This window comes from Diaporthe citri (genome assembly GCF_014595645.1).
Source record: "Diaporthe citri strain NFHF-8-4 chromosome Unknown scaffold_9, whole genome shotgun sequence".
Classification (NCBI taxonomy): domain Eukaryota; kingdom Fungi; phylum Ascomycota; class Sordariomycetes; order Diaporthales; family Diaporthaceae; genus Diaporthe; species Diaporthe citri.
The window spans coordinates 17,440-89,528 of record NW_025064854.1 but is presented as its reverse complement, the minus strand read 5'-3'; the positions used below and the strand labels follow the sequence as shown (position 1 = coordinate 89,528).

The 72,089-nt window shown below is 38.3% G+C and overlaps 9 protein-coding genes across 9 annotated transcripts; 5 read left to right on the top strand and 4 right to left on the bottom strand.

The window, feature by feature from the left end:
* Positions 1-24,241: 24,241 nt before the first annotated feature.
* On the top strand, positions 24,242-24,935 carry INS49_015226 (uncharacterized protein; the record flags this gene model as incomplete). Its single annotated transcript, XM_043175912.1, has 2 exons — positions 24,242-24,382; positions 24,477-24,935. The coding sequence occupies 2 exons, from the start codon at positions 24,242-24,244 to the stop codon at positions 24,933-24,935; spliced, it is 600 nt and encodes a 199-aa protein (XP_043019367.1).
* Positions 24,936-25,459: 524 nt separating this feature from the next.
* Positions 25,460-27,885, top strand: INS49_015225 (uncharacterized protein; the record flags this gene model as incomplete). The annotated part of the gene is made up of 3 exons (XM_043175911.1): positions 25,460-25,650; positions 25,704-27,566; positions 27,633-27,885. 3 exons carry the CDS (start codon positions 25,460-25,462, stop codon positions 27,883-27,885), a joined length of 2,307 nt encoding a protein of 768 aa, XP_043019366.1.
* Positions 27,886-29,809: 1,924 nt separating this feature from the next.
* On the bottom strand, positions 29,810-32,093 carry INS49_015224 (uncharacterized protein; the record flags this gene model as incomplete). The annotated part of the gene is made up of 4 exons (XM_043175910.1): positions 29,810-30,766; positions 30,959-31,665; positions 31,780-31,837; positions 31,938-32,093. 4 exons carry the CDS (start codon positions 32,091-32,093, stop codon positions 29,810-29,812), a joined length of 1,878 nt encoding a protein of 625 aa, XP_043019365.1.
* A 3,875-nt stretch (positions 32,094-35,968) lies between these two features.
* Positions 35,969-37,161, bottom strand: INS49_015223 (uncharacterized protein; the record flags this gene model as incomplete). Its single annotated transcript, XM_043175909.1, has 5 exons — positions 35,969-36,098; positions 36,171-36,476; positions 36,663-36,843; positions 36,916-36,988; positions 37,063-37,161. 5 exons carry the CDS (start codon positions 37,159-37,161, stop codon positions 35,969-35,971), a joined length of 789 nt encoding a protein of 262 aa, XP_043019364.1.
* Positions 37,162-39,222: 2,061 nt separating this feature from the next.
* On the top strand, positions 39,223-39,845 carry INS49_015222 (uncharacterized protein; the record flags this gene model as incomplete). The annotated part of the gene is made up of 3 exons (XM_043175908.1): positions 39,223-39,367; positions 39,475-39,553; positions 39,620-39,845. The coding sequence occupies 3 exons, from the start codon at positions 39,223-39,225 to the stop codon at positions 39,843-39,845; spliced, it is 450 nt and encodes a 149-aa protein (XP_043019363.1).
* Positions 39,846-42,645: 2,800 nt separating this feature from the next.
* Positions 42,646-44,139, top strand: INS49_015221 (uncharacterized protein; the record flags this gene model as incomplete). Its single annotated transcript, XM_043175907.1, has 1 exon — positions 42,646-44,139. One exon carries the CDS (start codon positions 42,646-42,648, stop codon positions 44,137-44,139), a length of 1,494 nt encoding a protein of 497 aa, XP_043019362.1.
* A 1,061-nt stretch (positions 44,140-45,200) lies between these two features.
* INS49_015220 (uncharacterized protein) lies at positions 45,201-47,885 on the bottom strand (the record flags this gene model as incomplete). The annotated part of the gene is made up of 1 exon (XM_043175906.1): positions 45,201-47,885. The coding sequence occupies one exon, from the start codon at positions 47,883-47,885 to the stop codon at positions 45,201-45,203; it is 2,685 nt and encodes an 894-aa protein (XP_043019361.1).
* Positions 47,886-48,880: 995 nt separating this feature from the next.
* Positions 48,881-50,395, bottom strand: INS49_015219 (uncharacterized protein; the record flags this gene model as incomplete). Its single annotated transcript, XM_043175905.1, has 4 exons — positions 48,881-49,538; positions 49,603-50,161; positions 50,220-50,273; positions 50,362-50,395. The coding sequence occupies 4 exons, from the start codon at positions 50,393-50,395 to the stop codon at positions 48,881-48,883; spliced, it is 1,305 nt and encodes a 434-aa protein (XP_043019360.1).
* Positions 50,396-51,482: 1,087 nt separating this feature from the next.
* On the top strand, positions 51,483-64,003 carry INS49_015218 (uncharacterized protein; the record flags this gene model as incomplete). Its single annotated transcript, XM_043175904.1, has 7 exons — positions 51,483-51,600; positions 51,666-53,758; positions 53,824-54,321; positions 54,350-57,844; positions 57,905-61,267; positions 61,344-61,518; positions 63,996-64,003. 7 exons carry the CDS (start codon positions 51,483-51,485, stop codon positions 64,001-64,003), a joined length of 9,750 nt encoding a protein of 3,249 aa, XP_043019359.1.
* Between the last annotated feature and the right edge of the window lie 8,086 nt (positions 64,004-72,089).

Here is a 72,089-nt window from a genome sequence, read left to right as displayed (position 1 = left end):
TCTTTATAATTTTAAGCTAATTAAAAAAGTAATTAATGCTATTAAATTAAAATAATATAAGTAATAAGCTAATATTATTAGCTATATTTATAAAATACTTAATTAATCTTTATTAAATAAAAAGATTATTAAAATTAATAAATAAAATACTTATAAAAATATAATTAAGCTTAAATCCTTTTTAAATTTATTAAACTTTTATAAAGCATAAATACTTTTTTATAAAATTATTATTAAGCTATTATTTAATTTTTTAAAAAAGGGTATGCTTTATTAATAAACCTTAAATTATTAAAAAGCTATAAATATTTTTAAAGCTATAATTACTTTAAAGCTATACTTAATTAATATTAATTATTTTAATAATAAGATTATTTTTATAATAAATATAAATTTTAAAAAATAAAGTATATGCTTTATATAAATTAAAAATAAATTATAATACTTAATTTAATATAAAAATAATACTTAAATAAAGGTTAAAAAGCTATATAATATAATAAAATAAAAATATAAACTTATTTTATATATAATTAAATATTTATGCTTTTATATTTATAGTATTTACTTTATTTTAAAGATAAATTTAAATATTTTAATTTAATAATTAAAGAAATTTGCTTTAAATATATTAAGCGCTTATATTATAAAATAGCTAATTATAATTAAAATATATAATTTTATTATTTATTATATTAAAAGTTTTAAGAATATTATTATAAATGCATTTTTTAAAAAGCTATTAAAGCTATTAAATAAAGTAAATTATAAATTTAAAGAAAATATTAAGAATTAATATAATGCTTTTCTTAATTAATTATTTTAACCTTAATTATTTAATTAAGAATTATTATTATTTAATAATTATTTTTAATTAAAAAAATTACTTAAGATTACTTAATACTTTTGCTATAAAACTTATTTTAAAAACTTAATATTATAATAATAATTATTTTTTTATAAAAAGATTTATTATTTCTTTATTTATAAAGGAATTTTTTAAAAATAATTTAAAAAGGATTTATTATAATAATAAGTTATAAATAATTTTAATTAAAAATAGGAAATTATTAAGAATTATTATACTTCTTTTAAGTATTATAAAAGGAATGCTATTTATTTTTAAATTTAAGCTATATATTATTAAAAAGGAATGTATATTAATATTAAAAAGGTTATTATTAGCTATCTTTATTGTAATAAGTAAAATATTTAAATTTATAATAATGGAATTATTTTAATTATGCTAAATTAATTATTTATTAAAATTTATATTAATATTTAATATTTATCTTTTAATTAAGGATATAATAAGCTAATTAAAGAATAATATAATTTAATAAAATAAATTAAAGCTATGCCTTTTAAGATAGCTAACTTAAAAAGCATTAAGAAGTTCTTTATTTAAAAATTTCTTTTTAAATAAGGGCTTTTAATAAAAATAATAATAAATAAAGAATAAGAAAATATAAGTTAATTTATTTAATATTTTTTAATAATTAAAGTTAAGAAAATTATAATTTTAGCATATAACCCTTATATTAATAATATTATTAAATATAAATACTTTATTATTATAGCTATTATTAAAAAGATACTTAATAAAGAAATTAAAGGTTAAGTATAAATTTTACCTTATACTTTTTTTATTAATTAAACTTTATTTAAAAAAATCTTATAAAAAGAGTTTTTTTTATTTTCTTTATAGCTTTAAATTAATTATTTTAATTAAAATTATTATTTTTATATAATATATTTAAACTTAAACTTTAAATATATTTACTTAAAATACTCTTAATTCTTAGCTTTAATTACTTTTTAATTTCTTATAAAATATAAAAGCGGTAATTAAATTAATCTTAAATTATAAGAAGAAAGCTGCATAATAAGATATATATTATAATTTTCCTTAACTTATTCCTTTAAAAAAGGATAACTTAATTTTGCTTATTAATAAGCAAAAGAAAGCTAATTATTTTTTATTTTAAAAATTAACTTATTATTAATTTAATTCTTTTATTATTTATAAGATTTATTATAATAATGTTTATAAATTTTAAATATTTAATAATATTTATCTTTTAAATATATTTTTATTAAAATATTAAAAAGATTTATTAATTATTTTAAAATATAAAAACTTAAACTTTATTTGCTTTGAAAAACTAACCCTATAGATATTATAAATAATAACCTTTTTTTAAATATTTTAATAAATTTTAATTTATCTAACTTTATCTTAAATAACCTTAACTTTAATTATTATTAAAATTAATTAAATATATCTTTATTTATTACTTAAGCATATTAATTATTTATAAGCTTAAACTTATTAAATTCTTTAAACTTTAATATTTAAAATACTAAATTTATAATATGCTTATATATAAAGCAAAGGAACTTAAGAAATAAGTCTTTATAATTTATTAATATTCCTTTGTTTTAATTAAATAACCTTTAACATTCTAATATAATTAGCTTAATAATACTTTTAAATCTTAACTTAAGTATTTATTTAAAAAGAAAAGGTTATTTTTTCTTATATATATATATATATATATTTATTATAATATAAAATTTCTTTTTATATACATTTATTTACTTAATTAAATTTAGCCTTAGGTTTAAATATAAAATATTATATTTTTAAAAAACGCATTATAAAATTTATTATATATTTATTTATTATTTTTTTATTAAAATTAAAAACCTTTTTTTTCTTTTAATAACTTAATTTACTTTTCCCTTTTTCCTTTTATCTTAATTATTATTTATACCTTATTAAAAGCTTATTTTTATAATTAATATAATAAAAATTCTATATTATAAGGTTATAATTATTAGCTTTAAATAATGCTAGCTTTTTTATTTTAAATAATATTAAAGCTAATTATTTCTTTAAGTTATGCTATTTTATTAATAATAATTATAAAGCTAAGTATACCCTTAAACTTTATTTACTTAATTGCTATTACTTTTTATACCTTTTTTATATTATTATATTTATTAAAAATATAATTAAATTCCTTAATATAATAAATATAATTAATATAAGTATTATTATAAAAACTATATAAAAAGCAATAATTAAAAAAGAAAATTATAATAAAAATATTTTTATTTATAATTAAGGAAAAGTTATAATTTATATGCTTTAAGCAATACTTATAAAAAAAATATTTTAATAGCTATAAAAGGTTATAAGCAAAGCTACTTAATAATAATAATTAAAGTAATTGCATATTATTATTATATATTTTTTATAAAAAGCCCTATTACTTTCTTTAATAATGATAATATTTATATAACTTTTAATTAAATTCTTAATATTATTTAAAAACTATTCTTTTTATAGCTTATTAAGAAATCCATTAAATAATTCCTTAATTACCTTTTTAAAGGTAAAATTAATAAATTATTAAGCAAGGTATTAATTTTATTTAATATTAATAATTTTATATATATAAATGCCTTTTATAAAAGTATTATAAAAAATAATCTTAATAAATTAATTTTTATTAAAAATGCTTTTTAGCTTAAAAAAGATATAAATGCCCTTAATTAAAACTTACTTAGCTTATAAATTATAATAAATAGCTTAAAAAAAAAAGGGAAATCTTTTTATATTAAACTTTTTAACTTTAATTAAGGAGGGTTTAATAATAAAAATGCTATTATAAAAAAATATTTAAAGATAAAAGGATTATAATATTTTGCTTTAATTTTAGCTTAATTTAAAGGCTAATTAAAATTAAAAAGATATTAAGAAAAGGAAGGAAAAAAAAGAAATTTAAGGAAGAAAAGGAAATTTATATATATAAAGTTGCTATAATAAGAGGAAGTAAGTAACGCTAATAATAAGCTATTTTATTATTAAAAGGAGTAATTTACTACTTTGCTTTTAATTAAGGTTAGTTTATTACTTAAAAAAAGTTACTTATCTTTAATTCTTTACTTATAAAAAAGTTATTTATTTTTTTATTATAAAGATATTTTAATTAAATAATTTATTTTAATTTATGCTTAATAAACTTATAAATTAAAAAAAAAGTATTTTATAATTAGCTATTATTTAAAAAAAATAGAAGATTATATATCTTTTTACTTTAATTATTAATAAAATAATAAATTAATAGCTTTTAATAATAACTTATAAGCCTTTTTATTATTCCTTCCTTTTAATTAATGCTATTATTTAACTTAAGGATAGTAAGTTATTAGCTTTTATTACTTTAGCTTATATATATTATTATATTTATTTATTTATAACTAAACTTTTTTCTTATTTTTCTTTCTTCTTTTTTTCTTCCTACCTTTATATTATTATTAATTAAAGGTTAAAGGTTAATTATTACTTAGCTATTTTAATAATAATGCATTTTTAATATATTAATTTTTTCCCTTATTTAATTCTTATTTAAGGATAGGTAATAATTATTTATAAAAGCTACCTTAAGCTATAGCTAAATATTAATTATATTTCTTCCTTATTTTTAACTTTTTTTATTTTAATTATTTACATAGCAATCCCTAGAAATATAAGGCTTTTTTTATTATTATATCTTTCTTTTTTATTATTTAACTTTTATTACTTACTTTTTATTTTATTTTTTATTTCCTTTACCTCCTTTTTTTATAATTAAAAGCTAAAATATCTTTTAATTAAAAAAATAAGGTAAAGAAGTAATTTTAATTACCCTTATATTATAAAATACTTTAAAACCTTAATACCTTAATTTTAATAATTAAGCTTATTAATTTAAGAAAGAATAATTTAATGCTAATAATTTTAAAACTTTCTTACTTTAATAACTTTAAAGATTTACTTAATAAAGCATTGTAATTCTTAAATATTATAAATATTTAAAATTAATAAAACTTTATTTAAAAAGTAAGTATTAACTTTTTTTAAAGATTTCTTTAAAATAAGAATTATTATAAATAAAGTTTACTTAAATAATATTTAATAATTTTAAACCCTTAATTAGCTATTATTCTTTAATATAAAATAAATAATATTTAATAATAAGCTTATAAAGATAATATAAGAATATTTCTTAAGTATTAATTTTTATTTTAAGTTAAGAAAATTAATTAAGTTAATAAATTTAATAAAATAATATTAAGTCTTTTTTGCTTTTAATTTCTTTAATATAAAAGGAATGCTTTATAAATATAAAAAATTAAAAATTTAATATATTATAGCCCTTATAATTTAATAATTTCTTAACTTTTAAGATATTATATTCTTACTTAAAAAATCTTTATATTATAATTATACTTTACTTAAGAAATATTAATAATATAAATTAATAAAGGATTATAAATTTATTATTATACTTATTTATATACTTAATTATTAAATAATAGCAATTTTTAATAAAATGGAAAATTATTACTTATTATAAAATAATTTTATATTAAAAGATAGGAAAAGTAAGATAAATAAGGATATTAAAATATTTATTTATAAATATTTAATAACTACCTTAAAAGATAAAATATAAGATTTTAATAAGGAATTTATATTAAGATTAAGATAAATTAATAAAATATTTTATAAATAGCATATTATTAAGTTTATTAAAAATTACTTTAAAAAAAATTAAAAAAAGAATAATTAAAAGGTATAAAATTAAGCTAAGGCTTTTTTAATTAAAATTATATATTATAAAATATTTAAAGCTATTATTAGCATTATTACTTAAATATTTGCTATTTAATTAAAGCTTAATAAAATTAATAAAGATATTTAAATATTTATATTAATTCTTTTTATTAAGATTAATAATATAAAAGTAATTAAAGTAAGAAGTAAGCTTTTATTATAAAAGGATATTATTTAATAATAGCTATTTAAATTATAATATATTAAGATTATTATTAATTATAAAAAGGGCATAAAGGAAATAATACCTTTAATATAAATTAATTTAATAACTTAATTTTAAATATTTAATATATAATAAGGTATAAACTTTTAAATAGCTTAAAATTAATTAAGCATAATTTTAATTAAATAAGCTTTTAACTTAAGCATTATATTATAAGATATTTTAAAGTTAATAAGAAATATTTACCTTAATATATATAAAAACTTTTTTTACTTATTTATTTTAATAATAAATATAAATAAAATTTAAAATATATTAATTAACTTAAAATAATTAAAATAATAATAAAATTTACTTAAAGATAATTTAAAAGGCTTATAAATAAGCTAATTAAGTAATTAAATATAAGGTATAAATATTAAAAGTAAAAGTATTATAAAAAGTAAAAGTAAAAGTAAAAGCTTTATAAAAAGTAAAAGTAAAAATTAATAAAGCTAATATATTATACTTAATATAATAATTAAAAGAAAGAATAAATTTACTTTTTATTTTATAAAAATATTTAAATTTTTAATAATTATATTAATATTAATTATTAAAGTAAATTTTAATAGCTAAAAGAATATAATTAATAAATATATTATTAAATAAATCTTAAAAATATTTAAAGCTTTTATAAAAAAGTAAAAGCTATAATAAAATAAATAAGTAAGAAATTAAAGATAATAATAATAATTAAAATTATAATAAAGTAAATTTTAAAACTTAAAGGCTTAATTAAAAATAATAAAGTTTTATTTTAATAATTTTTATAATATTTATTATAAAGTACTTAAAAAAAATATATTAATAAATATAAAGAATTATATAAGAAATAATATTATATTAAATTTTAATTAGCTATAAAAAGCTAGCTTTTATGCTTATTTTAAATATTCTTTTAAAAAATTAACTTTTTTCTTTTTTTATATATTTAATGCTTTAATTAAGCTTTTCTTATTTTTAAGAATTTTTAAAATATTTATTTTTTCCCTTTCTTTAGTTCCTTTTTATTCTTATCTTCCCTCTTTATCGCGTTAAAGCTCCTTCTTAAGTTGTCCTTAAGAGGGTTTAGCAGAACTTGTCCTTTATTGTTTGGGTGGCTTGTTTTTAGCATGTATAAATAAGCTTGTCGCCTTTTGCGTGCTGGCTATTACGCGTTAATTATCCAGCCGGGCAATTAAAAGATTTGCGCTATTTAGTTTTAATTGCTTAACTTAATTTATTTAAGCCTTAATATTAATAAAAGGACTTAGCTAATTATGCTTTAAAGATTAATTAACTTTAATTATACTTATTATAAGTATATATATATTGTTTATAAGGATATTATAGCTATTAATATTAAGCATAACGGTGGCGCTAAGTTATATAATTAAGGCTTTATTATTTTTAAAAAGCTTAATAATTAATAAATTAAGTTAATTTATAATAATTATAATAAGTTAATTACTTTTAATATTAATTTACTTATATTGGTTTTTAATAACTTAAGTAATTAAAAGGGTTATTTAATAGTTTTTATTAATTATAATAACCTTTATTTTTAAATTAAGCTTTATAATAATATTTAATAGCTTAGCTTTAATATTTTCCTTTAAGTAGCTATATATCTTTACTTTTATAACAATATTAAGCTTAACGCTTATATTATTTAAGTAAAGTTTAGCTAAGAGTTAATTATTTATAAGCGCCTTATTAAGATTGCTGCTATTTTTAAATATAAAAGCACGCTTTTAATAAGCTTTTTAAAGGGCGTTTTTTTTTTATATAATTATAAGCTTATATCTTTTTAAATAATTTATTTAATCTTTTTAATATAGCTGCTTAACCTTTTTATAAAAGGCTTTATTTATTTATATTATAATAAAAGAGTGGGGGAATAATGCAAAGGGTATATGGCTGGGTTTTGCTTAAAGTAATTAAATTTAAGTATATATTATATATTTAAGCAAATTATGCTAATAAGGTTTTAAGGTTAAGATATATATATATTTTAAGATAATGTTTTCTTAAGCAGTTAGCTATTCTTAACTTATATTTAAGTTATAATATATAAAGTTAAAATTTAATAAGAATAACTTATATAATAATTTAAAAAGGCAGCTGCATTAAGCTAGAAAGAATATAATAGCTTAAGGTATAATAGGCTAAAATACGCCGCTTTATTTATTTTAAATTAATTAAATAAGATATCTTACCTTGCCTTAAGGAATAATAATTTAAAATAGTTTATATTTAGTTGCTTTGGTAAATAATACCGTTAGGCAGCTAAGGCCTTATTGCCTTAAGAAATAATTTAATGCATGCTTTGTTTTTAAGGGCGTTATTAAGTAAAAGGCAATATAATAAGGCGAAAAAGGCCGCTTAATAATTTTAAGAGCATTAATAATAGCTGCGCCCATTAATAAATAAAAAAGTTATTGCTTAATATGCCTTAATGTTAAGTTAAGTATTTAAGAATTATATATAAGTAGTTAAAATATAAGTAAGGGGCGGGTATGATTGTAAATTAATTTAAGGATAAAGGATAAATGCCCGTTATAAAAAGCTTATAAAATAGCTTTAATAAAGCTATAAAAAGCATTTAAAGGGCGCAGCTAATAGTGGCGTTTATATATTTATATGTTTTTTAATATAAGCCTTTAATAATATTATTTAATAAGCTTTTAACGGCTTAAGTTTAGTATTATAGTATTATTATAATTAATATATATTTATAGTAAGTATTTTTATAAAACCGTTATACTTTTAATAAAGTTTATAACGTTATAATAAAGCTATATATAACTTACTTTTCTTAATATAATAAAAAAGGGAGTTTAAAGCATTATCACGTAACTTAACATAGCTTATTATATTAAAAAACTTTAATTTAAGCTTTTTAAAAGAAAAGGAAAAAAAAAGGAATTAAGAGAGAAATATATTAAATTTCATAGCTATTAATTATCTTTATTTATTAAATAAATTTTATAGCTGCATAATAAATACCTAAGCAAACCTTATTTAACGTAAATTTAAATAAATCGCTAAACCATTAATATAAAATATTAAAACTATAAGAAATTAAATTATAAATATAAATTATATATTTTAATTAATAATTAATTGCTAAGCAATAAGCCGTTATTATTTAATGTTAATGCTTATTTAAATGTTATAAAGTTTAATTACTAGCTTTTTTAAGCATTTAAATTAAATATTATATAAAGTGGCGCAGCTTATATAAAGCTATATAATAGCATTATAAGCCTTGCTTAATAATGCAAGGGATAAGTTAAAATATTTAAGAAAGAATAATAAGCATTTATAAATTATGCTTTATAATATAATTCTTTTAATATTATTAATAACTTGATTTAATAAATATGCTTTTATTAATTAATGTATAATTCTTTAACGTATTATTATAAGTTTTAATGCTATTAGGAATTCTTTTATATGAGAATTAAATTTAAGTAATAAAAGTATTAAGTTAAAATGTTAATATTAAGGTAATAACTTAGCTTATTATATATATATATATATATATATATATAAAGGGCTAGCTACTTTAAATAATTATTAACTTTTTTTAATTATTTATATTAAGAAAGCTATAAAATATTGCGTTATAATTAAGATAAACCTTATGTTTTTAATAACTCTTATTAATTTTATATTAAAACTTAAACTATATATAAATAAAAAGCAAGATGTATTAATATATAATAATAACTTTAAGAATAAATAAACTATAACCTTTTCTTAAATACATCTTTATTTACAATCTTTTATTAATGCCTTATTATTTATTAACCCCTTTTTTATTCCTAAATTACTATTAATTTATTAATTAATTATACTTTTAATTTACAGTCATTTTATAACTACCTTTATTTTTTAACTTATTTTCTTTCTTTAAATATATTATTGCTTAAACGGAGTTAATTTTAATAAGCTATAAGGTAATAAGGAGATTAAGGGGTGGGGGAAAGGATGCTAAAGAATGTAAAGTATGTAATTTAGTAAGGGCATGGGTTAGGGATAAGGAAAGATTAAGGAAAATTAAATTAATTATTAGCGCTACTACCCTCCTTACTTATATTATACTTATTGTTTTAATTAAATGGGTAGGGCTTTTTATTAATAAATAAAAATATCTTACCTATATTGCAAAACTATTAATTTCTTGCTTAAAGTGCCTTAATTAATTCCTTAAGCTTAAAAATAATAATTTTTAAAGGGCTTAACTTAAGGTAGCGTTTTATAAGATTAAGCAGGGTTGAAATAATTGCGGGTAAATCTTAATTAGCTAAATGGTAAGCTAAAATTAATATAATGGCTAAATTTAAGATAAGCAAAGCTTTAATAATATTATTATTATTAAATATGCTTAGGGTAGTTAATCTTTAAATATATAAGTTTTAAGTAATGGCATTACGCTAACTAAGCCTTTTAAGCAAAGGCATTAAGTTTAAAAAGGAGCCTTTTAACGTTATAGCCTTTTATTAATTCTTAGCTTAATTTAACTTAAAATTATTTAATTACTTTTTAAGCTAGGCTTGCTGCTCTTTATAGTTCTTTATAAAGATTAAGGGATGCATTATTAAAATCCTTAACTTATTATTTTACTTAGCTTGCAATATTTTTTTTCATTGCTTTTCATTATGCTTATTAATAATTACTTCCTTATTAATTATTTCCCATGTCTTTATTTTTAAGTTTCTATATATTTAATAATATCTTTATATAATATAAATTTAAGTTGCTTAGCTTATATAAGTAAGCGGTAGTTTTTATATATATTAAGGAAGGGGTTTTATATTTATTATTATAATTATTAAGTTTTTAAAAGTAATACTTTTAATTAAGTAATTAAGCTTAAGCTTTTTTACTAACTTACTTTTTATTTAACTTTTAAAGCGAAATAAATGGAATTTATTTATTATATTAAGGTATAGCTTATAACCTTAGCTAATGCTTAACTCTTATAAGGTAATATAAATTATAACTAATTTAATAATATATAAAGTTAAAACGTTAATAACCAGCAATTATTTTATAATCTTTGCCTTTTTAATTATATTATTAATATTATGCTTATTTTTTTTCTTATTTCTTTGCTTTTTATAAATATTAACTTTAAGCTAAAACATTAACTCTTTATATTAAATATAAAAAAGGGCCTTAATAAGGTTGCTGCTATTAATAAGGGCGTTTATATTTATAATAATAAATAGTTAATGATTATTTTAACGCTATATAAGTAAACTTTGCTTAAGAAAAAAGATTATAAATTAACTTATAAGCCGGGATTTATTAATTATAACTTTTAAATATTTCTTTAGCCTTTTTTAACTTATTTAAAAAATAGCATGTTTTTATAATAAAGGATTAAGGATATATAATAAATATCTTTTTTGCGCTATAATTAAAATTAATTAACTTTTTACTTTTCTTTGCTTATTTTAATTAAGAGCATAATTAGTAAGTAATAATGACTTGCTTATTTTAAACTTTATATAAAAGAAATTATATATTAAGAATGCCTTTAATAAATAAAATAAAAGTATAAGGATATTTAAGCTTTATATAGCTATATATAAATTAAAAGGTTTTAATAATTATAATAATAATCTTTATATGGAACGTTAATATAAATAGTTGGATATAAATGTATATATATTTAGGGAGGCAATAAGTAAGCATTTATAAATGGGAGTAAAAGCCTTAGTAAAGGGTTATAAGCGGGAAGTTAAAGCAAATAAGGGAGCATTATTAATGTTAATAGCGGCAAGTATGCTATTAAGCATTAATATTAAAAGATATATTTAAAGGCTTTTTAAATAATACTTCCTTTTATTTAAATTCTTAAGATATATTAAAGTACTTAATTATAGGCCTTTTAACTTTAGCTATAGCTTACTTTTAATTTTAATCTTAACTATTTATTTTTAATTGCTAATCCTTAATTATTTACCTTTAGTTTTTTATCCTTAGCCTTTTATTTTTAATTATTTAATAAAAGTAGAAAATATAATAAATAATTAAGTTTTATTATAGCATTTTACTTTTATAAAATTGCTTAAAAACCTTAAGCTTATAAATATTAAATAATTAAAAGTTATATTTAACGGTTAAGCTTAAGATAAATTTAAGCTAGCTTAAGTAAGCTATGGCAAGGCTATAGCCTTTTATTAAATATATAAATAAGACTTGCTTTTATATAAATTACATTAAAGCCTTAATAGCTTAATAATTTAAAATAAGGTAGAAATAAGGGTTAATTGCAGCAATATATCATTTTATTAAGTTTAAATTATTTAATTAATTATTATCTTGCTTTTAATAATAAATTAAAATAATAAATAATAGAAAGAAATATATATATATACTTTTAACTTATATTATAAAATTTAAAACTATTAATATGCTAAGTTTATTAACTTAAATATATAAAGCAGCTATATAGTTTCCTGCTAACTTAAGTGCATATTATAAAATAATTATAAATAATTTATAAAGAGTAAACAAGATCCCGCAAAGGAAAGAACCTTAACTTATGCATAAGGGATAAGGATAAGGGGATATGCTAAAATAAGTTATAATAAATAAGATTATAAGGGTTATTTATATTTATTAATTAAAGTATAAGAGAGATATAAATAAGGCAAAAAGCATTATATAATATATTATTATTAAATTTTAATTATTAGCAAAGCCTTAAGGCTAATGTTTTAAATAAATAGCGGCTTAAAATAAGGATAAAGAATAAAGTAAATAAGCCTTTTAAATTAAAACCTTTTAATCTTTTAAAGCTTTTAAGGTTGGCTGCCTAAGGGTTTTAAAAGTTAATAGGGCTTAGTTAGGATAAGGTAAGCAAGGAAAGGCAATGAGAGCTAATATGGGGGTTAAAGGAAGGTAGGGTAGGAAAGGATAGAATTTATAAGCAAGATAATTAATAAAGGTAGAATAAAAGGGTTGCAGCTTTATAACGCTGTAGTTAGCTAAGTAATATAAAGTATAAAGTTAGCTATTTATATTATATATTATATAATTAGCTTTAAGAATAAAGAAATTAATATTAGCTATAATAAATAAGAAAGCTTATATTTAAAGTTATATATAAAGATATATAAAATAATATATAAAATAATGGCTTAAGCTAATAGCGGCTTATTTAATAAAAAGCATAGCTAATAATAAGGATAAGTATTATAATTGCTTATAATAAGTATGTAACTACCTTTAATATATTTAATATTATTATCTTAATTAATAAAAGATAATAAACCTATTTAAATAACTATTTAATTTATATATAAGCTTATTTAACTTAAGTTAAGGGATAACTTTAGCTTAAATATAAGCCATTATTTAAATAAATTAAGATTAATAATTAAGAAGTTTAATAGCTGCTTAGTAAAAGGATTATTAAGATATCCCAATATTAAAACTTATTTATAAGTTTCTTTATATATAAGCTAATAAGTACCTTACCTATTAATAAGTATTGGCCTCCTTAAGATGCATTTAAGCTTAATGTTAATAGTAAAATAGCTAATAATAATTAAGGCCCCTTAAATTTAACCTTAAATTAAAGCTAAGCCTTAAATTTATCCTTAGCTTAAGCCTACTGCTATAATATCTTTAAGGAGGTTATTTATTAAAGCTATTATCTTTTATATAATAATTATATAATAAGGGTTTTTAAGTAAATATTATATAATAATATTCTTTACTTTACCTTTAAGAATATAGCTATAACTACCCTAGAAAAATAAATAAACTTAAGCTAGCTTAAGAATATTATTATTATAATTATTGCTAAAAGCTTTAAGGAAATATATATTAAGTATTAATAATTTATTATTAATGAGAATTAAAGGGAAAGAAAAAGGTATAAGCTATAATTTAAGCTTCTTAACCTTAATAATAAAGAAAATATAAATGAAAAGGAAATAGCTAAGCTTTTAAGCTAAATCTTTATTATAAAAAGAAAGTTTAATAAAATAAAAAGCTAAAATGCTTAAGAGATTGCCCGTTAACTTAATAAGGATAATAACTCTTTAAAAGATAATAATCCCTTAAAGGATAATAATTCCTTAAAGAATAATAACTCCTTAAAGGATAATAACTTATAAGGAATGGCTTATAAAACAATATTTATAAGTTATAAGATAATAATAATAAGTTTACTTATAAGGAGGGAAAGCTTTAAAGTAATAAAAAGGAGCTTAAATTAAGACGCTCTTTTTACTTAGGAATATAGGTTATATAATTAAATAGTTTTTATAATTAATATAATAAGGTTAAAAGTTTATATTATAATTTAATAAAATAACATTTAATTAAGTATTTTTATATTTAAGATAAGTAAGATTATATTATTTATTATATAAATATAAGTATTTAAGTAAGGTATGGTTATATTATAAAAGTAATTAATAAAATAAGGATTGAAAAGAATGCCTTTTTATATCTTACTCTTACCTTAAAAAATATAATAATTTACTAAGCTTAATTTAATAAATTATAAGCTTTAATTTAATTTAAAACTTTAAAAAGATTATAGTAATCTTACTAAGTAATTAATAAAATCTTTATAATTAGCTTTAAATTAAGAAACTTTTATTCTTTTCCTTTTTTCCTTATCCTCCTTTTTATTTTATTTCTTTTACTTTTTTTCTTTATTAAAGGTAAATAATTAATTAACATTGCTAATTAATAAAGCAATATACCTTAAACCTTATTAATAGCTAGTTTAAGCTAGCTAGCCTTACTTATAACTTCTTTAAAAAGATTAAATTACCTAGGGCTGGTTTTTAAGGTAGCTGTATTATATATAATGCCGGCATTAATGGTTAATATATATTATTTCTTTAAGTTAATAAGATATATTTATTTATAATTATAATTTTAAAATATTTTTTAAGGATATTATATATATATATAATATATAAGATTAATTTATATTAACTTAAATTAAACTTAAATAATATTATAAATTTCTTAATGCCGTTTTACCTAAGTATATTAAGTTTTTATATAACTTTATTATAAGCATTATTCCCTTAAATTTATATTATATCTGCATTTCCTAAAGCTTTTTAATGCTATGTTAATTCCCCAAATTTAATATACTTAACTTTAACTTTTCCCTTTTAAATTTAACGTGTTAATCCATTATTTAATATTATAATATTTAGTTATTTTATGCTGATAATTATTCCCTTACTTTAATAAAAATCTTAGTTAAAAAAGTTATTTAAATTTAAAATGTTAATTAAGCATGTAATCCTATATATAAAAACGTTATAAGCAGGACTTATATTAATATCCTTATTAAACAAGGTCTTTAAGTTATTAATCTTTACCAGCCTTATAATTAGCTGCTATTATAAGTAGCTAGAGTTGCCATTATATATTAAAAAGTCTTTAATATATATAAATTAAAGGATAAGGTTTGCTTATTGCTTATAACTTTCCGGCTAGCTTAATATTAAGCGATTAATGTTAAGTAAAAATGGGTTATATAGCTATTTACTTATATATAAACTAGTTTTATCTTGCTATTGCGCGTTGCTTATGTACTGTCGTGTTAATTTATTTATTCCCGCAAGGTTATTTTTTATTAAGAACCTGTTAAGTAGCATTTTATCTTCCTTAAGCTTTAAGTTGTTGTTGGATAGGTTATATCTTGTAAAGAGGTCTTTATTAATAAGGCCCTGCATTGCCTCCTTTATTAGCCTTTCCTTATTATTCTTAGTCTTAGCTTGCTTCCCCCTTAAATTATAAGTTTTTAATAAGGTTATTAATTATAATATACCCCTTAAAAAGAACTTAATGCGCTTTGCTAATAATAACGTAGCTATAAAGTTTAGCTAATTATTTATATAATTAAAGAGGATGTTATACTTAAATATTTTAATATTAACTTTAAAGCTTTATAACCTTTCCTTATCTTAGCTTCGCTATTTAAAGTGTTTTTACTTAAAAAGTTTATTAAGTTACTTAAAAATGCAAGCTTATTAATTATTTAATAAGTTTAATATTGCATGATTTATCATTTATATATCTTATAATATATTATAAAGATTTATTATTTATTAATTAATTAGGTTTATTAAGGGGTGCTTTATAAAGCTTATTTTAAAGCCGTTATTATGGTGAACTTAGTAGAGAAATGGGGCGAAAAGGTAACTAGGGATTAGCATGATTTTAAACCTTACTTAATTAAGGGTAAGCAGCTTATTAGGCTTGGGTTTTTATTTAAGTCTTGTTTTTTGTTTTGAGTTTTAGTAAGTAAGCAAACTTAAGGGATAAGGTAGGCTTACCTTTAAGTGGTTATAATGCTTTTAATATTTCCTTATGTAAATATATTATATTAAATATATAACCTCTTTAATGCATTTATTAAGGTCTAGCTTATAAAAAGCATTCTTTTTATATATTGCGTTATATTTATAATTGTTTATTTTAATATAAGCTAAGAACTGCTGCTTGTATATTTAATTTATTTAATGATATTAAACCTATGATAAGCTTAAGCAATAATAATTAAACAGCAAGAAAATTAAATTTCCTTAAGCGTTAAGTTTTATTTAAAGAAACTTATATGCTTAGTTAAAGCCGTATTAATTTACAATCTTTTAAAAGTTTAATATTTGCTGCTTATATTAATTATGTTTTTAGCGTGGTTTAATTAGCTTATTATAATAAATCCCTTTTACTTAATAATTATTATAAATTTAAAGGTGGTGAAATATATTATAAATATTAAAATTAAGACTTTTATAAATTTTAAATTAAACTTTAAATGTTGGAATAATAAATTGTTTAATTATCCCTAAGCGTAAAGCTTTTTATATTTATATTAAATAATTCAGGCCCTTTTTTTAAGCTTAATATGCTTGTATGGTGATATAACTTTTTGCTATAAGGCTAGGAAGGTAATAAGCCTTAAGGTAGTTAATATTATATATGGCTTAATATATATATTTTAAATCTTTTAAGTTATTCCTTTAAATAATATTCTTAAAAAGGGATAATATAAAAAGTATAATAAGGGGGTGGTGGCTTTTTATGTAATTTAAAGAGGTTAATAAGATATAAAGGTTTTTTAATAAGCTATAATAAATAAGTTTAAGCTTTAATAAATTAAGTATAATAAGGAGGAATTATGCATTAATAAAAGACTTAAATATTTTATAGCAACTTTATATATAAGTTAAGAGATATTTAAAGGGCTATCTTATAGTTTTATATTTATATGCTAAGATAATAGTTAAAGGTTGGTTTAAAAGCAAACCTATAAAGTTATTGCAAAGGGCTAACTTTTTAAGATCTTAGTATTGCATAATAAGAGTATTTATATATTTATTTTATAGTTATTTTAATGCTTAATCCTGCTATAAATTAAGATTAAGCATTATTTTAAGGCATTTTATCTTTTTTTTATTAATTGCATTATATTTTATTAAACTTTTAAGGCCGCAAAATCTTTTTTATTATATAGTTATATTAAATCTTATGAAGAATAATTTTAATATTAAAGTAAGTTATTAAGGGATTTACTTTTAAAATGGCTTTTATAAAGGGAAAAGCAGCCCTTTATATATATAAAATAGCTTTTTTCTTAAAGTTAGCTTTGGGGTTGGATTTAATTATGTTTCTAAAGACCTTATTTTAATAAATAATAGCAAAGGTTCTTATGCATAATTATTACTACACCCTAGGCCTTAAGGATTAACTTAAAGTTAAGATAATTATAAGTAATAACCTTTAAGAAATAAATAAGCGTTTTAATTTCAATATATATAAAAGAAATTACTTTTAAGAAAGAGAAATTAAGTATTATATGCTTAATAAGGTATTTTTAGCATTATAAAAGATATACTTTTTCTTATTACTTATAATATTTACTTTAAGGGGTATATAAAATAATTACCTTTATCTTTTTAAATAAATTATAATGCCTTATTATTATTAAAATATAGATTAAAACTATTTATTAAACTATTAATTTATAATTTAATTATTATTAAGCTTAAGTAAAACTCTTTATAATAAAGAAAAATATATTTTAAGGTTTTTTATTAATCTTTAAGTTTTATTAATTTAATATTTTAATAAACTTATAAGACTTAAAGTATAATATTAATAATATAAAGTTAAAAATATTATTGCTGCTTTATTTCTTTATTAATAGCAATGAAAGAAATAATAATAAATAAGTTGTATCCTTTTAAAAGAGTTATAAATAAGTTAATTTTATTAAGGTTAACTTTAAGAAGGATTAGGAAAATGCCTTGCCCTTTAACTTAAAGCTAAATAATATCTTAAATATAATGGCATTCTTTTAAATATATTAATAAATATATTAATAATCTTTATATATTTAATAAGCTTTTAAGTTAAGATAATATTATATGCAGATATTATGGTTTGGGCTTGTGCCTATAGTGATTAATCAGCGGGCTCTGGCTCTATAAGAATAGGCTTTAACGCGGGTGCAGATGGGGAGTAAACCTTCTCCTTTGTACTTTAAATATTAATTCCATTTAAATATCTTTATTTTATAAGTTTAAAGTTAGCTTATAATATATATTTAAAGTCCTCTTGCATTATAAACTTATAATGCAATTATATAAAACTTAATATAATAAAACTTAAAAGGAATAATAGCAGCCTATTAAGCCCTTCCTTATCTTAAGGAGCTTTTATCTTAGGAAAGTTTAATAACTTAATTAATAAAAATAAGAGCTAAGTTTATAATAAATAGAAAAATAATTAGCATTAAAGGGGCTTAATTCTTTTATATATTTAGCTAATTAAGAATTTTCCGCAATTAATTTTTACCTTATATTAGTTTTATAAAGATATTTAAGGAGTAGTTAAAAAGCTTTTTAAAGAAGGTTTGCTTTGCGCTTAAAGATCCTTTTAAGCAAAGGCATGCTAAGCTTAGCTTAATTACATTGCAATAATACTATAAAAAGGGGATAATAGATTTTTTTACTTACTTTAATTAGCTTTCTTATATAATTAAGGCTTAAGCTTAATTAAATAATTATAAAATATTATTTATAGCTAATAAATTTATTATCTTAGCAAGGTTAAAACTTAATTATAAAAAATAGCTAAAAATATTTAAGGCATTTTACTTTGCTTTATAATAATATAAAAGCATTTTTAGCATTATAATAATAAAGGATAATACTTAACCTTAAAATAATAAAATAATAAATATTAATATTATAATGATTTTAATAAAGAAAGTTAAGTATTATGCTTATAATTAGCTTAGTTATTATAAGCATAATTATTTAAATTACTATAAAAAAACCTATATATAGTTATTATTAATTAGGCTTAATAAGGAAAAGGCGCTTAATTAAGGTTATTTTTAATATATAAATTTTTTTTTTATAGGGTAGAACTTAAAGTAATATTAACTTAATATTAGCCTAGGCTTAAAGTAAGCTAGCTAATATTAATTAATTTAGCGTTATAAAACTTTTAAAGCTTAAAAACTTTCTATTAATAAAGTAAATTATTTATAATTAAACGCTAATTAATTGCAAGTTATATAATAAGTTTATAACCCTAAGGCTTTAAATAAGGGAGCTTATATAAAAGGCATAAATTAAAGGATCTTAAGAATATTGCTAGCTTAGCTATTAGCTTATACTTAAATAATCATTTTTTATTAGCTTACTTTAGCTAGCATATTAAATTATAAGGTATAGAAAGGATGAAAATATATATATATATAATATGGGCCGGCTTAATAGTGCAATTAAAGCGCTATGGATTAATTAAATGGCTAGGTAAAAGGCAATATTTAATTTATAATTAAAGCAATACCTCTTTTATTTTTTATTATATAATTAACCCTTTAAAAAGGCCCCTTTGCAGCTTTAACTTAGGAAAAGGGGATATATTATGGTTTAGGCTTGTACTTATAGTGATTAATTAGCGGGCTTTAGCCTTATAAGAATAGGCTTTGGCGCGGATATAAATAAAGAGTAAATCTTCTCCTTTGCATTCTAAATATTAACTTTATTTAGGCACCTTTATTTTGCGAGTTTAAGGTTAGCCCATAACAGCGGAATAGCTTTAAACTTTTAAATTTCTGCTTAATTAATGGTTAAATATAATATAAATTATTTTTATTTTTTACTTATATTAAGTAAAATTAAGTTTTTTATTAAGATAGCTTTTATAGATTTAAGGTTATGGCTATAAATATATGGTTATTATCTTAAATTTAAGTTAATTTCATTAATATATGCTTATATAATTAAGCCTTAAGGCTTATTTAAAAGCTTAAATAATAGCTTAAGATTTAAAATAATAAGGAATATAAAACTTAATAATTTATGCTTTATATAAATAAAATTAATTATTTTAAATATATATTAGCGATGTAAATTATAATAATAATTGCTTAATTAAGGAAGGTTTTATTAAGTTAACTTATTATTAATTCTTTATATTAATAATTTCTTATAAAAGTAATTATAAAGACTTTTAACTTAAAATTTAATAAAAGTATTTTATATGTTTTTATTTGCTAAATAAAGTAAGATTGGGATTAAGTTATAATTAAAGTAAGGTGTTAGTTTTTAATGCTTAACTTAAATATATATTTAAAGGTTCTTTATATTTAAGAAATAATGTCTTTAATTATTTAAATAACTTATTAAGCATAGGAATTCATTATTTTCTGTAATAGCAGGTCTTTTTAAGTAAACATAGCTAATATATATTAAGAAATTATCTTAAGCATTTAAGACTTATGGATAAGCTTATTTAAAATTTAATATTAATATATATGGAAATTTTTCCATTTTAATATTTTTATTAAGATATTTTAAGTTGGTAATTAAAGGTAATATCTTAAGTTGGTGATTAAAGGTAATATCTTAAGTTGGTAATTAAAGGTAATATTTTAAGTTGGTAATTAAAGGTGATATTTTAAGTTAATAATTAAAGGTAATAATTCTTTTAAGGTAATATTTAAAGAGTAATAATTATTTATAATTAAATATTATTAAAGCTAAATATTATATATTAATAATTATTCCTTAAATTTTATTTATTATAAAGCTATTAATAATTTTAAAATTATCTTAATTACTTTTAGCTTAAAGTTAATTAATTATAATGCTATTTATAATTTTAATAATGTCTTTATTCTTTGTAAAATACCTTATGGGACTTTCCTTATTTATGCTATTCTCCTTAAATACTTTGCCATAAACACTCCTCCTTAAACAAAAGAAAACTGAAATTTAGTACATGAAAAGGTTGAGGTCATCGGCACCCATAATTCGGTACCCAGGGAGGATGCCTGGATAGAAGACTCCGATAAAAGACTCCGATAATGACGCTATCATGTGTCTACACAATTGCAGGGGAAACTTCTGCTTTAAGCGTTTTGCTAACAAGTGTGCAAGACAGCTGAGGCAGGGGGCCATTGTGGTGTCACAGAGAGACGAGCAAGCCATTTGGCAGACCATGACAGACTACGGCACTCCCAACAATGGCTTTGGCGAGTCACCGTCGATGGAGCTTGATGAGGTGCTTTAGTAGGTCTATTAGAGGAGATCTAGACTTGGGGAATTCATGGCCGTTTGGGAGGAAAAGAAAGTTTCAAAGAAAATAGAGTCAGCTGATATAAGATTGTATCAGCTTCCATAAGTAAACATATTCCGTGAGACGAACAAGGCGGACCATAGAGAACCCAAATGTGATCATCTTGCAACACCTTATGCTGAGCTTCTGTTGGTTGGAAGAAGTTTGAAAATAGATACAGTAGATGATACCCCAACAAGCCAAAGAGTAAGAGACGTGCACTACGTTGGGCTACTCGAGGTAGATAGATAGGTGGTAATAGAGCTCTAAAGCAGCAGCAAGTGAATGAATGCTTGGAACCCCACCCCTGAATGATCCAATCGAAACGCGGGGTAAGGGTTAGGGTCATGAGCGGAACTGCACACGACTTAGTGCCTCAGGAACCGACTCTGGTTGCGGACAGCGGGTTTCCCTCCTGCAACCTACAAACAAAGCCTCATTAGCCATTGCTACCCCCGCCCCCAACGCCCAACACCATCTCATCATTGTTGCACATTCACGGCCCTTGTGGAAGGAACAGAAAGCGATAATTTGCAATCGCAATACTGTCAGTGTCAGCACCGAGTGCGCTGTAAAGGACGGGAAGTTTGGGTGGGACACAACACGAAGCTTGCGCTAGGTAATCCACCCGGCGAAGCCCAAAGCCGCGCAGCAACGATGGATCGCAACAAGAGAGTCGCCAACGCGGGGTCAACTGATCAGGACACCCCAACGTTGGATGGGACAGTGCGTTGAAGAGGAGGAACATCAGTACTTGCCCTGCTCTTCGCGGAGAGCGCGGGACCAAACCACAGTGGGCTGTCTAAGGAGCACATGAACCTCCCGAAAGCCTTCAGCAAGACCGCGTCTCCGTGTCCGTGCTGTTATTTTGCTTCCAAGCAAAGCCGGACAGGCCGCTGCCTCTGCACAACAGTCGCCCTCATGTTCAACACAATCTGGCAGGAGACCTTGACCATCCCGCCGCCCAACTGCCAAGACCGGCTTGACGGGCTCGGTCATCGGTGGTGTACACCGGCATATCGCCCTGCAGAACCCTTGTCGTTCCGCTATCCTTCGACACGCTTCCACGTGCCCCGGCGATGAGGTTTCATAGAAGATGGTGACCACCCGAACGCCTTCATGCATCATCACTGTGCTGCAAACCGTTGTCAAGACGTGCCGAGGATCAGAACCCCAACTAGGAAACGACCATGTTGAACTTCCGGCTAAAGCGCCTCCACACATCCAAGGGAGTGGGCCAATTCACTTGGGGCCAGCCGCCCAGGGCTCGCCATACGGCCTTGATCTGAAGGGAGTCATTGTGACAGTGGGAAGGGCTGTTTAGCAGCAGTTGATGTTCTCCAGACGACGTTGTTTTGATGAAGGGCCGTTTCTTGGCTCGGACATGATCGCATTCTATCTGCGCGACGAGCATTAAATGCCTGCCGTGGCTCCGAGTTGCTTGCTTGGCTGTCTGTCACGATGGGAGCTGACATCTTGAACTGTCGTAAACCACTATAGCCCTACGTAGATACTTGACTGCCTGATACTGAAATGCTGGGCCTCGATAGAGGGAGGAGGCTCAAGCAGACAAGGTGGGGCAGGGGCAGCCTTGGGGGCGCCGAGTCCTGACTCCAGCAAGCTCTCTGGGCGATGCTGCAAGGACTCTGGGTTTTCACCCCAATCTGCCCCAGGTGGTGTTGCTTGAATCGAGCGAGGGGCGGGATAGGCTGGTGCGCTGGCAAAGAAACAACAAGTCGCTTTCGCGGCAGTCGATTGCGCAGAACGGCACGCATTGTTGCCAGAGGAACTGGCCACAGCGAGCGGAGGACTTTGACACAGCCAGAACAAGGGCCTTGCCCGGCTTGACGAGCTTACGCCTTGACTTTCGGACGGGTGGTGGAAGTCTGAGTCTGAATCTGAACCGACCGCCCGGCGACGGGTTGATGCGATTGTCGCTGACCCCGAGGACGACACACCTGCGCGCCAGCCTGGGTTCGCCCTCAGATCTGGCACGGCACGGCTCTTGACGCGGGTTTGACTGGAGCAAAGGAGTGCCACCGACCTCTCCCTCCGCCTCGACCCTCATCTACAGCTCGCTCTGTTTCGCGACGCCTGCAGTCTCGGCCCTGCTGCATAGACACCTGGGAAGCCTCTCCCACCGTGCGACTCAACCTGTCGCATTGACGCGACGACTAGTGTCCTCCATCCCCTCCACCAGAACGTGGACGCGGAATCGTACGGCTGGCTAGCTGGCGTTTGCACAGCAGCTGCAAGAAGAAGTCGACGCGAGGTCGCCAGCCACGCGACCGACCAAGAAGCGTGCAACTAATTCTTTGTCGACCCGGTCTCTTTCCAAGCGTCAGCCTCGTGACGCTCGCTGGCTGGCGGTCCTTGATCCAGGCACCATCCGGTCTACCAACGCACGCCTTCGGCCTCCCAATGCACCCGAACCTGCAATCGGCCAGGTTTCTTCATTCGGTCGGTCCGTCTTGTATTTTGGCATCTGTCACAATATCCCACTCTCGAGCGTTGACGTCGACATCCACAACACCCGCAGCAGGCGGCGGTCGCAAAACGGCCAACTACCGCCGCATCTTGGGGATTTGAAAAGACAGGGCCCAAAAATCCACTGACAGCGCGCTGTGGTCCAGCGCGTCTAGCGGCTACCTAGGCACATCGGAGTGGTCCCCACGCCCACAGATCCTGGTTCGCCCCGGCTCAGCTACCGCCTGGGGTTGGGTCCTCTTGGCCACCGAAAAGCCAAAATGAAGTTCGCAAAGCGCAGGCGGATTCCTGCCTTTGGCTCCTCCGCCTTCCGACCTGACTTTGCACTCTCGACACGCCACCAACCCCGACAAGATGATGCAATGCCAGACGACAGCCGCAACCTCGGCGACGACCCAAGTGTGAGAGGACCGTCTGAACGAGGCATGAGGGATTCCGCCAACCCCCCTCGACGACCCTTGTCTCCCCTACATACCGCTGCCCCACACCCTGCAGCAGCCCCGGGTGAGAGAGCAGCCGCCCATCGCAGAGGCCGAGATATTATACGCAGCCCGCCTCCAACACGCCGTGACCGAAGCCACCGCAACACCAGACCTCGCGAGCGGTCCCGCAGCCCTCCCAGGCCCCCCAATTCCGCTCATCCGTATCGTCACAGATCCAGAGACTCTAGCAGAGACGGGGCCCATCGCCCTGGTGATTTGTTCCCTCGACACAGGCACCAAGGCCCTCGAGGCACCTCTTGGGGTCGCGAGGCTGCACATCCCACCGATTCACGCCAGCCGCCCCCTCACCAGCCCAGGGATCCTCACACCGACGAGTCTGTCCGACAGCCATCACGACCACGGTCACCTCTACCTGCTAAGCGACGGAGGAGTCGCAGTCCTCTTCCCAGTGCACCCTATCCGAGACGCTCTCGTCACGAGCACGGCCCGCGAAGGTTTGAAGGGGAACTAGACGCACCCAGGGCCTCTCCCTACCCAACCCGGCCGGAGACGTCCTCCTCCAGACGAGAACGCTCCTCGACGCGTCGGGAGCGACGTCTGTTTAAGAAGACTTCTGCTGCGCCAAAGGCGCCACCTCCAATTAGCCGTGGTCGGTCGCCTCCTCCACCCCGCGGTCGAGATTTTCCGGACAATCCCAACCTCTGTCCCCTCGGCCAGAGAGCATCTCCACATCGCGACCACAGCGCCTCGTCATTTTCTGGTCGCCGTCTCCCATCCTCTTCCCCTCGCCGCGAGGGCCCGCCGCCGCCGCCCGGCCAACGCCGGCGATCAAAACCGGACAACTTGTCCCGGGACGGACTCGAGCCGGTGTACGATAAAGAGAGGCACAACAATACGAGACCGCCAACACGGTCTCCTTCTCCAAGAGCTCGACGAGCATCTTTCTCGTCCAAGCGGCAGAGGAGGCTTGATCGCTTGCCGCCTAGGGGACTACCTTCCGAGCCAGCATCCGGCTCGAACAGTATTGAAGTCAACATGTCGGCGCGAGGAAATTTCCGTGGCTCATACAGTGGTCAGTATCCCGCAAGGGGCCATTATAGCCAGGGACCACATTCTTCCGGCCATGCTACGCCCAGTTCATCTTTCCATGGCACGCCCCCGGCCCAGTCGCCTTATAGCGGCGGCAGGGGCAATTGGGGTGGACAGCAACAGTATTCACCGCAGAGGTAGGTCAGGAGCACTCCAGTCTTCGACATCGGACCGCTAACGCTTGGTACAGCCAATATCCGCCGCAGTTCCCACCGAACGGCTACGCACCGACTGCACCTGCGGCACATTTCCAAGGCAGCCAGGCCAACTCACCCCCCGTAGGCACCCCTACCGGACCAAGCCACCAATTTTCTCAAAGCCCGTATCGCGGAGGGTATAGGGGGTCATCCAGCGGCGGATATCGAGGAAATAGCGCGGGCCCTGGGGCTGGTCGAGGTGCCAGCCGTGGCGGGTTCAAGAGCGGGCACTGGGGATCCAGTGGCAGCGGCTCCAGAGCTGCTTCGAGTCAGCCTGAAGATGCGGGCTCAGGACGTGCAAGCCCGCAAGCAGGCTTAAGTATAGGTGACCAGGGCTCATCCCATGGCGAGGTGGGAACGCACGAGAACGAAAATCCCTTCAGGCCGCCCAAGGAGTTCCAGGTGGAGGACACGGCCATGGACGAGGGGAATGACGAAGAACCAATGCCAGCTCCGGCAACCCGGCCGCCTCCAACAGGCCCTGCGGCAGAGAAGAAGATCAGTTTCGCGCTCAAATCAACCCCAAAGGCGCCCGTGACAGCCCCGAAGTTCGAGATATCCTCGAAATTCAACGCGCCAACGAAGAAGGATCCACCAAAGGAGTCTAATCGTCACGACCCTCGAGATCGGGACAGTCGCGATGCTCGAGAGCCACGAGATCATCGGGATAACCGAGACAACCGCGACCATCGCGACCATCGTGACAGCCGAGATGTCAAGGGCAGCCGAGACCATCGAGAGCACGCCCCACATAAGCACGTTACAGACGGTCGAGATCTGCCAAGAAATGTGCCAACAGAGCCCCGGGCGGCCAAAGAGCAACAGAGGCGCCAGGAGCAGCAGAAGCCTCGAGAACCTCGGGAACCTCGAGTACGTATGGTGAAGAGGAAGATGAAGCGCTTGAAGGAGAAGCCCGCCCTTCCAGATCACCTGGCAGCTTCCGATTCTGTCTACTTCCGGAAGCCCGGCAATGAATCTGTCATTGGTGCCGGCACGTACGGGAAGGTGTTCAAGGCGCTCCACGTCTACACCAAGAAGCTCGTTGCTCTGAAGAGGATTCGCATGGAAGGTGAGAGGGATGGCTTCCCGGTGACAGCTGTTCGAGAGATCAAGCTTCTGCAGTCTCTCAAGCACATCAACATTGTTGCACTGCTCGAGGTCATGGTCGAGAAAAACGAGTGTTACATGGTGTTTGAGTACATGTCGCATGACTTGACAGGTATTCTCAACCACCCCACCTTCAAGCTCGAAGCGGCGCACAGGAAACATTTGTCGAAGCAACTGTTCGAGGGCCTCGACTACTTGCACCAGCGCGGCGTTCTGCACCGAGATATCAAAGCTGCCAACATCTTGGTTAGCAGCGATGGTATTCTCAAGTTGGCCGACTTCGGTCTCGCCCGCTTTTACGCTAAGCGGCACCAACTTGACTACACAAACCGAGTCATCACCATATGGTACCGCTCTCCAGAGTTGCTACTCGGTGAGACTCAATACAGTCCTGCCGTAGACATTTGGAGCGCAGCTTGCGTCATGATCGAGATCTTCACACGGCGTGCCGTCTTCCCTGGTGATGGTGGCGAGATCAGTCAGCTGGACAAGATCTACTCTGTCCTCGGCACGCCGCACAAGTCGAGCTGGCCAGGTCTAACGGATATGCCTTGGTTCGAGCTCTTGAGACCCGGCGTGAGGAAACCAAACGTATTCGCAGAGCAGTACGAGGACAAGCTGCCGCCCGCCGCGTTCAAACTCATGGGCGAGATGCTGCAATATGACCCGCTCAAACGGCCGACGGCCGCCCAGGTGTTGGAGCATCCTTACTTTACCACCGAGTCACCGGCCCCGCGGCAAGCAGTGGAGTAAGTAGATATCCCCTTCGACATGTGTTGTCCTCCATGACACACTTGTGCTGACCAATTCGACAGGCTCCAACACGTAGACGGTGACTGGCACGAGTTCGAGAGCAAGGCGCTACGGCGCGAAAACGAGCGAAAGGATCGAGAAGCTCGCAAGGCTGCTGAGAAGGGATCTGGTTCCACAAGCAAGGACAACAAGGATTCCCGAAAACGACCTCCAGAGGCGAACGATGCAAACCGCGAGACCAAGCGCCAGCACGTTGAGAAGTCAGCAGAGGCAGCTTCGGGTGCTGGCGAGGTGATCCCGTCCAAGAAGGCCTAGATGTTTTGACTGGTGGCGACGACTATTTGAGGATCTCGACAAGAAAAGGTAGGAGACCTCCTCCAATGGTCACTTCCTAGAGTGTTGAGTGTAGACGATGTCCCGTGAAAGCATTTGGGCTAGAATGAATTCATACTTTTTCTCCCACCCTCAGTGGCCGAGAAAATAGAGTCCACACTTGTGAAAAGGACTTCAACGTGGCGGTGACATGTTTAAGTATTCGACTGATCGAGCAGACATGGGAATCAGCAGATAAGGCTGCGCCAGCGTCGTCCTTTGTACCTGCTCGATCCGCATCGCGCCGGTTGTTGTGCTTCGACACAGCTTCGCATTTCCGCAGCATGCTCTTGTTTTGCTTGCACATAGCATGCACATGCAGTATACCGTACCGGAGATTCCCCTTCAACAACCTTCTCGATTCCATTGCCGGGGCCTCGGCTTGGTGCTGTGCGAGTATGGCTCTACCTCGCCTGTCGAATCAGTTGAAATGACTGGCTGATCTCGTGAAGCACATCTTTCTTGCTTCCATCTCTGGCCCAACTTGTTGTGGTCACATGCTCCAGGCCAAGCCCTTCTTCGGCTTCTGACGAGTCTCCTGTCCATGGCATATAGCAAAGGCCCAAAGAAAAGCTGCGAGTGATTGGAGACCTCATGTCTGAGGGAAGGGAAAATGTTATTATTGGCGTCTCGAATCCTCCTCGTATCGTAAGCGGTTCAATAATTAAGGAGACTCCAAGGGGAAAACACAACTGCCGCCCGCCTGCCCATCTATCCCACAGCATGTAGCCAACTCCCCACACCCACCACGTTTCCCCTACTTACATTCATCCAGTTAGGCCGCTCCTCTCCGCCGGCAGATGCCACCAGCTAGGTCTATCTCCGCAGCCTATGACAACAATGCTGAGGACGGATGGCCCCAATCCCCCGATCCAAACCCGCAAATGCTTGAGACAAGAGGAACCTCCTGCCCACCGACTGACTCCCCTGCTCCGTACTGTGGCAAAGGTACCACCGTGCCCTTCCAAACGACTCCGCCAAACAATAATTAGGCCCAACCACACCACGTTGAGGCTGTCTCGCAATACGCATGTACACGCATACACACCACGCGAGCGCAGAAGTTTGGGGGAAGGGTGATGAGAAAATAGACAGAGCAAGGGGAGAGAAGTTGAAGCAGAATCCAAGACAAGGACAGAAGATATCGACAGTAAAAAACAGTGTTGTTGACAACAGTCTCTTTTGTTCTCCAGTTCCGGAGAAGAGTGAGGACTTTTCTTCTCTCTCGTAGCCGGCAGTAATAAGCATCCCCCCTTTACACTCCACGCTGATGCGGAACCAACCAGTGACTTGACACCGACACCGAGCCTAAAACCGCCCCCCCCCCCCCCCCAGCCGCCGCCGCCGCCCTCCAAATTCCTTTACCAATCGTCCACCACACACCATTCCATTCCTTTGACTCATTTCGACCGTTGCGACTTAAAGACAGTGCGGTAATAAACAAGAAAGAAGAAGAAGAAACGACAAGTAGCAGAATGTAGTTAGGGGTATGACACATTGACGTCCCGGTCCCACCCCTCCCAGCAGAATAACATGCGTTCTGGGGAAAAACTCCCCCCCGAGGATGCAAAAATGTACAACCCGCCATGGCGCGCTACTTTTGTCTTTCCGTTGCAACATATTGCTTTTTTTCCACCCTGTCCCCTACACCCCCCCCCCAGATGTCGCCGGTTCCGTGAAATGTGTGGTCTTCCAAAAGCCAGCCGCCCTCGCCCAAAGGTTTGGTATGTTGAGAAGATTGCCGAGCTTTTCCGGTTACTCTATGTCCTCAAAGTAGTCGCATATATAGTCACAAGTGAAAGTCGACAGTCGCGTTGATCTAGAAAGATGACGCTGAGGCCCAGTGCGGAGCCGTCATGTACAAACTTTAGGCAGGCGACTTGCTAGGAGCTCCGCCGCCGTTCTGGCGGGGATCCCCGCCGCTGACAGAAAGGCCGCCAATCCCGCTCGACAGGAAGGCGAAGGGGTCGCTCTCTCCAGCCGAGTAGAAGTTGTTGGAGGGCCCGGCAGAAGCAGGGCCGTTCTGTGCTGACTGGAAGGCAGCTTCGGCAGCGCGGCTGTCAAAGGGCCCGGCAGAGTGCGCACCGGGGCCGGGACCAAAGTGGGTGTTAAGCGAAGGGTAAGGTGCTGCGCCGCCGCCGATGCCGGATGGCAACGCGTAGGTGCTGGGCGGGCCGCCAAACTGCTGGCCGTAACCACCACCAGAGTTGAATCCACCTCCGGATCCGAAGGGCCCGGGCCCGGGCCCGGGGTTGCCGCCCATGGACGCTTGGCTCATGTAGCTGGATGGAGTATCCATCGGAGTAGGGTAGCCCGAGTCGGCAACAATGGCGGCGCCTGCGCGGCTGGCACCGCAGCGTAGGCAGCATACGTTCTTGGCAAAGTTATGGTACCCGCAGACCTCGTTGCCACACTTCCAGTCTCCGGCACGGAAAGGGACAACACCGCTGCCTCCCATACGGCCACCGCCACCGTGGCCCATGTGTCCATGGTGATGACCGCCGCCGCCGTGGTGAGGTGGGCCCATCATCGCTGGTGGCCCGTAACCACCACCGCCACCTCCACCGTAGCCACCGTAGCCCATATCACCTGTCGGGCCGGCACTGACCGCTGGGTACGAGCAGCGGAAGCATGCCGTGCGACGTTGGAAGTTCGAAAATCCACAACTAGGGCAGGTCCAGTCTCCAGGTCGAGGTCGGTTCTTGCTCGGCGGGAACGGGGTTAATATCTCCTGGGCCCGGTCCAGCACTCGGCTCGACGATGGGGAAACCTCGATGGCCTTCTCATTGAGAGCTCGGCCATTCATACACAAGCTCTCAGCCGCCTATAAACGCGAGCACGGTTAGCCTTGACAGTTGCACTTCGCCTGTCGTGATCTGTGCTTGTAGGTTTGACTGCACTTCGTACGGAAAAAAGCTGCACATCGGACACCATATCAAGTCCACAAGATAGTCCACTTGGATTTAAATGAAGGTGAAGGAACGGGCAAACCAACGATGCGAGGGTATCGACTTACTTCCTCATGAGATGAGAAGACTGCGAAACCAGTGCCCGTGGGCTTGTGCTGCTCAGGCGTGCGGAGAGTCCAAAAGGCGATGGGGCGGCCACCGAACTGGGTGAACCAGCTCTCGAGCTCAGATTGGGTTGTGTCGTGGGGCAAGCCCGACATGTGGAGCACCTTGCTCCGTTCTGAGAGGAAGGCCCTGACGTCTGCACGGGCATCCATCGGGCGAGTGAGCACGTCAGGGTGCTCATTGGGGGGCTGGGACTTCCGGACAAGACCGCGGAGAACACGAGCGAGGGTGATAGCTTCGTCCATAGCTCTGCGGGGCGAAGCAGGGGCGAGAGCCTGGAGATGGAAGGGCAGGTTATGCTTGATGGGAGCACTCGACTGCACCGCCTCGACCTCGAGAGCCGCACAGATATTAGCCAGCGACGACGGGCCAAAGGCCAAACATTCGGGATGATGCTGCTGCCATCTCTGGTATTCGGTTCGCAGATCGAACGTCCGAGAGTGCTGGAGATATGGAGGGAGCACAACGGCTTTGTCGCGGGCTTCTCGGGGGAGCTGGACCCGGAGGTCCCAAGCATCCAGGGTCACGAAGACGAAGTCGAGGTTCTGCGAGTTGAGATGCTCGGAGGCGAAGGTATCGAAACGGTTAATAGCGTCCCTGAACGTTCCGGCGTTCCTAACGTGCTCCCATGTTAAGGTGGTCAGGCTCGCTGGACAGGAAGAGTGGTTAGCTTTGTCGACCAAGGCAAATGGCGTACAGAGGGGAGACGGGATAGAAGTGCTCGAAAAGAGAAATGCGAGCGATGCAGACGCGTGAGACTTACTGCATAGGGGGGTGATTGGCGTATTGATAGGCTTCACCAACACGCTTTCGTGATGCAGCTGTTCGAGGAGAATATGCCCGTCAGCTTAGGGCCCATTTAGGTCACCACATCCCTGAGGAGTAGGAGGAGCAATTCGGGGTCAGAGCGAAAGAGCCCACCTCCTCAAGCGTCTTCGCGTCCACCAAGATCCACCCAATCTCGATAACCTCAGCGGAATCCTTGGTTACGTAGACGCCGTGTTCGTCGCAGGTGGTGGCCACATGAATGACCACATAGCGGTCAACATTCAATGGAGCTGGAGGGAGCGCCGCCATGGTCGGGACTGTTGGCGGTGAAGGGGTCGAAAGGGGTAGCTGGTCGACGGCGGGAGAGGGAGAAGGTGTGTCCGGGATAGCTGATCCAGCTGCAAGAGGTCAGTTGGAGCGCAAGAAAACCCGTCACGGCCTCGGCGGTTCAATCAAGGCCTGCGAAGGTGGAGCGGAAGCCACGAAAGCTGGATGTACGCCTCTGAGGGTTTCTGAGGGATTCGATGACGAGGCGAGCCAGGCAAGACTCGATGTAGAGCTTGAATGGCTGGGGACTCAGCCGGAGGAGACCTGTTCGAATGGACACGTACTGCTGCTGCCGCCAAAAGCTTGCCTCAGGGACCAGTATGGACTCGGGGAAAGTGGCTGCCCGCCGGATTGATGCGGAGAGGGGGAGGTGAACACAATGTGAGAACTCGGTAAGGAGATGCCGAGCCTGCAGGATGGATTGTGTGCGGTGCTGTGCTGTGCTGCACACACCCTCGAGGCCTTGTTTTGAGGGGAGAGTGAAAGAAGGTGAGGGAGGGAGGTGGTTTGGAGAGGAAAAGACCAAACCGAAAGAGACGAGACGACGGGATGGCAGAGTACTGCCAGGTGGACTGGACAGGACTGGACAGGACAGGCCAGGACCGAACCAGGGGGAGGGAGACGAGAACCAGCAAAGTGGAGGAAATAGTGACAGACAGACCAAGATCAGACAGATCAGATAGACAGAGCAGCGCAGAGCAGAGCAGCAGGAGACGAGCAGAGCACACCACACAGCCAGCTACTCACTGGCACACGTCAGGGCGAGGAAAAAAAATGACAAGCGGCGTTGGGGACTGTGCTGTGCTGTGCAGTGTGCTGTGCAGCGCTTTGCTGGTGGTGGTGTGCTGTACTCTCCTTGCAAACGACGGGCCTACCCCTGTCGCCAGTGTAATGTAATTGGAAGCTGCCCTCAATTTGTGGGTCGGTTTCCAGCATGCAGCACAGGCATCCTTTCCGATTCGGGCCTCCGTTTTGTTGTTTGGTGAGGAGGAGTGCTGGCCGTGCAGGCTGGTGGCAGCGGCCGGGGAGAGCTGGGAGCTTGGAAAGACTGGAGCTCTTCTCCTCTTATTGCCCAGCCAGAATTGACCCGACCCGACCTGACCTGGAATTTTTGACCTGACCTGGCCTGACCGTACGGCGGCCAGGGCGGGAAGTGTGATGGTTCAGCCAGAGCTTGCCCGCCTGCTCCTCCGTCAGATCAAGCGTGGCTTGCTCTTTTGTGAGTACTGCTTGCTGCTTTTCTTTCAATTTTCTTTTTCTTTTTCTTTTTCTTTCAATTTCAACTTCAATTTACGTTTCTTTCTAATTTTCCTATCACATTGCATTTCTGGTTCCCGACGTGTCTAGATCGAGAGCCATGCTCACTGGCGTGCGAACCATGAGAAAGAAGAAGCTTGGGAGCTGGCAGCTCGGGGAGGTCGCCCCCTCGGCAAACCGACAGATTGGCAATGGACGGGGGAACTCGACCCTGTAACCGGTGCATCTCCACGAACCTCAGGGGTAAGAGCCTGGGGGAGGACGAAGGCGAATCCTGCTTCTGAGCCGATCGTCTCTTCCTGTGCCTTGCGACAGGAGACTCCCCCGCGAATGAGTATCTGTGTCTGAGATGAACGTTGGTTTATTACCCGGTCTGTTCCGTTTTGCGGAACCAGACTGTTGGTCTGGAGTGGACGACCACAGACAACAGGCCGAGGTACGTAGTCAAAGTGCACACAGCAGGTCGTGGGTTAAAGTCATATACACGAAACCGATGATGGAGCTTCCTTGTCGGCCATCTCATCAGCCTGGACCTGCCAGATGCAGCACGCATGCACTCCATTCCCCATGTAGTGCGACAGTGATGCTTGCTTACCCTGGTACCTTGCCATGCCCGGGTCTGTCTCTGACCAGGCAAACACCGACCAGCCAGCCCATCAAGGTACCATGCTAGAGCACGTATCTGTGCTATGAGCGTTGTGCGTGCCACCTACTAGACATGGTAGGTATTCGACTAGGTACAACTACTGTGTACTTGGTAGTGTACAGGCCAATGGTTCAACCAATGTCAGGCCATGCTGGGAAACGTAGCGAGGACTCCCACGTTTTCCGATGCACCTCCGGCCCTTGACCCCACGCCTAGGGCTTGGACGGACTCGGACATTCATACTCGAGTAACTTGGGCTAGTCTGCCCGGTAAGTGGTTTAAATAGCGATGCCAGCCCCATACTTTTTTCCCTTGCACATCCTGTTGTGTGTTTGATCGCTCTCCTGGCAAAGATAGAGGGCGGGGGAGACGGGACAAAGGGACGTGTGTGTTTACGTTGACCGTGTTGACCGTGTCGGACAATCGCGAACACGTCACGGGCTGGGCCGTCCGCTGGACTGGGGGGATCCCTTGTCGACTTCCCACCTCTGCTAGCAGCAGCTGGAGCACATGTCGCTTGCTACCTACCTTAGTTGGGTAGGTAGTCTACTGCCTGATAACGGCGCCATGACACTCTTTCCTCGCGTTCTCGGGAAGAAGGATAGTGGTAAGTACCGTTGCGTTGCCCAAGTGATTTGCCGGCTCTTTTCTGTTGAGACGATTCATTATCATATTCCTGCCGTGGATACGGCCATCGCGATAATGCAGGCTTGTCGACCTGAAATTGGAATGCATGACGAGCTCGCCCTGACCTGCCGCAGCTCTCCGCCGACCCAAAGCACCCAGTCCACAGTACTTCGTACTCACAGCACCTCGACTAGCTGTACAGTTCTTTGCTGTTCCCGGTGCGCATATTACACCGAGCCTGTCTGACGCACTCTCCTCTGCGTTACACAATTGGCCACATGGCATATTTCATTCCGCAAGTCAGATCGCCAGGTTCAAAACGTGGCTGCCGCCGTGCCACGGACTAGGTCAGTAAGCAACATTTCTTTTGCTCTTTCCTTTTTTACCACAGTGCCATGTCGAGCCTCCCTGCCTCCCTGCCATCCAGCCTCCCTGCGTCCACGCCAGGGTTACGCCCAGAACCAACTGTCAGCCCGTCACTCGGATGAGGTGGTTGCAAGCCGTCTTTGTGACAAGTCCCCGGCAGAGGAGGAGCGAAGGGGGTTGCCGCCTTCCCTCCCCTTCCCAAATGAGCCTCCAAGTACTTGGGCAACTGCTACATTCTCTTCTCGGTATCTTGTCACCGTCACCACCCATCACTGCCAACTTACTTCCCTCCTCGGCCTATGCCTTCTTCACCTTGGTCCGAGTTCGAGGCCACGGGTGAAGGCCATCCCTCCCGAATGGATGCTCAGAAGTTGCTCAGAAGGGGACCCTAGTCAAGCTGGGAGCGGCTCCCTTGGCCGTGCCACCCACCGGCAAAGGTCTGGACGCCCAGCCTCGACCCAAGATAAGCTCTCGGAACGCTAGACACGGGGAGAGTTTGTCGGAAGGCGGCATGATTCTCCTCACGCACACTCGCATGGCACGGCGCACTTCGCGGCGCTCATCAGATCATGGCCATTCCTTACCCCCATGTCCCCGCACTCTCTTGGGAATCTCACGCCGTTGGGATGTCATATCATCAAGTGGTGTTCAGCAGTGCCTTCTATGTTTCAGACTCTGCAGTAGCCTCTCTGAATCCAGCATAGATCCGATAGGCACAACGTGGTTTCAGAGACACCTCTCGTCATAGCGCTCACAACGAGGCACTGTGGCGCAGAAACCCTCAACGCCATACCCGTGGTAATCAACATGCGTCCGGAGGCTGGACAGGCTGGTGGAGGGTCACTCTCACGACCCGTGCCGGATCGCTTCATCAAGAGAGGGTCCCGAACAGTAAATTATTTTTTTATGCTTCAAGAAGGAACAAGCCAGAAAACCACGGTGCTAAGACAATTCTTCATCCTCAATGCCCAATTCCTGCACTCCCCATTCCCTTCACATCAGCCGTGTACCCCATGGGACACTGCATCCGCTTCGTCGTCATCGTCTCGCCTGAGGGCCGCATTTGCCTGAACATATCTGTCGGATCAAACCTGTTGGTGTGTTGCGGTTAGCATCCGTCCGTCTATCGCCGCGCAACCAGCCCGGGACAGGGGCAGGCTTACCATGTCTCAAGGCTCGTCACTTGGAATTTGTCGCTCAGCTTTGCTACTGTCACACCTTGGATGTCGAGGATCCCGCGGTGAGCCTTGATGGTCACCGTCGATCCGTCTTCATTTTTCCCGACATAGTCACCCTTCATCCACCCCCAGTGACGCCACTTGAAGGCCACAACCGGTGGGCCGCTGTACACCTCCAGAACTTCCCAGGCAAAGTTCGGCATCATGTCTCTGAACGTCTTGTGGCTCTCGTCGAATGTGGAGTTGGCCCCGTAATATTTGTTGGGCGCTATGACCGCGGAATAAGTACCACTGCAATTGCTTTCGTCGTCAGCCACTTTGTCAGGGAAGAAGAAGCAAAACTCGCTTCGATCTTTTTTTTTCCTCCTTCCCCCTTCTCCTCTTTTTCCTTCCAACAGTCACCATCGCACGCAAATTGATGGTGGCACAGACGCCTAGGGAAAGCCAGGGGCCGGGGACGGTAAGAAGGCTACGCACACTTTCAACATGTGCTCCGCATCCTGAGGCGGTCCGCCATTGATTGCGAAGGTGTATTTCGCTGGGTCGACAGTTCGCCATTCGGACACGTCCATCTTATGTGACGCCTCAATCTCCCAGTTCTTGACCAGGTTCTCGACCAGTGTTTCCAGAGACTTGGCCTCATGGTTCGCGCGTTTTTCTGTTGAGAAGTCAGCACGGCTGAAGACTTGTGTGGGTTGTTTGGCGTTGGGGCTCGACGAGGACAGCATACCGTTTGCCCACATTTGCCTGGTGACTGTGTAGTCCGGAGGTGCTCCGTACCGCCATGTTGCCTTGTCATTGGTCTAGTGGATAGGAGGCGTCAGTTGAGGCTTGGAACTCTGCCGCATGGGCCAGCTGTTCAGAATCATGAACTTACGACAGCATTCGAATCGAGCATATAGTCAGGGAAGCTGGGACCTTCAGGCTCCTTCGCTTTGTCGTCTTCGACAGCGACCTTTCCCATTACTTGGCCCATGTTGAGGTATGTCGAGGAGGCCTGTGTGAAGTCGAAGATGTGGATGAGATCGAAAGTGCGTCTAGATCAATGGGCTCGCTTTGCCTTGTGAGTCTTGTATCACGATCTGCTCAGAGAATACACAACATATTACGGTTCTAGAAGGATGTCTGCCACGAGGATAGGCGGGGCCTCGTTTTATACACGAGACCTGCCATCTGCTTCTTCTTCTTTCACGCCGGTTCCCCGAGCTGGGCCCGAACAAACCTCCCTGACTGAACCTCATTTCAAGGGGCCCAAGTCTCTACCGCTCACCAATGCGGGCTTATCATAACCAGACTGCTTGGCCATACTTGGGTAGTTCGGGGCTTTTCGGGCTAGTCGTGTCGCAGCCATTGCTCAATATTTCGGGGACTAACTGCATGGAAAAAGTGCGAGTGTCTTTCCCTTCACACGGACAGAACTGGACAGGATGAGCGGCGACGCCAATGTCATGCACAAGTACATTCCAGCCAGGCGCTCAGCTTCACCCGACCGCGTGTCCTTTTGGCCCGGCAGCGGACTGAGACATGCTCATCCCTACGACGGGGATAGGAACCTTCGTCGGGCCTGCCGCTCGTGGAGCTCATGGCTATTTGCAGGGCCTTGCAGCGGCCACTTTGCAAGCGGCCTTGACTTACATAGGGGCCCACGAACTGCTTGCTATCATTCGCCAAACCGGCGTAATTAAAGGCACTGATCAGCCTTCTTCGATCCGGGGGCCTACCGGAGGATATGTGGGAAGCGGTCTGCTTTCGAGGCCCCCACGAGCAGCTGGGAATCTCGTCAAAGCCGGCGAAATTGGTGATCCTGCACGCCCGGTTACACCACGTCTCCGAAGCATTGACTCACCTATCAATGCCACGAGTCTGACCGGGTTGCGAGGGGACACGATCGGTGGAAGCCCCCTGCCCGAGATCTCTTATCTGCCTAGCACGTAGCAGTGAGATCTGCAGCCGTCAGGAATGGACGAGGATGCGTGACGCCCACGTTCACGCTCGTATGGCAGACAGGCAGGCAGGGGGCCCGGCTCCCGCCTACCGGATCATCCCCTGTGACATGAGGTGTGGATGGATGGTTGGCGCTGTCATCTGCGAAAAACAAGGGCGTGGCTTTTTGTTGGGCTACCACCGGCCCGAGGATTACACCACGCCTAACGGCGGGGCCCAAACACAAGGCGTACACAAGGTGAACAACATTCTGGGCCCATGAGGGCGACTGGGCCAGCCTCTGTGAAGCGACTATCTTCGAGTCTGCAGTTTCCTGACCGCGGGTCGAGTTGGGCCTCTGTTCGCTCCTGCCCGTTCTCAATGATGTCTGTGGCATTAGTTGTTGGCTGCCTTGAACAATTGGCCTCATCTCCTTGGTGTTATCGCTCGCCCTTTCCCATTTCTCCTCGTCACGGATTCCGACAGGAGTCGGGGTGTGGCAGGGCGCAAGGGATGTTAGTTGGACCCCAACGGAGTTCTCCCTCGCACTCCTGGAGCCTTCTCTCGCCATCCCCCGTCGCTCCCGAAAGAAAAAAAAAACGCCATGTCAGATCTCTGAGCCAGCCTCCGCCCCCTTCGATATTGTAAGGTAACGGCTGTCACTAGGTCTCGACGCCACTCATCGGGCGCGAATCTGTTGTTCTCAGATCCTTCGTTGCTAGCCTTGCTTGATTGTGATATTTGCTTCTGGCCATTTGTGGCGCCAATATTGACGCGCTCAAGTTAAAGACATGGATGACCGCAGCACACTTGGGACTGAGAATAAACGATGGGCTCTCAACGGATGATGCCGTCATCACACAACTGCCAGGTTTCCTGGCACAGTCTGCTCCTGCTTTTCCTTAGAGGAAGTTTGTCGCCGGCCGTGCCTTCCCAACCGAGGTTCGTCGTAGACGCTATGTACAATGGCACTTGGCACTCATGACTGACAATAGAGTCCTGACAAACAGATCACGCAAATAGCTCCGTGTGTTCCGAAAGTCTCTGACCTGCAACCATCTTGGCCGTACGAGACCTATTCCTTATTATCGATATTCGCCAAAGAACCGATCCAATGGAGGCCGACCCTATACACACGGCTTCTCCTGTCGGCGAGGCCAATCCTCGAAATCTTCCGAAACAGCGTTCTCGCGCTGTCAGCATCACCAATCCAAGGGACAATGTGACCATCCTCTTGCTGCTGGTCATAGCAATCTTCAGTCAGTTTGTCCCCTTGCCCATTCTTCCCCTGTCGGCCATGCTGTGCCGCCGTCTTCCGCCAGTCTCTCTGATACTATGTTTCACACGCTGATTAATGGGTCCGTAGTTCCTCCACTTGCCGTGCTGTGCATCACTAGCTGCGATGGCCAGTTCGTACTGAATCTCGGCCTCGAACTCCTCACCTTGTGAGTTACATGGAAGCCAGGAACGTCGCTTCAAGGCCAGAAAAGCTGATGGCATCGGGAATCCAGTGGAATCGCAAGCTTCTTCCATGCAGTCTGGGTTATTCTCTACTACGGCAAAGGTGGCCATCTCACCTGGGGACAACGGAGGAAGCTCGAGCGGCAGAGGCCCGCCAGGGCTCTCGAATTTCCAGCAGATCCTCAGCCCCCGCAGGTCCGCAACGAGGCATACGCCGATGCTCCGGCGTACAGCGACTACGGTGGGGGCCATGGCGGCGACTCAAAGTTTGCGTGAATTTGGGCGGAGGACGGCGCACACAGCAAAAGAGGAGGTGCAAATGACATTTCCCTGAGTAGTCTTGTGGCGTTGAATGCATACCTAAAGATCATGGATATCTGGATCATCAAGTTTGTCTTTGGTTGGAAACTACCATGGTCAATGGAGACTCGGTGTAGAGTGTTCTTACACGTCATACCCTAGAACATCTTCCAGGTAGTCTTCGGGTATCCCGCTCTGGGGCCCGTCTGTCTGCCAGCCAGGCACTCGACTGGAGAATGCTACCTCGTCGGGAATTTTCTGTCTATGCTCCTTCTTTTTGGCGTGTCTTGCTTGCTATATTGCAGTACGTTACAGCGAGGTTGCATTGTAGGGCTGAGTACTCAAAATAAGCGACACGAAGCGGCTGTTTTTGTTTGCGCCGTGACTCAGTTCAGACAACAGCGGAGACAAGGTCACGGGGTCCGTTGGATATATTGGTCCTTGGGGTCTGAATGTCGGACCTGACCGTCGCCGATGGCGTGCAGTCGTCTGCCCCGAGACGGCAGTTGGTACCAGACGAGCACTCACAATTTGCGTCTGGTGATCCGCTGTGCTTATTTTCACCATGAACACTGGTGAGCAAAGGAGTGAGCGCGTGCTGGCGCACCAAGATCACGCTGTGATGGACAGGACCTGTTTGACGCTGCCTTCGACTGGCATAAGCTGCCCCCGTACGTCGTGCGTGCGGAAGGGGGGAAGAGGCCGCGCTCACGGATGCAGCCGACCACGAACAGAGGGGGGCGGGGATTGGACCACGGAGCCTTGTTTGCTGTATCTCGAGTTACACGCCACTTTGTGAAAAAGGACCCGTGGACTCAAACCTGAGATGAGAAGCTTGGCGCGCCATGACGAGAGCGAGGCAGGCAGGCCGGCCGGCAGCATCTGACAGAGAAAGGCTTGACTCCCCGGGATCAGTCATCGTCGTCATCATCATCATCAGGCGCCGCAGTCCTCCTCCTCCTCCTCCTCCTCCTCCTCCTCCGGTGGGGATTGAGACATGGAGGGCAGCTATGTCGTCGGCTATTGAGGTGCTGCATGAGGAAGCAAGACAGGCGGGCACGCAATCTGACGGAGCTGCCTGCTGGAGAGACTCTGGTGACGAGCCGGCGAGTAGATGTCTGTCTCCTGGGTACTAAGTAGGAAGGTATCTGGGCATGGAGGAAGCCGATCAGGAAAAAATGTCTTGGGATGGATGGACCTCATGTTGTAAGTCGCATGTAGTCTACTTCACAGTACTTACTAGACCATGTCTAAGCACCGGTCCTGCTAGGTAGTTAGTTCAGCATACCTAGGAACAGCATTCGGCTGTTGCACAGGATGAAAACCTAGGCCAGGCACTGGGCAGAGAAGGGATGAACAGGCGCCAGGATCCCTCGTCTTGTTCTCCCATGGTCCTGAAGCATGGGGAGGAGAAGTCCGTGCTCAGGCCTTCTAGGCCCACGGGGAAGGAACCGGGCCACCACTCGGCCGTGGAGTGCGGGAGTACGTACCTGCCACCATCCCCCGGCCCCGCACCACGTATTAGTCTGGGTAGGTAGTCTGGGTACTTCCAGACGTCGGGGCGAACGGCAGTAAATGCATGTACAGCACACGGGCATTCTCTGCCGTGCTGCAGGGAAGGCGGGAGTTAGTGAGCACGCCGTCCTGCCTTTGAAGGGCAGCCACGACTGCTCTGCAGCTTGCAGCAAAAGGCATCGCGCCCGGTCCAATGGCGGGCCAGACAGCTTCACCCTAAAACAGACGACTCCTCTCCTCTCTCGACACATTTCTGCTGCTGCCGCTGCCGCTGCTGTGAGAGGGCAGAGCAGGAACAGCGCACAGCAACGGTTGATTGAATCCCATCAGACAACGCATTCGCGCGTCCGCTTCTCATTTCAATCCCTTCCTTTTCTTTTCCAGGGTTGACTGATTCCGGGCTCGACACGGCACGCGATACGACAACTCGACTCGAGGCATCTCGCATCGCGCATCCGCCTCTGTCGCCGCCGTCTTTCTCTGCTGCCGCTGCTCGTCATCGGCCGGACAAGCAGCAGCCACTGCCTCCCACCCCACCTCCTCCGACCACCACTCTCGAGATTACAGTGCGTCTGTTCAATCGACAATCGGAGGTCACACGCGCGCCCGCCAGTGCCAATCCATCAATCGCATTCCCGAGGTGGTGTTCTTCAACACCTGCTCCATCTGAGACATACAGCTCCCCAGAAGCCAAAGGACCACACCATGATACCTCAACTCGCCCTCTACCCGCGACAAGACTCTTTGTGACGCCTGCCTACACCGACCGTTGTCTGCCGGGGCCACTCGAGCGAGCACCTGCCTATCGTCGCCCTGCGCGCCTCTCCAAATCCCCGTCGCTGCCACCACCTGCACACAAGCTCGAACACGGGGCCAAGCCCATGCTACAACCCAGTACGACTTACACTCGCATCCGCCTGCATACGTGCTACGGCAGCACATCGCCTCCCGCATCCTCACCGCGCTGTATATATATGATAAGCCACATAATCAACGGCCTCTGGAGGGCGAACACGCGCTCGAGAGTGGAGACATGAATACGGACGCTTCCTCTCACATCTCCCCCTCCACCAAGCCTGGCTCCCGTCATCACCCACCCACACCCTCCGACTCCCCCGGCCGCACCCAGAACGCCTCCTCCTCCTCCTCCTCCCCATGCCCCGGCCCGGCCCCTGCCACCTCTTCTTCTCCAACCCATGTCCCTGCCGCTCCTAAATCTCATGATACCCGAGCTGGTCCTCAAAAGCCGTCCCCTACTCCCATGAGGTCCAGTCTTCCTTTCTCCCTCCCTCTGTTCTTTCAGTCAAACAATACCTCTATTGCTTCCCTGGTGCCGTCGACCGCAGAGGGTAAACCCATACCCCTCGATGACAGCACCGCAGCTCACCGGACACTGGCACTTCGGGAGCTGAACAGCAATTTCCCTTCACCGGTTGCTCGCCACAAATATGAAAGGTCCACCGGCGCCCAGAGCAAGACTTATTCCAAGCCCGTCATAGTCAGGACCTACAGCGGACCATCCCCGTCGCAGGGGCACTCCCGCTCCAACTCAAACTCGGCTAGGCGTGCTAGCAATCGTCGAGGCCCTCCTTCGACTACCTCGACATCCATCTCCTACATCTCTCCGACCGCCCACTCCAGACCCGCTGGAGGGTCACAGAATGGCAGCTTACTGAGCATGGCGCGGGGAAACGCCAAGAAGAAGTTGTGGCCCTGGAGACAGGGCCAGGACGAGGTCCCAGCCGAGACTCTGCCGCCGCATGAGGCGTTCTCCTTCAAGGCGATCATGGCCAACCTTCAAGCCCAGTCCAGTGAGATGGACAATGCCCTCGATGGTATTGCCGAGATATACGCGCGCTCGCGCTATAGCTTGAGCAACCAGTACGAGGTGCATGTGGCACCGCATGGCTCAGGGGCATCCTTTGTCAGTGCCGTTCCGTCGTCATCTATCCGGAGAAGAGGTTACACCAAGAACAGCCAGAGCCAAAACGGGTTGACGCTGCAAGCCATTCAGTCGGGCGACGAGGACAACAGTGCTAGTGCACGATCGCACCGCAAACGCCGAAGTACTGGGCGCCGCCAGAGCGCAGCCTACGGTACACTGGAGACTATCATGTCATCAAGCAGGTCCTCTGAAGAGGATAAGTCAAAGAAGAAGTCGGCGTCAGAGCTCAAAGATCAAGTACGCGGGCGGGCCTCTTCGAAGTCAGGCCGGAGTGGTTCCGGATCCCCCAATACCGGCAAGGGCAACGGCGCCAATCCTCTTGCTGGAGTGCCGAAGCCCAGAGAACCAACAAGGAAGGGGTCGAAGTCCTTTGCCAATGCCATCATCCACGCTGACAGTTCCAAATACAACCAGCCAGGCGACGAGGCGGCGACGACGCCGCGGAGTTCATCTGCCGCTCTCGTGAGCGAACCGTCATTACCACAGACATCTAGCAGTCATCTCGAGATACGGACGACACCAAACGAGCTATTGGGCACCGACTCTCCACGCAGCAGCCAAGCACAGTCTCCTGGCCGTGATGAGTCTCCAGAATATGCACACGCGAACCGGCACTCACGACAAGAGGACTCAAATGCCTCCAATCCCGGAGCGAGATCTGGATTGACTGATTGGGTTCCATGGAAGACTGCGTTGTCGGGCGCAGTAGCCTCCCCGCAACCAAGCAGTTCCTCTGCAGCCCGAAGCCAAGCTGAAGGAACCCTTCGCGAGTTGCTCAAAGGCAAAGGCAAATCAATTGCGACGGAGTAGTCGGCTTGCCCTGTAGCTGATTGCATTGTTGCCCGTTGGCGTTGGGTTTCCCCCCAGAGGTGATATTACAGCTGAATTGTTATGTTTGTGTTGTCTGTACTCTATGGACAGAGGAAGACGCCCATATCGCAGTTGTGTTTCTTGGTGAACAAAACGCAGAGGAGAATCAAAAGATATTGACTGAATATACCCAGATACAGAAACCCATGGGGGAAAGTGCTTTCTAGAATGCAAGTTAGTACGGGCAAACACATGTGTACTGTATGTATGTACCTTATGATGATTATGAAGACTATGAGGATTGATCCATGTTCGATTTGGCGTATGCTTGCCTGGTGCAAATCCAATTACTGCACCTTGATGACTACATATGTTGGACGTCCCAATGAAGGAGTCGTGTGCTTCTCCGATTCGTTTCCACTTCTCGTTCCAAACTGCAAGGATGAATGAATAATTATGGGCTCTGCCAGAGTTCCATTGGGGGAAGCTATCCTACTTGAGATATCTGCACAGTGGTCTTCAAACTACGTACCAGTCACTCACTCAGACGTCTCAGAAAGCCACCCCAGATCCCTCTATCAGCCAGAACTTTAGCGTGTGACAAAGAGTCAAATGACTTGCGCGTGTCAAATGTCCATAGGTCATCAACAGATGATCCGTGGTATGTCGTGCCTCGGGTACAAGCAGAAACTTGGGCGATGCTCTCCAGAGCCTTCCCTTTCGCTCACTGCTGAACAGAGACAGCTGGGACGAGATTCTCAGCAAGGAAAATTTGCGGCTTGACGAGAGTCCAGGCCCATAAAATGGACCATACCCTTAAGCCACATTCGCTCACCAAACCTGACCCTATCCCCCCCCCCCCTTGTTGTTCGTTATTTCCTTTTCCATTGATCGACATGTTGCAATCGCTGTCCGCCATCCACAAACTTTACTGGAAAGCGCAAAGTTGTGGTCCGGTAGAGATCTCCCTACGCCCTTCACCCCGCCATCTGCTAGCCCACACAACATAACAGCTCACCCAGGAGCCCAGACGGGAGCATCCAACGAATATTTGAGCCAGCCTAGTAGTTGATGGTATCCGGCAGTCGCATCTCAGCAGCGAGGCCCGGGGACTTCAGGTCGGCCTCGTGAGCCACGCCGAAGGCATCCTCTTCCTCATCGTTGTCGCCTTCTCCACCACCGCTGGGGCGGCCGGCGCGGTAGTGGTAGCTGCCGTCGTCCCGACCCCTGGTCAGCAAGGCCTGGAAGTTGCCCATGTCGAAATCGAGCTCGTCGTCCGAGTAGTCCAGGTCCGCGAGGGCCTTGAGCTGCTCATCGTCCATGGAGGAGTCGCTGAAGCCGTCGTTTTCGTTGTCGTTGTCGCCGGCGGCGTCATCTCCCTCGTCAACCATCTCCTCATCCTCGTAGCCCTCGTCCTCCATATCGGCATCGTCAGAGACGTCGGACTCGAAGCCGCTCTCGTCTCCGGCAGGCTGGTTCTCAATTCCGTCCAGCTTGTGCAGCAGCGCCAGGCTGACGGGGTCCGTGATGTGAGGGAACTCACGCGCGATGCCGCGCGCCTGGACATCGGCGGCGGCGGCGGCAACCACGGCCCTCTCCTGCTCGCGCTGCCTGTCTAGCGTGGTGACCACCGCCTGCCGGTCCTGGCGCCTGAGGCCGTTCCACGCGTCCCGGAGGGTCGGGTTGGTAAGGACGTCCTGGGGCATGGGGTTCGTGGGGGTGATGACCAGTTCGTCCTCGTCGTCGGAGTCGTCATCCTCGTCCTCGGAGTTGTCGTCTTCCTGCTCGGCGTCGTCTTCCTGCTCAGCCTCGTAGTCCGCCTGGTCCAAGCACTCGGTGCACAGGCAGGAGCCGTCGTGATCGTCTGCGTCGGAGCCGTTGAACCAGGCGACGCAATCCTCACACACGCAGTTCTCGTCGTGCACATGCTCCTTGACTTTCTCGTCGCTCTCACAGTCGTCCTCGCTATCGTAGTTGTTAGGGGCTGAGACGGCAGTCTTGCCCTCCTTGCCCTGGTTGAGACGGCCCAGCTCAAACTGGTTCAGGTCCCAGAAGCCCTCGTCGTCGTCCTCATGCGCAATAAGCTTCGTCTCGTCGCGTCCAATGTGCTCCCTGAGCGCCAGCTTTTCCTTGTCGGTCAGCGTGTCCCATCTCGCCAGGAGGGCGTGCTTGGGCGTCCACTCGCTGTAATCGAACGGGACGTTGCCACAGTTTCCGAATATGCCGTCGGGGCCCTTCTCGTGGGCCGGCAGGGCCGGGAGCTCGTCGTCGGACATGTACATCTCCTCCTCGGTGGGTACGAGGTTGGCGCGCCTCCGCCAGTCGACGTGGCCCCAGAACGCCATGTAGGTGAGTTGGTCCTTGAGGTTTATGCCGCGCCTGGCCGCCTCCTCGATGATGAGCTCGTCGGGACGGGACAGGTGGATCTGGCCGGCGCCCCAGCCCTCGAGGTGTCCCGTGCCTAGCTGCCATTCGGGGACGCCGTAGCGCTGCTCCCAGCTCCGGGAGCTGCGGATCGTCTGGCTGCCGGCCAGGTAGCGTACACGCATCTGAATCGCCTCCAGGAGCTCCGTGTACTTCTTGGCACGGAGGATCTGCCACAGCGGAGTGAGGCCCTCCTGGGCGCCCAGGATGGTCTCGACGGCCAGGGGGGCGTCGGGCCCGAAGAGGGGCTCGTTGAAGCGCATCTGAAGCTTGGTGATGAACATCTGCGCGTTGTAGATGTCCTCGGGGGTCCAGAGCTGAGTGCTGCGGATGAAGGCGCGCCGCAGGGTGTTGGTCGGCAGGTCCATGACCATCCACATCTTCTTGACGGCCTCGTGGCACTTGGTCGGTAGGCGGTGGCCGCGGCGTGCCAGCATTGCGAGGATGTCGCGCACGCGGACCTCCCTCTTGACGAGCATCGCGAGATATCGCAGTCCGGGGACCGAGCGGACGGTCTTGTCGGCGGCGGTGACGGGGCGGCTCTTCGCCCAGGGTGGCTGGGGGAATGCGTCCGCGAAAATGCCTGGCGCCTCCCAGGTGGTTCCTGAGGGGTCCTTGCGGGCGTAGCAGCCGTAGAACTTCCAGTAGAAGATACGGAAGGAGGATGGGGCCATGTGCTCCGCCCAGGCGAAGATGCTGGACTGCCAGTGCTCATCGAGGAGGTTGTGGAAGGTCTTGCTGGTGCTGTAGAGGTTGACGATGTCGCTGACGCGCAAGTGCTTGGCCACCTCGACGGCGAGCCAGGTGCTGGAGCAGACTGACTCGAGGAGGTTGAAACCAGGCTTGTACGTGGGGACGAGGTCGCCCTGGCTCGTATCTTGGACGCAGCGGAGGTCGTGGACTTCGGTAGAGTGTGCGCCATAGAAGTTGGTGGCGAGACCAAGGAGTTCGTTGTCGAACATGAGGTCGTCGAAGACATTGTCGCCGCTGCCGTTACACCCGTTGGGCTTCTCCTCGGGGCCGCAGGCATACATCTTGTGCGCGCCGCTGAAGTCGGCGTTCGATGCGATTCGGGGTCGCTTCATGGCTCTTGCGGCCTCCGCCATCGCTTCCTCGTCAAACTGCGATTGGGCTTCCCGCTTTCGTGCCTGCTTCTCGCCGATGATCTGGCCCAGGGCGTGGGCCTGCTCTTCCATGGTCAATGGCCTGCTCGTGGCGCGACGGACAAGGTCCAAATCGTTCATCAGGCCGATGACTTCTGGGTCTAGCATCATGTCACCACCAGACACGCTGTAGCTACCTTGATGCTGAGTGTTCTCCATCTTGCTGCCTTGTTTGTGGGATGAAATGACGTAGGTTGATTGGGGATGACAAGTCGCTGCTGAACTCGTTGATAATTGGCGAGTGGTTTGAAGACCAGTAGTCTTGTCAAGAGAGAGTGGATAGTAGAGACGAGGTCGAAGAAAGCAGGAATGGTCAAGAAGGGCGAGATCAATCGATCTTAAATGGAGGGACTCTGAAAACAAGGGTGTGTATTTATGTTGACAGGAGGGGTTCTATTCATCTGCGTACGACAATAGAGCTCAATGGTATCAATCCCATTGTGTGCGAGGGACCACGAAGATGGGATGGAAAATAACAGACACGATTGGTGGGAACCTCCTGCCCAACGCTTCGATTGTGTGTAGCACTGGTGAATTTCACCTCACTTTCTGCGTAAGGGGCCTATGAAGGAGACGGAGTGACAGACTGGAAGAAACACTCGGTGAGGGAGCACGTAACCGGCCAGCTGGCCAACAACTTCTGTTGGCGGAGGGGCGAAGAGCAAAGTGACTTGAAAGTCAAGTAAAAGCTGGGCCTCCCATACTGCAAGAGCTACGCAAGCTACGCAAGCTACGCGTCTCCAACACGCAAACGGCAAGCCTCAAATCGGTGGGTGATGTGACGAGATAGTGCTGTGAGGAAAATCAGAACTTGTGGCTGTATGCCAAGATTCTCCTGATTTCAATCCAGCTCCCTGAGTATTACTGCCCAAATGTACACGTACCGGAGGTAACTTCAAAGCCATGTTTTTTGTCATTATTTCCCCTTGCTCTCGTAGTAGCGTCCGTCGTCAAGCATTCATTCAGTTGGATGCCTCTCTCCAAACTGATGCACTTCCAAGCGACTCCTACCCTACAATTTACTACACGCATCCGCAATGGTTGCCTCTGCTTCACGTCTCCTCTGGATCACCCACTGATAGCCTTGTGCGCGACCCGATGGTCTCGGAGGCAGGCATCTGCCGGTCCTCCACGTGATGTATATCGAACTCAAGCTAACGGTCCATCTCCTCCATGGGCATATCGGTGTTGATCTCTCGGCCAACAATAGAGTCGGCAGGCTTCCAGATCTGAAGAACATTGTCCTCGGCCGCACTGGCAACAAGCCATGGGTCGTTGGGGTTCCAACTGAAGTCAGCCAGGTGGTTCGTGTGACCGCCGTGCATGAACAGCAGCTCTGGAGGACCATCCTCGGCATCATCGGGTATCTGCTCCTCTCCTATCCTAGTCAGGTCCCAGAAGATGACCCGTCTGTCGTAACTGCCGCTGCCCAGGACTCCCATCTCCTGAGGATGCCATGATAGCGAAGTCACGGCATCATTGTGGCCCTCAAGAGTGTGGACCTTGTCCTTCATGTTTCGCATATCCCAGATGCCGATGGTCTTGTCAGCCGATGCTGTGGCAATCACGAACTCGGAACCGGGGTTGAAGGAGAGAGCATTGATGGCGTCAAAGTGTCCCTTCTGCACAGTAAGCGCCGATTTGGTGGAATCGGCCTGTCTGGTATCAAGAATCTGGAGCGACAGGTCATCTGAGACAGTGCCGATAAAGTGCTTCGCGACAGGGTGGTACTGGACATCATTCACGACGCGGTGGTGGTGAGTAAAGATCCGGGACGGCTCGACCGTCTTACCGCGCATCGTGTTGAGGTCCCTAGAATGGGCGTTAGATCAACAGGTCACGATTGGGTCAAGGTGGGCAAGATAGGAGGGCCTACCAGATGCAGACTGTTTGGTCTTGGCTTCCAGAGACGAGGACACCAGGCTGGTGAGGGCTCCAGTTCAGGCCAAAGCCCTCTTGTGTGTGGCCGTGCAGCTCGATGTCAGGGTTTGGGGTGCCGCTGGGGTTGAGACTGCTGTGTTTTGTCCTGTTGTAGACGAGGATCCTGCCGTCGACGCAGAGGGTCGCGATCATGTCCGGGTTCTGGGGTTGGTAACGGGCTTTGTTGACCTCGCCGGGGTGGTCGATCTTCTGAATGATGTTCATCTTGATGGCAGCAGGCTCGCGACCGTGTCCGCCAATCTCACCGCGATCCTCATCGTAGTCATTGGGGTTAGGCTCAGCAGACTTCGGGATCTCAACCTCAGCAATCTGCAGGTAGTTGTCGGAGCCCGGTGAGGTGTGAGTGCCGATCAGAAGGCGGTGCACGCGGTAGTTCTTGTCCTGGGGCTCCTTCACGTCGGGAAACCACTGGGTGGTCAGAGTGGGCCAGTCAAGAGCAGTGCTCAGGATCATGTCGTAGAGGAAGGGGCTGTTCTTCTTCCACGTCTTATACTCTGTAGGCTGGCGTAAGTCTGTGATGGCGCTCAAACGGTGGTTGCGACGCTCACATACCCTCATTGATGATCTTCTCCTCATTCTCATTGATATCATCCTGTTCCATATCGACTGCTGAAAGCGTCAGGTTAGCAACTGACTGCGGCAAGAGCTCTCCCAGATAGCTACGATCAAGGCAATGAAATGAGGGTGGACTTACGGTCGACGTCGTCGACGACAGGAGCGGGCGCCATGATTAAGGACGTTCAGGATCGATGGGCGAAAAAAGTCCGAGGTGGAGTTGTATTAAGCAGAGGAGAGGTCAACTTGATGAGTGGCCTCAGACCCAATCTTGGTGGTGGTGGCGGTGGAGGTCGTCGTCGTGATCTGTCGCAAGGACTGGAGGGCTGGCGGCGGGAGAAGAGATGAGCGAGGTCGACGCGCCTTGGGTCAGCCTTCACGCGTAGAGTGGGCGAAGGGAAAAGGTGGGGCCACTACAGCAAGTCTCGTAGACAAGGATGTAGCTACCAATTGGGTGTGGCCCCTGCTTCTCTATCACCTCTAAGCACCCCTGATTTCAGCACGCCCTCAAGCCTGGAACGGGGACAATGATGTGCATAGGGTTAGGGTTGACGCTGCGGTACGCACCCCATCATCAGCCACTAGATATTTGGGGACAACCTCACTTTCAGCGAAGTGTAGATGGCTTCCCTTCCTTTTTTCTTCTGTAGAAGCCCCCCAACTGAATGAATTGTCACTATGTTTTGATCTGGTCCTCCGCCAGATGGCACAGTCCTGCTGTGACGTGAGGCAGGGGTGAGAAGATTGACTAATCACTGAGCAGCATTATCCGCAGTGAAACTTGCCCTGAACGCAGGCCGAGGTGTAGGTGCTGGCCAGGCCGTCTGGCACGGCGCCCACTGGCTAGAATGACCACACGATACGCAAATCTGCCTCGCGGCAACGGGCGCGAAGGGCACGTCTGCTCACGACCGGCCGGGTTAGGAGCGAGTCAGAAGACCTGTTGCTGTCTGTGTTCATACGTCTTCGGTCCGACGAGCCTCTCGGCCTGCAAGCCTCCAAAATTACTAGTAGACGAAAAGGAAACAAATCATATCTCAGAGTTTAGCGTGCACGGTCGAAGTGACGTGCACAGCGGCTCGTCTTACTTCAATGTGGAAGTTGTATCAGACGGCGAAAAGACAACACAAAACTTTACATGTCGAAGTTGGAGGTCACTGGACATCATCTATCTCAGCCACTTTGAAATCATCTATCCGCTATACAAGTCAAATTCTGTGGTTAGATATTGATCACCCGGGAGCACCGGAGACAGGTATAATGTCGATCGGAGATGGCAGGGATGACATTGTCAACGCGCTCAGGGCTCTATGCTGCCAAGTCCTAGATATTCCGGTTGAAGACGTGGATGTAAACTCGTCATTCATAGCTCTAGGAGGTAAGAAAAATTCCCCATCGAACCTGGAGTCTCATCAAAGGACGATAAATTAAAACATCACTCAGGCGACTCATTTAGGGGCGTTGTACTGTTCCAAAAATGCCTCGAGAAGCATATCCAAGTCTCATACCAGGCGGTAATGAGCCGATCCTTGACTGAAAACGCTGCTCTTGCCACTGAGGCTAGCGAATCACTTGATAAGGATGCGGATGCAAAAGCCTCCTTAGAATGCGACAAGCACAAAAGATTCAGACTGATGCCGAAAGAGTACGACTTCAGTAATATCGAGAATGTTCTCCAGAAACACCATGGCTTGGGCCTCGAATGCGTTGAAGACATTTATCCATGCAGTCTGATGCAAGAAAATATGTACATCGGGCAGAGGATGGGGGGATCTTCGGTCTACCAGACCACGAGCGTCTATCAGATCCCGTCTTCTTCCACTCTTGATCACATACAAGACGCGTGGCAGCAAATCGTCCATCGGCACCAGACCCTCCGCACAATCTACGTCGAGACTTCGGATTCCAGCTCGGGGAGGCTCCTGGATGCGGTTGTCCTGTTGAAGACGGCAGGTAGAGTGCTCGCCGGCACGAGCGAAGACAGAGACATGATCCTCGCCCCTCGCTGCATCAAACCTTCCACACTCGGACGAGACACGTACCATCAGCTCACAGTGTATCCTGATGCAGGATCTGGAGTTGATAAGAGACTACTCAAAGTTGAGCTCAACCATATCACGGTTGATGCAGCGTCCATGATCGTCATCATCGACGAGCTTGGGCAAGCATTACAAGGTTGTTTGTCTTTGAAGAGCCCGCCCACTGGATATGGCAAGTATATTGAATATTTGCAGCTATGGACAGATGAAGACCGAGCGCTGGATTATTGGATCGAATATCTTGATGCTGTCCAACCGTGTCATTTTCCTGCCCTGAACGATAACAAGGAGCACCCGGCAGGTTCTTCTGAGCTCATCGAGGTGCCAGTCTCAACCAGCCTGACATGTCTTCGCCAATTTTGCCAAGACTCCAGAATCACGGTGGCCACAGCTGTCCAGGCAGCATGGGCTCAAGTGCTCCACATTTACACGGGTGACCCCGATGTGTGCTTTGGATATCTCTGTTCAGGAAGAAGCCTGCCAATTCCTGGAGTCACCGGAATCGTTGGGCCTATGATGAACCTCATGGTTTGCCGCATCAGGGATGTCGGGAACAAATTTCTCCAGGAACTGGTGGACACCATCCGAGACGACTTCAGTAACGCCCTTCCTCATCAATCCTTTTCACTGCGAAATGTCCAGCGCATTTTGGGAAACAGCGAATCCAAGCTGTTCAATACCGTGGTCAATACATTCTACGGTCCTTCGAAGTTAGTCGATGACAGCGACCAACTTATTAAGCTGGTGTCATCTCACAATGCGTCGGACCTGGACATCGTTGTCAAGGCCATTTACACCGATGTTGCCCTCAGGATTCGACTGGCTTATTCCTCCACGACACTTTCCCACACTATGGCAAAGAATATTGCCCATACTTTCGCCGCTATTCTGGATCGGATGGTAACGGTGCGGGATTCCTCGTCATTCAGAGTTTCCGAAGTGACCACAGCCAGTCCCTACGACATCCAAGAAATGAGTCTCTGGAATGCCCGAAGCCTCAAGGCCCCAGGTTTGCAACCTGTCTGTGTCCACGAATTAATCGAGCTGACGGCACGCAAGCATCCCAGATTGCCCGCGATCCACGCCTGGGATGGTCACATGGACTATGAACTTTTAGATACGGCCTCCAGCGCTCTGGCCCATCTGATCATCCAGCGAGGACTTGGTCCCGGGAAGTACATTACTTTGTGCTTTGAGAAATCAAAATGGTACTCGGTTGCGTTGCTGGGGGTCATGAAGAGCGGAAATGCCTTTGTTCCGCTCGACATGTCAAATCCTAACCAACGACGGCGCAAGATTTTGAAGCAGCTGGAGGTAGCAAACCAAGGAGAGAGTGTCGTTATTTGCTCGCCCAAGTTGGCCAAGGAGTGTGCCCTGCTGGCTCAGCACACTATTATTCTGGAGCCGCAGTCCCTCGACCAGTCTCTATCGATCGGTTCGACTGACAATGGCCTACCGGCAACGAAGCCCAGTGACCCAGCATATGTCATTTTCACAGTATGTATATCCATCCAAAAACCTGCTAGCCTGAGATGGCCTGCAAACTGACAGCTCAACCTTAGTCGGGCAGCACCGGGGAGCCGAAAGGGGTCATCGTCGAGCACGGGGCATATTCTCATGCTGCTCGAACACACGGTTCCAATCTGCACATTGACCGCAAGACCCGAGTTCTCCAGTTTGCGTCGTACGGTTTCGACACCAGCATGGAGGACCACCTTACGACGTTCGTCCTGGGAGGCTGTCTCTGTGTCCCCAGCGAGGAAGACCGACTGAGCGTGCCAGACCTGGCAGCATTTGCGCTACGTTCAGAGGCAAATTGGGCTCATATCACACCATCGTTTGCCGAAATGCTTACCCGGCGTGAATTCACCACGTTGAAGACGATGGTTCTCGGCGGTGAGCCCATGACATTTGGAAACATACGCGAGTGGGCCAGGGCGGGCGAGTCCAGCCTAATTCAAGTATACGGGCCCAGCGAGTGCTGCGTCACCAGTACCGTCAACGCGGACATCGCTGCTGATAGCATGCCCTCTGACATTGGGACTGCCGGGATGTGCTACGTGGGTCACCCGGCCCGATGATCCCCAGAAGCTCTCCCCGGTTGGTGCCGTTGGGGAATTGCTCATTGAGGGCCCCATCCTTGCAAGAGGCTATGTCAACGAGCCCGAACTGACCTCTGCGGCGTTTGTTCGAGGCCTGGAGTGGGCACCCGACAGACGCATGTATCGGACAGGCGACCTGGTCAGATACGACTCCAAAGGTCATCTTCGTTTCGTGGGCCGGAGGGATGGCCAAGTCAAAATCCACGGACAGAGAATCGAGCTGGGGGAGATTGAGAGACAGCTGGTCCTAGACCCATACGTCCAGCATGCACTGATGATGGTACCAGAATCAGGGCCCTGCACAAACAGGCTTGTGGCTGTGGTATCACCAAAATCACAGGAGGGAACTTCTCACGCCGACAGCACCGCGAAGGTGTCCGCCTCTCCATCCTGTGAGCTCGATTTGGTTGACGGTAGTTGGTGCGGTCTCATATCAAGCATGAGAAATTCTCTCGAAGAGAAATTACCGGCTTACATGGTGCCTGAGCTGTGGCTCGTCGTTAAGGAAATACCGAAGAACTCATCAGCCAAATTGGATAGGAAAAAGGTGATCCATTACCTGGAGCACCTGAATTCTGATAAGTACACTGCCTTTGTCAGCCGCATGGAGGAGCAAAGCCTGGAACGACCAGGTAATGCTACGGAGATCAGAATCAGAGACCTTTGGGCGGAGGTGCTGAACATTCCTCCGGATGAAATCCAATGGACTAGTTCATTTTTTAGCCTTGGGGGTGACTCGATCTCGGCCATGACCGTTGCCAGCCTGGCCCTCCGACAAGGTCTCTCTTTCTCGGGAGCAGATATACTTCGGCATCGAAATATCGAACGCCTAGCGAAGTCTCTTCCGCTGCCACTTTTATTTCCCCCTCAATCCAGCGGCGCAGCAATCAAGAACGAACAACCTGTTGGGTTGGACGAAGATCCTTTCCCACTCTCACCGATACAGCGCTTGCATTTCCGAGTCTCCAATGGCCAGGGAGACCCTTTCGACCAACAAACGATTGCCTTGAAAGTCCGCAGTCCAATCGACGAAGATGCTTTGGCTTCTGCATTCCAAGCTGTGCTGGGCGCCCACCCCATGCTCCGCGCACGATTCTTCAAAACTGAAGACCAATCGTCTTTCCAAGGTCACTGGTCTCAACGCATTGCACCCATAACAGAAGCTGCAGGAAGTCATGTGGTCAGACTCAGATTCCATTCTTGGGCTCGTGACGACTATATCTTGGAGAGTATCACGGAGGCGAAATCCGCCATCAACATTGTCAAAGGGCCTTTGGTTGCTGCCGACCTTTTCCGGGGAAAAGACCGTGTGCTGCTGTCTGTGACAATACACCACCTGGTCATTGACACCGTATCTTGGCGCATAATTGTACAGGAACTCGAAGATCATCTGCGAGGCGGGACAAATATTGCACCCGAACCTACGTCTTTCAGAGCATGGTGCCTGGCGCAACAGCAGTTTGTTTCCCAGTTGGACTTGCCGTCCGTCATATCATCACCATTCTCATTCTACGACCGGTCATATTGGGCAGTGGACCAAGAGAAGAATACTTTCGAGGCGACCGAGGCCTACAAGGGAAAACTTGACGGAAGCCTAATGAAGAAACTGCAATCGCTCTGTGAGCCAATGGGGTGCGAGCTGCTCGATCTCCTTAGTATCGGCATCATCTTCTCTTTCTCCGAGGTCTTTGGACGACCGCCCTCTCTATTCCTGGAAGGTCACGGCCGCGAACAATTCAAGCCTGGCCTAAATGCATCATCCACGGTCGGCTGGTTTACCACTTTCTCACCAGTTCAACTGTCGCCCTCAGAAATGGAGGATGGTGACTTAATTCGTGGTCTGACCAAGGTGAGAGGCTGGAGGAAGCTCATGCCGCTCAATGGCTTCTCCTACTTTGCATCAGCCATGCTAGGCGATAATGTATGTGGCGATAGTACTGGATTTGTCGACCACCTGCCAATGGAAGTCGTCTTGAACCATCTTGGGACATTCCACCAAGTCGAGAAGGCCGAGTCTCTCTTTCAACGATGTGATGGTGACTTACAATCGACACTCTCGGCGCTCAGAAGTCGCCAGAGAAGCACGTCGCGCCGATACTCCTTGATATCCGTGCTTTCCATGATGCAAGAAGATGGTCTGGTGCTCGAAATCGAGTGGAACAAGTACATGTTGCACCAAGAGCAGATCCGCGACTGGACAACTCGTCTCGAAGCTGTCTTTGACCGACTATTCGAAGTTGGAAATTCGCAGGTTCTTGGTCGAGACGGTCGGGTTCCAAAGATCATTGGGATAGCCACAGGGAATGGATATGATGCGATCGAGTCAACGTGCCAAAGACTGGGCGTAGAACTTGGCGACGTTGAAGCAGTTTATCCCTGCTCCCCCATACAAGACTCTCTGATGCTGTCACAGTTACGACAGCCAAATGGTGTTTACAGCCAACACTTTTTGTTCAGAGTTGCCCCGTCGGATAAGCAGGTTTATGAACTCAATTCTATGAAACTAGCAGAAGCCTGGAAATCCGTGGTCGCCAAACATTCCATCCTCCGCACAGTATTTGGGCAAGACGACTCCGGCTCATTCTTGCAGCTTGTACTCCGGTCTACAGATGCGGACGTTCAGTGTCTGCCGCTGGAAGACGAGAAAGCACTGTCTGAAGTGTGGGCAACTGGATCGAAAACGGCAGGCATCTCGCCTCTGAATGGTAAATCTTTGCACGGTCTCAAGATCTACACGACCCAGTCAGGCTCAGTATATTGCATGCTGAGCAAGAACCATCTCATCACTGATGGCACGTCGTCGAGACTTCTTGTGGGCGAGTTTATTGCGGCTTACGAGGGCCGGATGGAGGCAGAAACCACTCCATACGCAAATTACATTGACTTCGTCTGTCGACAAGATCATACCGCCACGACCCGGTATTGGGAAAATTATCTCGATGCAGTCACCCCAAGTAGGCTGACCTACCCTACCTCGAGCGACGGAAGTGAGCCTGAAATCGAGGAACCAACTTTCGAGGTTGCGGAGGGTGTCATCCCAGAAAGTAGGAATCTCAATCTGGCTTCACAGAAGATGGATCTCACCTCAGCTGTTGTGTTCAAAGCCGCCTGGGCATGGGTACTGAGGACGTATTTGAACTCCGACGACGTTGTGTTTGGCGTTCTCTCTTCTGGAAGAGACATACCAGTTCCAGGGGCCCAAAGGATTGTTGGTCCTATGGCCAGTATGCTCCCAATGCGAGCCAGAATACACCCAGAGTCTACTGCAATTGAGCTGTGTAGAAGAATTCAGGAGGACGACATAGAGCACATGTCTCGCCAAGCCATCTCACTGGCCAAGATCCTACACGCGATCAAGCGGGGCGATGAGCCGTTGTTCAACACAATCCTCAACATCCAGAAGTCTGGTGGAGTCTCTGCATCAGGAGGTCCAACGAACTCACTGCACTTCGAACTTATACATGCATGCGATACGAGTGAGGTAAGTCGTGGAGACACCACAACTCAGCTTTGCGCCGTACCCCACTGATAATTTGAACAGTACGACGTGGCGTTGGGCATCACGGAGGAGAATGGAGAATTCAAGCTGTCGATGGAATACCCAACCTTGTTCATGTCACGATGCGAGGCAACGAACATACTCCAGGTGTTCCAAAAAGCAGTACAACAGATCATTTCTGAGCCCAATGGCAATATCGGCACTACTAGCATCGCCACAAGCAGAGACAAGGATCAGATTCAAAAATGGAATGCACAGCCTTGGGACACCGAGAATCGACTTGTTCATGAACTCATCACAGAGACAGTTGCAAAGCAACCATCACGTCCTGCGATTTGGTCGTGGGATGGGGAGCTTACCTTCTCCGAACTGGACACCGAGTCAACCAGACTCGCAAAACAACTGCGATTCCTGGGTTGCAGCATGGGGTCTATTGTCGTCCTATGCTTTGAAAAGTCCATTTGGGCGGTAGTCTCCATGCTGGCTGTCGCCAAGGCGGGCGCCGCCTTTGTGCACGTCGATCCCAATGGTCCGGTGGAACGAATCAAGAGTATCATTAAACAAACTGGATCAGCCTTGGGTTTGTCTTCTGCGGCAAATGCAGCCCGGATCTCAGGGATTCTCCCAACAACATTGACTGTGGATCAGTCAACAATAGCCAGCTTCCTACCAACACCACAACAGGAGTGTGATTTGCCCCTGGAGATTGACCCATCAAGTGTCCTCTACATAATTTTCACCAGCGGAAGTACCGGGAATCCGAAGGGCGTAGTGATACAGCACCGCTCGTTCTGCTCGGCCGCCAGGCACAACCGAACGTGGCTCCAGATCGAAGAAGATTCACGCGTCTTGCAGTTCACCAGCTACTGCTTCGACGCATCTCTCGAGGAGATATTCACTGTTCTGATTGCGGGTGGATGCATCTGCATCCCCTCTGAGCAGGATCGCCTTGCTAATGTCCCGGGCTTCGTGAGACGCGCCCAAGTGAACTGGGCGGCGTTCACGCCTTCGTTCATACGCACCATGTCACCCAGCGACCTGCCCTCAGTCAAATTCATCACTGTTCATGCAGAGCCGATGAGTGGTAGCCTGGTGAAGCAGTGGGCAGGCACAGTCCGCATGCGACCATCTTACGGCCCAACTGAATGCAGCGTCACGAGTACAGTTGGAGCGCCATTCACCCCCGACTCCAATGCTGGGAACATTGGCTGGCCTGTTGGCTGCCGGGGCTGGATAGTGGATCCGAACTACCATGATGTCCTCCTTCCAATTGGAGCCATCGGCGAGCTTGTAATAGATGGGCCAATTGTGGGGAAAGGATATCTTGGGGACCCAGAGAAGACTGCAGCCTCCTTTGTTGCACCGCCGTCATGGAGCCTGGATACTGAGCTCAAGCTGCCTGATGCTGATCCACATCGCCGGCTATACAAGACAGGTGACCTTGTTCGATACACATCTGACGGGAGTCTAGTCATCCTGGGCCGCAAGGATCACTCACAGGTCAAGGTGCGAGGACAGAGAGTCGAGATCCAAGAGATCCAGAATCATCTTGAAAAGTCCCCGCAGGTCTTGCACAGTATGGTTATCATGCCCAGCTCGGGAATACTTCGAGGTCGGCTCGTGGCTGCTTTAAGCCTCGAGTGCCTGGCTACAGAGATCCTCCCTCCACCGGAGGAAAGCGGCAAGAGCAGGGTCCGACTTGTATCGAAGAGGCTACTGAGCAACAAGCTGACCAAAGAGGTGACTCAAAGCCTGGAGAGCATACAGGGTATCCTATCGAGTGCGCTGCCTGCCTATATGATGCCAGAGGACTGGCTAGTTGTTGAGACGATGCCTGTTCAGGTCTCTCACAAGCTTGACCGCCAGGCGACCCTGAACTGGGTTGAAAACATTGACGATGCAACGCTGCAGATGGCGCGAGAAATGCAAAGTGACACCAGCAGTCAAACGGCGTGCGGAAGTGCTACGGAACAGACGATTAGGGAAATATGGGCACAGGTTCTCGAGCTGCCAATTTCACGACTTTCTCTGGATACGTCATTTTTCAGGCTGGGAGGAGACTCTATTTACGCCATACAAGTGATGCAGAGATGCAAAGAACGCGGACTTGCTGTCACCACTCAAGACGTGCTGGCAAACCCGACTGTGGCACAACTGGCAGTAATCGCTAGTCCTCCTGAAGGGAACGGCTCCGCGGCAGTGTCATCAGTTGCTCCCGTGAAACAGAGCGGTCAAGGCCAGGATGCTTTCATGGTGGACGTCTCCCTGCTGCCCTTTCCACGGGACGACGTGCAGCATATCTGGCCCTGTTCCCCGTTCCAGGAGCGCATGTACAAAGCGTTTCACGATAAGCCATACAAGCCCTATGTCTTCGACACATTTATCGAGCTCATGGACCCACCAGATGAACCGAACAGGCTAGTCAAGACGTGGAACCAAGTAGTAGAACGGCACGGCATTATGCGGACTGCATTCATCTCTGCACCAAGCTTCGACAGGGTGCTTCAGGTGTTGTTGAAGAAACATCCTACCGATTCTGCTGTTGTTCCTGTAGCATCAGAGCTGGATGCACTCGGGCACTGCAGGCACCACCTTGACACAGTCCGTTCGCGCATGTTCACTGACAGCTCACCACCGTTGTCGCTCAGAGTCTATGTCAGCCCTCAGAAGCGAACTTTTGTGCACCTGATCATGAGCCACATATTGATCGACCACGTCAGCTTTGCACACCTTCTTTTGGACTGGAAATGTTTCTACCAGGGCAGAGAGCCCTCCCCGGCCTCTGTTCCAGACTTTGGCTGCTACATTTCGCACCTCTTCGACAACAGAAATATAGACGCCAGCAATGGCTTTTGGACGGACACGCTGCGGGGCGCTCAACCGTCCCTATTTGTTCCAGCAAAGGATGCGAGAAGTATGGAAAAGACGCTCGTGCCTTGGGAGATGGGATCAGTCAGGTTTACTGTCGAGATGACCCCAGAGCGCGAAGCCTTCTGCCAGAACGAAGGTATCACCCTGCCAAACCTGCTGCAGTTCTCATGGTCTTTACTACTTCATCTACACACAGGGAACCTCGACGTCGTGTTTGGCCATTTGGTTTCAGACCGTGACGTTGATATTCCCGATGCCGAGGTTGTGGTAGGGCCCATGCTTTCAACGATTATAGGCCGGGTCCAGTTCCAGCACTCTTCAAGTCTGCTGGACTCGCTACGCAAGCTACAAGAGCATAATATTCGCGCACTGGGCCACAAGACCTATGATCTAGCCCATGTCGAGGAACACATTGGAGTTGGTGCCGATGGACTTTTCGATACTCTGGTGAATATTCGCAAGGTCAAATATCAGGGCGGCGAGGCCCAAGACCCCAAGGCTTTCCGGTCCATATCTAAGCGGGACCCTCACGAGGTAAGTGACACATGCAAAAAGGCTGCAAGTCAAGACAGAATAGTTCGATCACCAGGCTGACATGATGACACATTAGCAACACGTTGTTCTGGCGTTCAATGAGGGCCCATCCCGGCTAGATGCCGAGATCACGTTCTACAAACAAGTGTTGGATTCTCAAAAGGTGGCGAAGATGGCCGAGGCTTACTGCCAAATACTGGATGGACTATCGAGTGGGCAGCTGAAGACGCTCAATGATGTCCAGCATCTCGGTATTGCGAGTAATGCCAATTATACTTAGAATTTCCTTGTTTGGCTGAGGGAACTTATCCTTGGTTCAGGAGGCGCATATAGTAGGAGCAGAGACCGGAGAGAGAACTGATTTCTTCTCTTTCTCTTTTTTCTCTTTGAAAATGGCTCTTATGTGACTTCATTTTACGCGAGGCAACGTTGCAAGACCATGCCTATCTTATTGCCTTTGATCTATCTTTTGTCATTTCATCCAAGTACATTGATCTTGATGGAGCAATTAAGCAAATAATAGTTGATTGTTATGTATTAAGGAGAGAAGTCTCTCGTTATTAAACGCTTAAAAGGAGCTTATTTATAGGCTAGCGTTAATATATAGGCGTATAGCCCTTGCACCTTTTAATACACCCCTTATTACAAGTATTATCATTTAATAATAATAAAAAATACAATATATAATAATTAAAATATAATTTAAATATTTTATTATAATTTATATTAAGATTATTATATAAAAGTTATTTAATATTTATATATTCCGCTTATATTATTTTTAATTAACTATTTAAATACTTATTTAATAATATAAATCTTATATTTATCTTAATCTTAATCTTATATAAATTTCTTTAAAGATAAGATAAAGCAATACTTTTATATAAATATTAATAAGATTATTTTTAAATATAATATAATAAATATTATATATCTTTTTAATTCCTTTATAAATAAAGTAATAATAAATAATAATATATTTTAATTAAGCATTAACTTTATAATTTTAAATAAAGTTAAATGCTAATTAATTATTAATATATAAAATAAGCAAACATTTAATATACTTAATATTTAAATTTTTTAATACTTAAATTATTTAATAAAAATATAATAATATTAAATAATATATTATATATTTTAACTTATAAATAAATTTTATAATAATAAATTAACGCTTTAATAATTAAGTAATTAAGTTATTATTAAGGAATTATATATATTTATTAAATAATTTTAAATTATTTAAATTAATATTATAAAAAGTATTAATGTATATATTAAGTATAATAAATTAAAATAATAATATTTATATTAAAAATCTTAAATTATAATTTAATATATATTAAATATATTAAAGCACTTCCTTTATAATATTTAAATAATAAATTGCAAGCTTTATATTAAATATTAAAAGCATTATATAAAAAAATGCAAAATTAAGTTTTATTTTAATAATAAAAGAATTAATAAATTTAATAAGTAATTAATATATTATTATATTTATTGCAATATTATTAAGTTATTTTTATTATAAAAATAAATTTAAATTTATAAAAGTTTATCTTTAATTATAATTAATTATATTAAAGCATTTTACAATTTATTAAATATATTCCTTTTAAGAAATATAAATCTTATTATTAATTTATATAATTTGTTATGGTTTGGGCTTGTGCTTATAGTGATTAGTTAGCGGGCTCTGGCCCTATAAGAATAGGCTTTAACGTAGATATAGATAGGGAGTAAACCTTCTTCTTTGCACTTTAAATATTAACTTTATTTAAGCACTTTTATTTTATAAGTTTAAGGTTAGCCTATAATATATATTTAAAGTCCTTTTATATTACAAACTTATAATATAACTATATAAAACTTAATATAATAAGATTTAAAAGAAATAATAGCAGCTTATTAAGTTCTTCTTTATTTTAAAGAGCTTTTATCTTAGGAAAATTTAGTAACTTAATTAATAAAGATAAGAGCTAAGTTTACAATAAATAAAAAGGTAATTAGCACTAAAGGGGCTTAATTTTTTTATATATTTAGCTAATTAAGAATTTTTCATAATTAATTTTTATTTTATATTAATTTTATAAAGATATTTAAGGGGTAGCTAGAAAGCTTTTTAAAGAGGGTTTGCCTTATATTTAGAGATCCTTTTAAGTAAAGGCATATTAAGCTTAGCTTAATTACGCTATAACAATACTATAAAAAGGAAATAATAGATTTTCTTATTTACTTTAATTAACTTTCTTATATAGCTAAGGCCTAAGCTTAGCTAAATAATTATAAAATATTATTTATAATTAATAAATTTATTACCTTAGCAAAGTTAAAACTTAATTATAAAAAATAATTAAAGATATTTAAAATATTTTGCTTTGCTTTATAATAATATAAAGGCATTTTTAACATTATAGCAGCAAAAGATAATACTTAACTTTAAAATAATAAAGTAATAAATATTAATATTATAATAATTTTAATAAAGAAAGTTAAGTATTATGCTTATAACTAGCTTAATTATTATAAGTATAATTACTTAAATTATTATAAGAAAACTTATATATAATTATTATTAATTAGGCTTAATAAAGGGAAGGCGCTTAATTAAGGTTATTTTTAATGTATAAATTTTTTTTTTATAAGGTAGGGCTTAAAGTAATGCTAGCTTGGTATTGGCTTAGGCTTAAAACGGGCTAGCTAATACTAGCTAGTTTAGCGCTATAAAACTCTTAAGGCCTAGGAACTTTTTATTAATAAAGTAAATTATTTATAATTAAACATTAATTAATTATAAGTTATATAATAAGTTTATAGCCTTAAGGCTTTAAATAAAAAAGCTTATATAAAAGGCATGGATTAAAGAATTTTAAAAATACCGCTAGCTTAACCGCTAGCTTACACTTAAATAATTATTTTTTATTAACTTACTTTAGCTAATATATTAAATTATAAAGTATGGAAAGGATAAAAATATATATATATAATATAGGCCGGCTTAATAGCGTAATTAAAATACCGTAAATTAATTAAATAACTAAGCAAAAGGTAATATTTAATTCGCAACTAAAGCAATGCCTTTTTTATTTTTTATTATATAATTAACCCCTTGGAAAGGCCCCTTTACGGCTTTAACCTAAAGAAAGGAGATATATTATGGTTTGGGCTTATGCCCATAGTGATTAATTAATGGGCTTTAGCCCTATAAGAATAGGCTTTAGCGTAGGTATAAACGGGAAGTAAACCTTCTCCTTTGCACTTTAAATATTAACTCCATTTAGGCACCTTTATTCTGCGAGTTTAAGGTTAGCCCATAACATAATTTTTAATTTAAGTAAGTATTTATAAAAAAAATTAAAATCTATATATTTAAAATATTTTATAAGCTTAATATAAAATTTATTAATTTAAAAAAGATTTTTAATAATAATAATATTATTAATATAAATAATAATAATAATTTAATTTTTAATATAAATATAAATATTAAATATTATCTTTTATAAATATTTAATTAATTCCTCTTTAAAAATATTAAATTATTTATAACTTAATTATTTAAATTTATATAAGGCATTAAAAAGTTTTAAAAACTTATTAATTTTTAAATAATATTTAATACCCTTATAATAATTAACTTATAATAATAATAATAATAATAATAATAATAATAATAATAATAATAATAATAATAATAATAATAAATAATAATAATAATAATAATAATAATAATAATAATAATAATAATAATAATAATAATAATAATAATAATAATAATAATAATAATAATAATAATAATAATAATAATAATAATAATAATAATAATAATAATAATAATAATAATAATAATAATAATAATAATAATAATAATAATAATAATAATAAATAATAATAATAATAATAATAATAATAATAATAATAATAATAATAATAATAATAATAATAATAATAATAATAATAATAATAATAATAATAATAATTTTAAATTATTATAATATATTATAAAGCTATAAATATTATTATAATTTATATTATAAATTTATATATATTTATAAGTAATAAGTTAAGCTTTATAATAAATAAGCTTATTAAAAGCATTAAATTTCTTTATATATACTTAATAAGGATTAATAATATATTAATTTATAATAATAAGCACTTTAACTTATATATTTATATTTAAGAGTAATATAAATTTTCTATTAATAACTTATTATTAAGCATTCCTTTTATTGCTTTTTATAACTTATATATATATATATATATTTATAATGGGCTTGGGCTATTGCTTAAGCCTTATATAGTGTGGCTAAATAATTTAAAAGAGCTTGGATTATTATATACCTTTTGGCTTAATGGTTAAAAGGTGGCTGCTTTATAGCTTATGGGAGAAGGTATTAGCTAATTTAAAGCCTTTTTAAGGCTAAGCCTATAATAAATAATTTAAGCTTTAAGGTTAAAAGTTTAAGTTATGATTTTACCTAATTATAAAGAAGATCTTTGGCTTGAAAAGGTGATATTGCGGGTAAGCCTTAGGGGTAATTATATTATTATATTAAGGGGGTCTTGGGGGAAGAGGCTATGTAATAGGCTTGGGCTATTGCCCAAGCCTTATATAATGTGGCTAGATAATTTAAGGGAGCTTGGATTATTATATACCTTTTAGCTTAATGGTTAAAAGGTTGCTGCTTTGCAGCTTATGGGAAAAGGCGCTAGCCAGCCTGGAGCCCCTTAGGGCTAAGCTTATAATAATATTAAGAATATTATTAATATTTATTATATTAATAAATAATGCTTAAATAAAGATTTAATTAAGGTAATTAATATTAATTAATATTAATTAAGTAAAATTTAATATAAAATTTATATTCTTTTTTTACTTTTTATAAAAGCTAAATTTATTATTTTTAAAAATATATAATTATATAAGCTTTATAAATTTAAGTAATTTATTAATAAGTTTTATATTATTAATAAGTTTTATTAATTAAAATATTAATAATACTTTTATCTTAAATAATACATTTTAATTTAATTAATTAATTATTTATATAATTTTTATTATTAAATTTAATTAAGTAATATTAGCGGATGCAGGAAATTACGTAAGAAATAGTATCATGCTAAATTCCGGCTAGCTATAAAAAGCTAGCTTTTATGCTTATTTTAAACATTCTTTTAAGAAATTAACTCTTTTCTTTTCTTTATATATTTAATGCTTTAATTAAGCTTTTCTTATTTTTAAGAATTTTTAAAATATTTATTTTTTCTCTTTCTTTAATTTCCTTTTATTCTTATCTTCTCTCTTTATTATATTAAAGCTCCTCCTTAAGTTATCCTTAAAAGGATTTAGTAAAACCTATCCCTTATTATTTAAGTAGCTTATGTTTATTAATAATTTAGCTTAAGCGCGATTTTAATTTTATGCATCTTTAATTAATAATAAAAAGAATAAAAAGTTAATTATAAATTAATTATTTATTAATTTTATTTTATTTTTATTTTTATATTAAATATTACTAAACTATTTTATATCTTAACTTAAAGCTTTAATTAAAGCCTATATTTATCTTTAACTTATTATAAAAAAGAGTTAAATATAATTAAACTTATAATAATATTATAAGTACTTTAAGATTATTTTTTAATTTTAAAGTACCTTTTATGCTTTTAATATTTAAATAAAATACTACCTTAATTTTATATTAATATATTATTAAGCCTTAAACTTATTTTAAATTTCTTATTAAAAATTATACTTAAAATATAATAATAATATAAATTTAAAATTAAAATAATAAATTTAAACTTTATAAATATTACTTAATATTAATTAAAAATACTTTAAATTCTTAATTAATATTTATTATTATTATTATAATCTTAAGTTTAAAATAAAGGTGGTTATAATATAAAATTAAGGCATTTACTTTGCTTATTTATAAATTTAATAAATAATATTATATTATATATTTTTATATTAATTAAATTATATAAAAACTTAAACTTAAAATATAATTTTACTTAAACTTTAATTAAATTTAAATTTAATTTATTAAGGATTTAATATAATATTAATAAATAAGGCATTAAATATAAATTTAAAAGGCTTTCTTTATTATAACCTTATAATTCTTATTTTTTAATAAAATATCTTTTTATTAAATTTATTTTATTTATTATTATATTTATTAATACCTTTATTTTTTTTTAACTTTAATTTAAGTATTTTATAATAATATTAAAAATAAAATTTTTAAATATAATTACTTTAATTAAAAAATATTATTACTTTTAAGTTTCTTTATTTTATTATTATTTTAATAAAAATTATTATAATATATATATTATACTTTTAAGCTTAAAGCCTTTTTAAATTTACTCTTATTTTAAAAATATCTTTAAACCTTAAAAATTATTTATTTTCTTTTATTTAAAGCTAAAAAAGGAATCTTAAGAAACTTATTAAGGGAAAAGAAAGATTTATCTTACTTATTATTAATTAAAATATTAACCTTACTTTAATTAAACCCTATAATTTATTATTAATAATAAATTAAGAACTTAAATTAATATTTTAAAAGTTTTATTTTTTATTAATATAATAATTTTATTATAAATAGCTTTATTTATAATTTATAATTTAAATACTTTAAAATTTAATAAAATTAATATTATTAAGGTTTTAAATAACTTTAAAATTATTACTTATTAATTCTTTTACTTAAATAATTAAATCTTAAAATTGCTTAAGCAATATTATACTACTTTAAACTTAATAAAAGTAATTAAAAGCATTATTATTAAATAATTTATTTAAAAAAATTAAAAGAAAAAACTTTTTACCTTTTATAAGTTTAATAATTAAACTTATTATATAAACTTAATTATAATTATTAAAAATATTATTTATAATAACCCTTATAATAACTTAAAAGCAGCATAAAAAGGGAAAATTATAAAATATAATAAGAACTTAATAATATAAATAATATCTTTCTTATTATAATTTAGCCCTTTTAAAAAATACTTTTATTATATTTAAAAAAGTAGCTAATAAAGAAAGGAATTATTTATAAGTTAATAAGAAATATTTTTTAATTAAACTTTAAATATATTTTATTAAAAGTTATTAATTAAGAACTTAAATATTTTAAATAAAATAAGTATTTATTTATATAAAATAATTTTAATTAAAATTTACTTAATTTAAAAAAGCTAAATTTTCTTTAAAAAAGCTAAAATAATTTTAATTCTTTAAATTACTTTTAAAATAAAAACTTATAAGCTTAATAATTTTTATTTAAATTTAATTATATTAATATTATAAAAATATAATTAAGATTTATAAAATATAAATAAACTTATTAAAAGGTTTATAAAGTTAAAACTTAATTTAATTAAATTTAAAAATAAATTTAAGTTATTTTAATAAAATATTAAAGCTTTTTCTTATAATAAATAATAAAGTAATCTTAAAATAATTAAGTTAAGAATTATAAATTTTATTTAATAATTTTTAATAAAACTTAATTAAATAACTTTAATAATAATAAAGTATAAGTTATAATTTTAATGCTTTTCTTTAAAAAAAATAAATTACTTAAAGTTTATTATAATTATACTTTTTAAAATTATAATATATATTAATATAATAAGCTTAAATAACTTTTTTTAAATAATTTATTAATAGCTTTTAAGCTAAAAAAATTATTAATATTCCTTAACTTACTTAAAAATGCTTAAGCTAGCCTTTTAAAGTATTTAAATCTTACTTATATTTAATTATATTATAATTAAAATAATTATAATTTAAAAAAATATATTTATAGCTAATTAAAATTTTTATTTAAAAAAAAAGGTTTAATTTACTTTATATAATTAAATATTATAAGCTTATTAAAATAAATTCTTTATTTAAAAAAAAGGCCTTATTAAAAGCCTTAAAAATAATTTAAAAGTTTAATAATTAAAGGAAAATTAGCTTAATTTTAATATTTATAAATTTTAAATTATATAATTTATATTAAAAAAAAACTTATAATTATAAATAATAATAAGCTTTTTTAAATAAATATTATTATAATTAAAAAAAAGTATATAGCTAAAAATATTAAAAATTAAGATAAAGTTATAAAAATTATAAAGGCTAATTAAGCTTAACTTAAAGACTTTAAAAAAATAAAAGATAATTAATTTTAAATTATTAATAATAAGTTATAGCTAAAGGATAAAAAGAAAAATAAGGAAAAAAAAAAATATTTATTAATTAAAATTAAACTTAAAAGGAAAATATTAAGTTTTTTATAATAAAAGTAAATTTAGTAAATATAATAACTTAAAATTAAAAAAGCATATTTAATAATTCTTATTACTTAAAAAAAAAGTAGCTTAAGTAATTTTAATTATAATTATTAAAATAAGTATTATAAATATTTTAATATTTAATAATATTAATTTAATCTTAATTAAGCACTTATTAATAATATAATTTAAGGTATATATCTTATTAAAAATACCTTTTAAGTTAATATATTTTAAAGATTATATTAAAAACTTATCTTTTAAAGTTAATATAATTATATTCTTTAAAAATAATATTAAGGCTAATATTTTAATTAATTTATTATATATTATTTAATATTAAGTTAACTTTATTATTATATTTATTATAAATATAATTAATTAAAAATATTTTAATTTAGCTTATTTAATAATTTATATAAAAGTAAATAATTATTTTTTATAGCTTATTTTCTTAAATATTAAAGTTAAAATAAATTTCTTACTTTTATTATATTATAAATATAATAAATTTTTATATACTTTGCTTAATAATATAAACTTAATAATATATAATAAAGATTCTTTATTTTTAATTAAAATTATAAAAAAAATAAGTTTATATTAATTTAAATAAAATTAAAGCTATATTTTTTATTATTAATAATAAGGTTCTTAATATTTTATATTATATTCTTTTAAAAATACCTTTTTTCTTAAATATAAACTTAATATTTAAATAATTAAAAGAATATCTTTATACCTATCTTATTCTTAGCAATATTAAGGTAATATATAATTTAAAATAAAAAAACTAAAAGCTTTTTAAAATAGCTTTACTTAAAGAAGCTTAAGTTCCTTAAAAATATTTATTAGCTTTTATAAGCATTTCTTTATTTTTTTTAAGCCTTAATTAAAGCTTAATATTAATTAATATATTAATTATATTAATTTATTTTAATATTAATATAAAAAAAGATAAAAAAAGTTTTAAGTATTTTTTTTTTAATAAAAATATAAAAAGTTTAATTTTTATATTTATAAAAAACTTTAAGTTAAAGTTTAAAAAATTATTAAGCTAAAAAAAAAGGTTAATAAATACTAACTTATATTTATAATATTTATTTATAAAAAAAAGCTATATATATTAAAAAATAAGTTAATAAAATTCCTTTTACTTTAATTATTATTAAATTAATTAATAAAACCTTTTAATTTTTAATTAAAACTCTTTATAAGCAAATAAGTATTAAAGTTTATTTTATAAATAACTATGCTTTTAATAATATTATTCCTAAAGGCATAATTAATTAAAAACTTATTTATAAAAAAAAAAGTAAAATTAATTATAAATAAAAATTATAAAAGTAAATATAATGCTTAAATTTAACTTAAATTCTCTTTAATTAATAAGGAATTAAAATTAATGCTTAATTAATTAAATACTTTTTTATAAAAAAATTATAATTTCTTTTTAAAATAAAAAAAAGAAATATTTACTTATTTATTTTTTAATTAAAAAAAATCTTTAGCATAAAATTAATCTTATATTACTTAAATTAATATTAACATAATATTATTATAATTTATTTAAATAATTCCTTATAAAGCATATTAAATAAAAAAAATATTTAAACTTTTAAAAGCCTTAAGGAATATAATTATTAAAATGCTTAAGAATTAATAAATTAATAAAGTTATTAAGAAATCTTATATTATTTATAAGAATTAATAATTTCTTATAAAAAAAAGAACTTTAATTATTAACTTATTAATAATATTTTAAAAGTTAATAAAGTTATAATTAAAAATGCTTTTATTTTGCTATTAATAAATAAGTTTATTAAAAAGTTTATAATATATAAAATATTATTCTTTTTTAACTTTTTCTTAAGATATAATTAAATTAAGTTAAATAAAAAAAGTTAAAATATTATAACCTTTTTTACTTTAATTAAATTATTTTAATAATATAGTTTACTTATAAAAACTATAAATTTTATTACTTAATTTATATAATATATAATTTAAATCTTTTATAACTTAATTTTTATAATATATAAAAATCCTTTCTTAATAATATTATAATTAAAGGCTTAAAAATAAATTATAAAAATAAAAAAATACTTACCTTATTAAGAATTTAAAAATATATAGCTAAGCATATTAAGAATTTTAATAATATTCTTTATAATTTTAAATTAATTAAAAAGATAATTAATATTATTAAATTAAAATAATATAAGTAATAAGCTAATATTATTAATTATACTTATAAAATATTTAATTCATTTTTATTAAATAAAAAAATTATTAAAATTAATAAGTAAAATACTTATAAGAATATAATTAAGCTTAAATCCTTTTTAAGCTTATTAAACTTTTATAAAGCATAAATACCTTTTTATAAAATTATTACTAAGCTATTATTTAACCTTTTAAAAAAAAATATGCCTTATTAATAAACCTTAAAATATTAAAAAGTTATAAATATTCTTAAAGCTATAATTACTTTAAAGCTATACTTAAT